This window comes from Pyrus communis, chromosome 8, assembly GCF_963583255.1.
Source record: "Pyrus communis chromosome 8, drPyrComm1.1, whole genome shotgun sequence".
Taxonomy (NCBI): Eukaryota; Viridiplantae; Streptophyta; class Magnoliopsida; order Rosales; family Rosaceae; genus Pyrus; species Pyrus communis.
Genome location: NC_084810.1, coordinates 17,262,361 through 17,334,449, shown reverse-complemented (window position 1 = coordinate 17,334,449; position 72,089 = coordinate 17,262,361). Strand labels below are relative to the sequence as shown.

The window sequence follows — 72,089 nt, the reverse complement described above, 5'->3', positions numbered from 1 at the left end:
GTTATAAGTAATCCAGTTAAAATATGTCAATGTCAGATATCATATCAGCCGGATCCAACTAACGTGACATGCATGGCTGAGTCTACAGCTCATAACCAATCTTAATCATATCAAATCCTGCACATGAGTCGGAACCACCTAAAGTGGTCTGTACGACAGGACTAGGTGTAAAATAATTATGCTCTAGTGCTACGATCACGTGAAGACTGTACGAATAATCGTGGGTCACCTACGAGTCGAAACCACCTATAGTGGTCTGTACGATAGGACTGTGCACCTAACTTGGATCCAAGGTGAGCATATGGTGCGGGAGATGAACATCACGTGAAGGACTGTGCCCTAATTATGGGCGGGAGCACTAACACCAGGGTGCAGGTTTATGAGCTCTCAATGCATTACATTATATCTCGTATAACTAAAGCAATCTCATATATTTAATTTATGAACTTACCTGGCACTTACCTGTGCGTCCGCATCACTAATCATAAATATATGCAACTACTAATGCATAAATAAAATAGGCAAATACTTTGCATGGCATTTCAAAACGTATAATCATTCAATTTCATTTTCTGGGAAAAATCTCAAGTATATAGGTATATACGGAAAACCAAAAGCGCACTCACTGGTATGTGGAAGGGTCGTAGTCCCCGAGCCTCGATTGACTGTGCTCGTCCTGAGGATAGGTCTCACCTATATGCGAAACAACTACAAAAACGTTAATTTAAAGCACATAACCAAAACTAGGTAATAACTTCTCATACATTGCTCAAATGAGGTGTTTGAATATACCAACGTGATCTACTCAACATCACGAACATCCCCATAGTTTTAAAATAATTTTTGGACGTTCCACGTGCCACCACACGCCGGCCAAGGCACGACCAGACATGCCCCCACGCGCTGCCACGTGCCTGGCATGCCTAACGGATTCCCTAACGACATTAGGGAATATTCCGTTAAAATTCAGAATATGCCGTTAAAGTTACCTGATGGCGTCGGAATATTCTCCTTCTTCTTCCTTGGTTCGCCTAAGTCCGACACTGGTCACAGGTGCGATCGCCGCAAATTGGAAAAAACTTCTAAACGTTATAACTCGTTCGTTTCTTCACTAAAATTCATGAAATCTAAACCAAAATGAAGCTTATGATGAGAAGAACATAATCATACCACTTTAGGGACCTAAAACCAAAGGAAAGTTGCCTGAAAAACCTTCGATATTCCGGCCAAACCTGCAACTCACTAAACCTGGGCTTCCCAACGTCTAAATCACTTCAAAATTACTCCCCGAGCTTTGTGAAGATGTTTTAAGGCTCCCTATAACCTTAAAACTCCTTGAAAACTTCACGATCACGAGTGCATAAACAGTACCTAAAATCGGAGCTCGCGAGAAACTAGGGTTTTCGAAGGTTTCACATCCAACCAAAGGTATGGATGAGTTCCTGGGCTTGCTTGGGATTCAAGTCATCATATGCAGATTTTTCTCTCTTTGTCAAGTTTGTTGGTACTAAAGTGGTTGTCATTCTTCTTTATGTTGATGACATCATACTCATAGGAAGTTGTGACAGTTTGGTTCAATCTATGATTGCTCAACTCACTCAGGAGTTTGATATGAAGGATTTAGGTCCATTACACTTCTTCCTTGGACTGCAAATTAAGTATCAGTCACAAGGGTTGTTTGTTCATCAAACCAAGTACATCAAGGAAATTCTACAAAAAGCTAATATGCTTGATTGTAAGCCATGTCATACTCTCTGTCATCCTAATCAAAAGCTTTTAAATCATGGCAGCAATCATGTTGCCAATCCTAGATATTATCGAAGTCTGGTGGGTGCTCTGCAATACTTAACATTCACTCTCAACCTGATATAGCCTTCTCTGTTAATCAGGTTTGTCAATATATGCATTCTCTTCTTGAACAACATTTTGCTGCAGTTAAAAGGATCTTAAGATATCTCAAAGGCTTAATGCACTTGGGGTTGTGTTTTACATCTGGTCCTATGTCTTTAAGAGCCTACACAAGTGCAGATTGGGCTGGTGATCCCAATGACAGGCAATCCACTACCGGCTTTGTGATTTTTCTGGGTTCAAATCTTGTTTCTTGGAGTTCCAAAAAGCAACATACTATCAATCGATCTTCTACAGAGGCAGAGTATCGGGCAATGGCTACTACCACAACTGAAGTGGTATAGATTCAACAGTTACTCAAGGATTTACATGTTCCTTGTGCTGATACACCGTTGCTGCATTGTGACAACATTTCAGCCATGGCTCTTGCTATAAATCCTGTTTTACATTCTAAAGCTAAGTATATTGAAGTTGATTGTCACTTTGTTCGAGAAAGGGTTCAAAATGGATCTATTCAGTTACAGTTTGTAGCTTCTGTTGAGCAATATGCCGATATTTTGACAAAGGGCTTGTGTTCTCCACATTTCAATTCTTTATGTTCCAATCTCATGCTTGGATGCTCCTCGCATGGGATTGAGGGAGGATGATAGGTTGATAGATATGCTTAGTGTGTAAAATTGAGAAATAGAAAATACAAAGTGTGAAAATTTGTTTCTCTCTAGTTTAACACTTTCTCTCTCTACATTTGCTTTCTGCAATACATCATTGTTGACAAAAATGAGCTCTTTGGCCCTTTGTCCCTCGGTTGGAGACGGAGGCAAATATGGTCATATACTGTTCATTAAAATATTAATATCTTGAAGGGTCAGAGGGCTAAAACGAGCCATTTGGCCAGCCCTCGGTTCGAGATGGCCTTATGATCTCCTTTCCTCTCTTCCTCTCAAAGTTTTCTTTTTGTCTTATTATCTCATAAAAAAATAAATTGAAAAAAAAATATAGGATGTTGACGCAGCTTAGTCGTAATTATTCAAGTAAAAGAGGAGAAAAAGGGAGAGAGATTATGAGGAGAGAGAATCATGTTCCTATTGACTAAGAGCATCTCCAAATGAGATGTCAAATTGTCCAAATCAGCAATAACGGTAACAAGACAGCATTAATGTTTTCCAACTGAGAAGCCAAATCTGATGTGGCATGACATGAATTGACATCTCTCCCCCTTACTGCCAAATTTGACAACATCTTCATATTTTTTAAATTAATTATTAAATAATTATTATTAATTTTTTATTGGTTTAAAGCATTATCCTTTTGTTTATTTTCATTCTCAATGCAAAGAAAATACATGTGAATTATTATTTTATGTTTAAAATTTGACATATAGGTTAGAGAGGAAAAGTTTAAAGATGTCAAACTGCTACATAAGCCTTCAAATTTAAATTTTAGGTTTAAAATTTGACATTTCCTTTAAAGATGGTTTAAAGAATGCTAAAAGACATCGATTTTTTAAACCAAATTTATAAACAAAATAATATAATTATTAATAATTAAATTATTACTTAACCGTTGATTAACGTGTTTATTTTTTATTGATCTAAACAATTTGAAATTTTAGTCTGGCCAACGTGGTCTTATTTTGAGAAGAGGATGCATGGTCTAGGTAAAATGATGTGGTATGATAAATCAGGTCTAAAATTTAGGCTTACGAGCCATGGGCAGTATGATTTAGCTTTACTTGGAAACCGTATCCGTCAACACTGACAACACCCACACACCGTCAGATAAATATAAAAATTTAAAGCCCTCTCTGACATACCTCAGCTGGCACCCCGCTGTCTCCAATAAACCTGTCTGTCCCTTCTCCTTCCCCACTCTGACAATTCGTATTCCCGCCTTTTCCCCCCTTCCATTCTTTCTATTCCTTAAATTATTTAACCTTTCCCACCTTTTCATACTTTCAGCTGTTTTTCCAATTCATCTTTTTTTATGTAAATACGCTCCAATTATTATTTACTACTTCTCAATACAAAACTAAATTAAAAATTCGAAAACCTATATTATTCAAATATAAAAAAATACAAAAACAAGACCACCATCGCAGGCACTGCACGAGACACACAAGACGTATTTATTGTCACACATGGATAATACTCTATAGTTTTACTTGAGTTTCGAACCCCACACCTACGAAAAAATAAATTATTCATTCAAAATGATTGGTGCGTTATTTAAGCAAAATTACAAAATTATCCATAAATCTCATAAAACTAAAATGAAAATAACTAAATCAATAAAGAATGGGTGTTTTATTTTTTACTTTTTCTATTTTTAATAATTAAATTTATTTACAGTATTTGTTTCGGGTACATGTACATGAGTATTAACCGTACTACGCTGCCATCTTCCGGCCAACCGCATACCAACCACGTGGAACTCGCCACCTCACATTCGTGGGTCCCACCCACCTCGCAATCTATAAAAAATATCCGTCTGTCTTCCGGTACACCACTTGCCAAGCGCATCCATTGGCTGGCAGGCTGTTTCAGTTCTCTCAAAATTCCAATCGTCCACGCGTCGTTGCGTCACTGGTTCGAAACCCTTGACCGCCGGTGTGACCTGGCCAGCTTTGTCGCCAGAGCGGAAAGAACGTTCCACGTGGCGTCGCCTTCGTGGACCCGGTCGTTGAACAGTAGGGCACCTCGAACGCGCGGGTCCCGCAACTTCTTTTGAATGGAAGTCAAGTTGGTCGCCGCCACGTGTTCGAGTATCTCCGCCAATTTTCCCACGTCCTTCTCCGCGACGTTCACCGATATCTCCGCCCATGGAACGACGTTGTCGAACGGCAACCGGATCCCGTCAGCTATGATCACCGGCACGCAGCCCAAAGCGACTGATTCTACCAGCCTCGGACTCCACGGGGCCCACCCTAGAGGACACAGACAAAATTTCGACCGCGCGATTTCCGATTGGTAACCGGCGAACCGCTGCCTCTGCAGGTAAAACCTCCGGTCGCCGTTGTACTTCCGCCATAGCTCCGTCCTCACCCGCCTTCAAAAATAATACACCAAGGGCATATCAGTAAATTTAAACGAAAATCTAACAATTAAGACTCTGATATGTCGATTTACTTGATTAATTACTAAACAATTATTACTTGCTGTAAAATCGGCCGCTGACGTTCTTGGGGTGGACCTCCATCTTCCCTCGGAAGAAGGCGAAGATATCCCGTCGGCCGGTTATCGGAAAGTTTTCCAGCGTCGCCCGTACTTTTTCCGGGGAGACGTACGGCGGAATGACCACATTCTCTACCTCTTGACATGGGTGGTGATGCGTCACGCCGAACGTCTGCAATACGATCGAGTTCTTCAAAAATCCGGGTATCCCATCCGAAATCGCCACGTCCTCCTGAGGAAACGCGAAGCCAGACAACGTTGTCAAAAACCCAGAAAACCCGAAAAAAGCAAAAGCGGTTTTTTTTTCCTGGGAGGCTACGTAATTAATTACCATGGTGTGGAAGCAAGAACCGAAATCGTGGGCGGCGACGAAGACGTGATCGGCGCCGTGCGTCCGTTCCCAAAACGGGTATTCCGCCCGGACTAAGTCAATCGCGGAGGCAATGAGATTTCGGGCGTGGCCGATCGCCGGGAAGCCATTGACGGTGCTGAAGTTACAGGACACGTAGACAGGGACGAAGAAGAAGTCCGCTTCATAGGGGTCAACGGTCAACGCGTCGCTGGTCAGCAGGGCCCGGTGAATGGCAACCTCGGAGGCGAACAGGTGGGAGCTGCACCTCTCATTTTTTAGCCAATCCGTGTTGTATTTCGGTGGCAAATCGTAGACGTAAACCCTTAATCCGTCGAACAATGTGCCTGAACAAAAACATGAACAATGCATCAGAAACTACAAATTCGTCAAATGTATCAAACATTAGAAAAAAGTAAAACATGGGTTTTGTTCCTCGCACCTTGTTTTGTTGCGTTGTTAATGGTGGCGGATTCGATAAGGGCGCGGGCGGCGAAGGTGGAGAAATGGGTTGTGGAGAGGGAGGTGGTGGGTTTGTTTTGTTCTTCGTTGTGGTTGCTGATGAGGAAGGAGCTGAAGAAGTAGAGGGAGAGGGAGAGCCAGAGGACCCATTTGCAATATCTGTAAAAGAAGTTCTTTTTTTCCAATTGGGGAACTAGTCTTCCTCCATTTTTGGTGGTGGGCAGGAGCTTCATCCTGACATAGAAGCCTCTGGCTCTTGGGGCTCTCTTGATCTGCTGCAGCTCCACCATCGCATTTAAAAACCCAGAAAATATTCAAGTTCTGATGTGAAAAAATGGAAGGGTTTAAGTGGTTGGGAGAGGGCTTTCGGTTCTTGGTGTGGTGATGAGTGGAAACGAAGGAATAGTGATGGGATTGGGAGATTAGTAGTGGGTTTGTTGGCGTTTCGTTTTTGGAATTGGACTAAAAAAAAAACAACCAAAGAAACAATAAGGGGAAAGTTCAAATCTTTGATGAATAATTGGAATTAAAAAATCGAAACAATGATAAAATAAAAATAAAGAATTAATTATGGTGGGTGTGTGGCGTTGCAGACAGGGATCAGAGAGGAAGAGCTGGGTTTCAGGGGGTCACATGGTGGAAGAAGAGCAGAAGAATGGACCTCGGCGATGGTCTCGGTACGCAATAAAATGCTCTACTTAATTCATTTTGGTTGCCAGGTCAAATGACGATATTGCCCTCCGTTTTGTGTACCTCAAAACTTGCACACTTTTTAACTTGTGCTGTAGCTATGTTTTGTTTTCTCACGTGTTATCCGATAATCCAGTCTGTAAGCATCTATTTAATCACCCTTATCAAGGACTCCCCGTTCATTAGGTTAATCAGTTTAGGCATATCCTCGATGGTGCCTTATCTCGAGAAACAAACAGACATGACATTCCGTTGAAAAATACACACTTAAATTGAACACAATGTCAATTATAGAATTTTTTTTTTTTTTTTTTTTTTTTTACAAATATCGTATTATTAAAACAGAACGCTTTCTAATTGAAGGGGGAATTTTGGAGAATAAGTTGAGGTTGGAAAAGTTTGATAACGTGGAAGCATTGAAAAAGAAACATTTTAGGGCAAAATGGAGCACTTGATAAAGTAGCTTTGAAAGGTGATAATGGTGAGGGAGCTTGCAAAGGTATTAAATATGAGATGAAAAGAGAAGGAAAAACTAGTTATGAAAACCAGGATGGAATATGAGAGTGCCAGAAAATCATTAAAATTGGAATACCATGGCAATTCTTTACATAATTAATAAACCATGCCAATGCCAAAGGAGGTTAGTGGTGGTTTGTGTTAATTTTCTACCACAAGTTCTATGCGGATTTGCTAACAATTACCCATTCCGTTCGGGTCACGGTTGGAAAAGTATTCTATGGATGAATGGTTAGTGCACTACATGAAAATTGACTTTTCTTTTTCTTTTTGTTGTTTGAAATTTTAAGCACGCTAGAAAATACTACGCATTAAATAATAATCATATCGCATAAAAATTGATAACATATTAAAATAACGGCCAAACCAACCAAATGATTTGGCTCAGATTTTGAATAATATTAAGTTTACTACATATTTGTATCATCTTTCAAATAGAAGTAGGACACATAACACATGTGAGTTCAATCAGTATTAGATAAATATTACAAATATGTGGTATGAGTAGCATTTTTGTAAGATTTTATACTGAACAACGGTAATCCTAAGTTGAATCACAAATTGCCAAAACACGTATGCTCATTTTATTTATTTTTATTTTTGCACACTTATATTTTTTTTTTATTGATTATCATAAATAATTTTTTTTTAAAATAAATGATATTATTTGTACTAAGGAGAGAGGATGAGCTTAGCCTCACAATGGGTCAGCAATAATGTAGTTCAAATTCGCCTTTAGCGATAAGCGAACATAAAACGTTTCACTTACAAGTGAAAAAAAATATTATTAGACAATAGTACTAGGTGGTTATCGTAAACTATTAACATGTTTATTTATACGACTCAAACGTTGGAATTACAAGTCTTTCTAATATTCGTTCTCAGCTATGTTTTTCGAAGGAAAGCCTTCAAACTTGAAGAAACAAGAGCTTGCAAAGCGGTAGCTTTCTTATTGCCTAATTCATCAACCATGTTATTGATCAATGCATTCGTCTAATAATGCTTGATGCTTTTATCTATTATCTACTTGATGCCTCATGTTTAAGCATGCTTTGCATGGTGCCCATCTAAACTAAGGGTTTCCTTCCGGCATGCTGGGTCATTCATGAGGAATATCATGTATTCTTCTAATTAATTCACATATGTCGTATGAACCCACCGCCATCTTTGATTAAATGTTACACCGCAACATATAGCCCACACACTTCATCACTTCATGCCCTACCTTTAATAACCATTGACACAAAATAAAAAAGACACCTAATTTTCACACACTATTTTGTTTTTTCACAATTTTTTTTGGGATTGCTATTAGCACTCCGAAAATTTCATTCTACACTCCTCACAAGTGTATTTTTCTTTCAAATTATAGAAAGTTTGGAGTGCCAAATGAGATTTTTGGAGTACTAACAATTCTTTTTTTTTTTTATTGCCTTGTGTTTCACCTCACCAAGGTTGGCGTTCTACTGCTAGCAGTTTTCGTTGATACGTGATCCATAAATTCCTACGTAAATTTATATCGTGACACCTGACAGTTAAGTGCTACACATAAGTCCTTTCAACTTAAAGTTATGAGTACACACACTGACGTTGATGAGAATAACCAAAATTTCCTTGAACTTTCATTAACCAAAACAAACGATACTAATTAAAAGTGTGCGAAAAACTAAATAAAAAAAATGTATGACTATCATTTCTCGTCAACAAAACTCAGTCGGTTTTGATCGAGACTGGAGTTCCACCATCTCGTGCACGGCAAGCTGCCAAGCTGTGGGCTCGAAATTTGGTTACGCGCACTAGCAAAAAGAAAGCTAATAATGAATAGAAAAGAAAAAAAAAAAATAGATGAAAACGAACTAAAAATGCAGCAACATAATTATGTCGTATTTGAATAGAGGATTAGGACCAGTCCCAATAAAAATTGGATAATTTGGCGTCATAATACTCCATTAATTATGCAGATTACTTGTGTAAGTTGCTAAGCCACACTCCTCATTGGTATTGATTTCACTGAGCTTTCACAAGAAGTTGTTATCATTCAAGTGCTTAGTGGGCATACAACATACGTAAGGATGCAGCATAACCACATTTTGAAGAATTTAGAAGACACCTACCATTCGATACAAAAATAAAAGGATAATATTTCTCTCTAACAGGAAAAGTCTTCATCTCTTCGTAATGTACTATAACTTTGTTGTACACACCTCATGATCAGAACAACTTATTATTTTCTTTATCATCGTTAACTAAGCATATGTGTCAGAAAAGATCTAGAAAGTTATAGTAATAAATAGTATCCTTACGACAAACTGTCAATTTCTTTAAATGAGATCTATACCAAAGGACTTTTTTTAGATATCCTTTCTCGTAAAATAATTACAAAAGAAATGAATATTTTCAGTTATAACATTTGTACGGTAAAATAATGTGTCTGTAAGTTTTTTCTTTTGTTCAGAAAAATAAAATAAGTTAAAAACAACTCAATAAAACTGTCGTATCAGATCTATTGGGGACCCATAATCTTGTGGGATTTGGGTAACTGTCCAGCTTAAGCTAAGTTGGGTTTTAGATAAAAGTGGATGCTGTCTTTTTGGTACTTAATAATTAAGGAAAGGCATTTTGAAAATGGAGGCAACATAGAATATAATCTCGAGCTGTGCATGCATGATTTGGTGGAGGCTTTGCAAAACACAGTGAAAGATTCTGTGTTAGTCAAAAGTTTGCCTATAAAAAGATACAAAGCGTTCGTGTGATAGATTTGCATCGTCTGTATTTTTGTACCAAATAACAACTGGTCCACTTAGTTTTGTTAAGCAATGAGATGGAAAACGTCTATGTTGCTGCCTCATCGTATATAAGTGCTTTGCGCTTAGTATAATTTTATAAGTATTTGTTCTTAAATACTGGCTTAACTGGAGTTTTGATTTTTGAATTAAGGATTTGTGAGTATTGATTTTTAAATACGTCACAATGTGAGCAATGAACAAAAGGATCATCATGCATCCAAGAGTTTTGGGCTTAGTGTAATATCATTGCTCATGACATTTCTCTTATTCTTTTTAGTAACTTCGTTAGACCTTCTCTCATTTACTTTTAGATACCTTTATTTTGGATACAAAATGATCATTGCTTTAGAGTGTGGCAAGTTCAAGGAGTAAAACACCATTTGGATCAAAATTCAAAGACAAATGCTCCAAATTTCTCAATTTCCAAATAAATGCCCATAAATTGGTTAAAATCCAATATGTTACTGTTAGCCACGAGATAGGATTTTTTACTATAATTTAAACATTTGAGTTTCGAGCTCTGCAGCGTGAATTGCAAGATATACATTAACAGATACATATTTGGTTGTATCTTATCTTCCTTGTGCAAGGAAATGGTCATGTCTATTTTCTTCAAAGATTGGAAGTGTGAGGCAGGTGTACCCATGATGGTGGGTAACTATTCACTACCACCAATAATTATTTATAATTCAACAAAATACAAATACAAATACATAAACTATATAAAACACCATCAATGAATTAGGTCTTGAGACATTCTCCTCCTTGATCATATAGGGGACTCGGTGATCGATCATTCTCCGTCTTTGAGGACGGTAGGGCGAGGTACGTCGACAATAATAAGCGACTAGAACAGAAGAAGAGATTGGCTTCTCTAGGCCTACAAACTCATTTCCTTAGGCTATCTCCAACCGAAGGGCCTAGAGGGCCAGATAGCTTAAAATAGTCCTAAAACTGTCTCTAATTGAGGGTCAGGCCAAAAGGCCAAAGGGCCAAAGTCAGCTAGCGGTTTTTTTTTTTTTTTTTTTTTACAATTTTTTTTTGGGCCAAAAATTTAAAAAAAAAACATTTAATTGAGGCCCAGAAGGGTGATTGATTCTATGTGGGACAAATATAATGAGTGCCACACATGCAAATTTTTGCTTGCTCAATTCTCTCCCGATGTGGACAAATATAATGGGTGCTCCAAATATAAGCTTCCTATTAGAGATGGTAAATGTGCATTTAATTTAAGTTGTTATAGTTTTTAAATTTAAATAATATGTTTGAGCCTCGATTGGAGATGATTTTTTGTGACAGGGCTAAAACAAGTCACATGGCCCTTTGACTCTCGATTAGAGATGATAAGAAATATGGCCCAGCACTGTTCATTAAAATATTAATTTCTTGGAGTGCCAGAGGGCTAAAACGAGTCATTTGGCTAGCCTTCGGTTGGAGATGGCCTTAGCACACTGAAGACATTATTATCATTTTTGTTTTGTTTGTGCAAGCCCAAAGTTCTGCAGCCACACCCTTGCTAGAATTCGGCCTAAGTTATATAGTGGCATGGGCATCATCTCTACTATTATCTTAATGGGGAGTGCTAGCAATCTTGGCATTTGGATCTTTTCATTTCTTCAAATGACACGGCCATTTTTTATCCAAAAAATAAAACTTTTAATGCTTTTGGGTAGGAATTAATGACAAAAAATAAAAAATATAATTTTAAGCGCACTTAAGGCCTTATTTTTTTTGTGTGTACAAAATTGAAACATCCCATGTAAGTGAAAATGTCCAAATACAAAGGTTAGTGCAAAGGTTTCTAGCATTTCTAGGTAAATTATCCAATATTTTCACCTTGAACCAATTTAACTATTAGATTATGACACAAAATCAATTAGATCGAATAATGTGAAATTTAATAAACACATATTGAACAAATGAAAGAGACAAAAAAAAAAAAATATATATAAACACGAGTAAGTAGAAAGGAAAAAATAGGCAGAAATCATTTTCCTTTTGGAGTACATTTGAGATCGCAAATATAATCATTTATCTCATTATCCTCCAACTAGATTGTCAGGCTATCTAATTGGGCAAGAGCATGTAATAATAACTAAGAACTGAAAAGAAAATTTGTAGGACCAGTAAATGATTCCCTACATAAGTTTTGTTTGGAGTTTAGAATCATATGAGTATTATTTATGTGGTGGTGCAATTATGTGCTCATGACCATTTTGCAAGCTTTGAAAGATAAAAGTGCAAACTATTTTTCTTTCATTTTTTAGCTAAAATAGCTATTGAGAATGACAGAAATTCTCACTTTTTTCATTATGGTCTTTGTTTAGTAGAGATTTTTCATGGAATAATCAAAATAGTTGATGATGGACAAACTTAAAGACTACTTTTATCAAATTCAAATCTCAGTAACCAAAGTAAAGAGTTATACCAATCTCAATGATCATTCTGACTAAAATGTCTTCTTCTTTTTTCCCTTTATAAAAGATTGACAGTAATGTAAGGATGACAAATTTGCTGGACTACCTGGGTTTTGACATATAATTAAGTGAACTTAAATTTATAATTATAAACGGCAGATCATAAGTCCCAATCTTTCAATACGGATTATGACATTTCACCACCATAAGGTGAGCTTTTCCACTGAGTGACAAGAAGAAAACTACAATATGTTGAACAGTAATCTCTTGTATAAGAAAATATAACCCGTGAAATATCATAAATTAATTTTTCTAATATTGAAGAAGTGCCTAAGTTCAAATTCTTCCTCCCCTCCGTCCAATTGGATACAAAAATTAATGTCATCGATTAAGCACCCTCCACTAACGTTTTTGTTGTATTTTACCCCAATCTTAGATATCGTTCTCTTGAAGTGTTACATGATCAAACTTGTAAGACCGTCCAATAGAAAGTTGTCCATTATTATCACAATAAGTTTTAATTATGAATATATATATAGCTTATTCTTTGTAATATGTACCATAAATTTAAAATAACCTTTACATTTCAAAACATTCGTAAACCAGCTACTTAATACTACCATCTAGTGATACTTTCTTCATTATAAGTAAGATATCTTAGATTTTAATTTCTTAAATGACTAGTTTGACACCAATTTATTCTCTCACCTTGTAATATATATATAGTTTTATCTGTGTATCATTAAATCCTTGACATGAGAATTGACTGATTCCTAATCACTTAACAAACAATCTGTATTTATCAACTGCACCACGAATTAAACGTACTAACCACCCGATTAGGTTGTGACAAATAAACAATCACTTCAGGTGCACAAAGATTTTTACCAGGTGCTTGTTATCCCTCCCAAGCATCTCAAAAATTGTCACCATCGTTGTCTAGCTTTATATAAATGACCACACTGCATGCATTATTGGAGTGAGAGTGCAAATATTGCATGGATTAAAGTCAGAATAAAGACAAAGAGACTGTTGTTTTTTTTAGATTATCCCAATTTATGTGATGTTGGACTGTGTCAAAGATCTCACTGCCCTTTTTGCCAAGTTAAACATATCTCATAAGTAAAATATGCAATTTTATCGGATGTCCCCGAAGGCACGAGGAAAAAGATGCAATGGGGTAATGTAGCTTAGCTTGAGGCTAAATGTGCTGTACAAACTTTAAACATTTATTTCGATTCTATGATAATTCGATGAATTCTGCATACTTTGTGTGTTTGAGGTTAATGTCTATTTTTTTTTAATTTGGTCGAAAGAAATTTGATGCCTCGTTTTATTTGTAAACACAGCTTATTTTCACCTACATTATAGAAATAACGTCATAAATTTGTTTGACCAAATCATGACTTTGGTTCCTGTAATTTCAGTTCTTGCTACTATAGGAACAATTGAGTTGTTTGTGCTAGGGCTACGATTTTTAACCGACACATTGAGATACCGATCGAACCAACCATTTTTCAACCGAAAATGCCAAAGTTTTGGTAATCGAAACTTTTCAGTAGGTTTTCGTACCAAACTGCATGTGTAGTGGTTAGGAGCAATTTCAGAACCTTAAACTTGAATTGTGGGTCATATCTAATCGATATAATTTTTTTTTCCTTATTCTTGTGGCCTCTCTCTTTGGTTCATCTTAGTCTCTCTCCTCCTCGCGTTCATCTCAGATCCCATCATCATTGTCCTCATCCTCCCTAAAGCCAATCTCACCCCACCTCCACTATTCACCCCCATCAAAACCCATGTTGTCTCCCAAACTAACCACAGATCCTACCACCATCACGTTAGACCACCACCAACGTGGATCTCCATGGCTGTTAAGCTCATTGGCTTACAACCTTAATCAACCAACAAAGTTGGTTAGTCGATAGTCGGTAAATCGATTTTGACAATGTCAATGTTCGGTATCCATTTAGCTATTCTAATGATGCACGATTCAGTTGTTGATATGCATGGTATACGGTCTTGATACCAACCCTAGTATACACATGTAAAATTGACTTTATTGTTGCATTTGTTGCTCATTGATAAGTTTGTTAAAAATTTGACTAAACAAAGTCATTGTAATTGAATTGCAACATGGTTAAATCACAAAAGAAGGAAGCCACAAGCATCCAACCAAATTAAAGAGACCAAGATCATAATTTAGTAAAGAAAAAAAGTTGTCAACAAATATATGTCTCATGGATGAATTGTTCCCGAAAATGAGTCCCACAATTCATGGTGATCCATTCAATTATATTTTCCTACAAAAGCATAGGGGAACATGGACCACCAAGACAAAGCCACGTGGTGCAGGACTTGTGGCGACAGGACCTTATGCCCAAATTTCAAAGTGGATGGAAGGAAGCTCTTATATGATTTTGGGTTGGAATTCAATCATGTTAGGGCCATGCTTCAGTAAGTCATAAGGGACAGGGACCTTTAATATGGTTTTTTTTTTTTTTTTTTTCTTTCAAATAATGATATATTACATAAGGAGGGGGGACATGGGCTAAGTCATATAATTTGGTATCAAACTCATCATTTACAAGATTTAAATTTAAAACTTAATATTTATAAGTATAAATAAATACTACTGAACCGTAATATTAAGTAACTTGCAAGATAAATGTTGATTGGGAAGCGGAGGAAAAGAAATAGAAAGAAGCCCATTTGTCCTGTTTATGTGGATTGCATCCCTTTGGCGCATGATCATTTAACCATATCGATAAATCTAGAGAGGAGCTTGGCTTTTTTAAATTGAGGAGGATTTCTTCTCAATTTACTTCGTATTCAATTAGTAAAACTTTGTATTTATAATCAATATTGTTTACATCATAAATCACATTATAAATAGCATCTCTACAAAAATAAAAACAAAACTAATTAAAATTAAAGTCGTTTAGTCAATCAACGATAACAATAGATAGACGGTTCATAATATTTTTATTGAACCCGTCTATATTGTATTTGTGTAGTTTGATTACTAAACGATTTAATATTATATTAATTTTTATAAAAATAATCTTTCTAGAGCGATTCATAATATTAACTGTTCTGATCATAAGCCAAAAAATTTTGTAAATTGATCACGAAGTAAATTAAAGATGAACTCTTTCCTCACCTATGGAGAAGCAAGATAATTCCAAAGCATAGAGGTCCCATTCATAAACTAGTTATGTGGGGGCCTATGCAAGGTCCTAATTAAGGACATTGAAATGGCACAGCGGAAACTGTTTTGGGGGGTCACCGTCGCCTTATTACTACAAGGTATGAGCTGTATAACCACATGTTAGCCTAAATAGATGACTCTCTGTTTGTGACATTGTGTGCGTGCTGAATTATTGTGTCTACATAATATGGTCATGTTGTGTTTGTGAGAGGGAACAAACTAGTTAAATTGTTAGAGGTATGCTTTGTTTTAGTTGTTCTTGTATTTGTGAAGGACTTCTAATCGTACAAGCATGTAGGTTACATAGTAGGGTTGATGACATACATCACCAAACGACTACGTAAATCTTAAGGTGATGTTCTAGCCTATTTCCGGTTGAATGCCTTAAGAGACTAAATACTCAAACTTTAAATAGGCTAGGCTACAAACCCCTTCGATTTCACATGAAAAATAACTGACTTCACTAATCTCTTTCATCAAGTGATTTGAGTTAGTTAGTCTCAAAAACTATTATATATAATATATAATATATAAATGAGTATGAGTAAAGTTTAAATTATGAAACTAGAAAACTTGTAGCATGAGTTCTAAGGTTGCCCAAGCTAGAAAGGGAACTCCAGTTAGAAGACGACAAATCATAAAGAGAAAAGCAACAAAATCAACTCATTTTAGCAGAATCAAATTGAAGCGCATTTTTTACGATAATAGGTAAAATACGATCCAAAACATGTGTATCCTGAATTTAGGGTAAATTACACTTTACCATCTGAGGTTTGAGGTCTATTATAACTCCATATAACATCTTCAAAACATTTCACTTTCATACCTCACTATAATACCTCCGTTACATTTTCCATCCATTACTCCGTTAAGAGCTAACGTGGCTGCCACATTTGTGCCACATGGCTAAACAATTAATAAAAAAAAATTTAAATTAATTAAAATAATTAAAAAAAACATAACCTAGAAACCCATTCCCCCCCCCCCCCCCCCCCCGACCCATATCCCTCTCATCCGCTCTTCACCTCCCCTCCAATCCAAAAAAACCACCCCATCCCCACCTTACCCACAACCCCCCCCCCCCCCCCCACCTCCTCCGTGGTTGCTCCCACCATTCATCATCTTCTCTGACGATTCCCAACGCACCTAGACGACTCCAACAGAGGCTTCACCGTCGTTCCCCGTCAATGTCAGACCACCACCATGACCCAATGTTTCTCATGGAACAAACATAAGTCTGTGCTTGGTGATTTTCAAACCCCAAGCCCTCAAATTGAAGAGCTCCGTCTCGGACTCGACTTTCCTTGGCGAAGTTCTCGTCGTTTTTCGACAATCGTAAGCCTCGAGGGTCACATAGTCTCCAACGGCCTCTGCACATTCATCCCCAACACCTCTCGTTCTTCAATTTGTTCAAACATTGGGGCCCCAATTTCAGGGACCTCCATAACACCATCTTCAGTTAACAAGCCTCTTAGGTGAAGAAGAAGATGCGGGAGCGAGAAAGAGATGAAGGGAGGAAGAAGAATGAGAGACTTATGAGAGTGAGGGACCACTCGAAGGCAGAAGAAGAAGAACAGGCAGTAGGGGTGGATTTTTGGATGGGATGAAAGGTGGCGAGTGGAGGAGAGGGAGGTGGGTCGGGGGGAGAAGGAATGGGTTTCTAGGTTCTTTTTTTTTTTTTTTTTTTTTTTTGGTACTTTTTTAAAATTAATTTTTTAAAATTTTTTATTAATTGTTTAGCCACATGACATAAATGTAGCAGTCACGTAAACTCTTAACAGAGCAATGGATGGAAAATGTAACAGAGGTATTATATTGAAACAAAATAGTATGTGAGGTATGAAAGTGAAATGTTTTGAAGATGTTGTATGAGGTTGTAATAGAACTCAAACATACCCCTGAATTTATTAACCAATTATGAATACAATTTTCTTAATTTTAAAAAAGTGAATTGACAAAAATGCTTCTAGAGACGAGATTGTTGACTTTCGTTGATCGTCTTCTCATGATGCGTACTAGTTACTATTTTACCGTATTATCGAAGCACTCAATGGTATGAACACATAGGTACAAGCGGAATCGAAATCAGAGTTACAACGAAGGTTTTACAGAATTATGAATCCGAGAAGTACTTTTGTGAAAAATTACTATTTTATATTTTATATATTTTTCAAAATTATTGTATTATTAAATTATTATTTTAATATTTTATGATTGGATATTTTAAATATTTTAACAATTTATTTTGGCCTTAGGACCCACATAGCAGAAACTCTCCACTCTCTTCTCCACATTTGGACTCTCTCTCACTCTCCTGCCTCTCACTCACTCTAACCCTCTCTCACACTCTCCATTTCTTCCCTTTGCAAACTCGACGCCGAGAGCACCATCACCATTTTCCGGTGAACCCCGTCTACATAATTTTAAAACTAGGAAAAGTGCGAAGCTCCGATCTGGAACCACGCCAAGAAACTTGAGCCCAATATTTTAGGTTGACTTTTTTCCATTGACGGTGAGTCTCAAAAATAACCTAAAACTTAGTGGATCATGTTTTTGTTTGTATTTCTAGCTTTTTCTAAGGCTTTTGGTAGGAGTTTTGGTGCAAAAACAACACGGGGGAAAACTCCCCAGATTTTTCGGTGGACCCGAGAATGTTGCAGGTTTTTCCAACCATTTTCCAGCCACGGCAAAACCCAATGATGGTATAATTCCATTCCTCTCCTCTTAAGCTTCATTTTGGTAGGTAGAACGTGAGAAATGATTTAGATTTGAAGCAAAATGGAGTCAGGGAACTTTCCTTGCCAAAAACCCGGCCTTTTTCTTCATTAGATCCAGCAGGTGCGACCCGCGAGCCCATATGGGTCAACCCGACCGGATTTGATGAAAAATGAAAAAGAAAAAAGAGAAAAGGGCCCAAAACCGGATCAATGGGTCAGCCCAAACCTAAATTGGGATCCAGTCCAGCCCACATCCTAACGGATTTAGAATATTCCTTGTTTTAACTTTTTTCGAAATTTTCTCGGAAACACTCCTAGGGTAATTTCGATGTCCCAAGTCCGTTTTTGACATCCGTTTAGTGAAATTCTGAAGTTTTAACGTAGTTCACCGGCTCGGCATCTCAGTTGACTTTTAGGGTTGACCATTGACTTTTTGTTGATTTTTTTACAAAATTTGTCCAGGACCCTTCTTAGCGTATTTCGACAAGTTGATTCCGAATCCGCCTTCTTTATTTTCAAATTTAATCATTTTAGTTGAGTTTTACTAACGGGTCCCAATATTATGCTTAGGTGTAATTACTATTGGAGACTCCGACTTCTGTCATTCGAACGACTACGACATCACAAGTATTTGTGAATGGGTCTTTTCTTTTATGTAATGTGTGTGTGTGTGTGTGTATATATTTGTTAGTTTCCATTTATATATTTCATAAAGAATTTGCTATGGTACGCCTAGATTAGCTTAACGTTTATAAGATCTAGCGCATTGACAGAAATTATGAAATTACGCTACGTCCTACGGGATGTATAAGTATGAGTATTATTATTGATGCCTTAATTATATTTATGGTTGTGAATAGTGTTATGGTGATGTGAATTACCGATTTACTAGTGTATGGTTCTATTTACGTTATCTACTCATCGTATGTTATACTGGTATTAGTACTTGCCTGGGCCAAGCCAGTCTTTTATGTGTATGTTCACATCGCACGCTCACTTTGGATCCATTGTAGGTGCCAGTCTTGTCCCAGATTGCTATAGGCAATTAAGACTCGTATGTGATACGTCTAGCGCCAGTCTTCACGTGATTGTAGTACTAAAGCATAAATCATTATTACACCCAGTCCTGTTTATGTCAAAATACCTTTGCATAAACTCGTGTGCCAGCATATGTTGATGAACACTCGATGTGATATATTTATTTATGCGAGATATTGTAATTACTAGAAGTTATATGCTTATTTATGAATTTTGTGACGTATTAAATTCTTAGAATATTGCAAGTTACGTTAAGTATTTTCATACTATATGTAGTATGTATATTTGAAAACTATTCTTGTTTTACGGCGAGGGGTTATAAAATTTTCAAAAAGGTTTTTATATAACTTTATTTTTAGGCCCACTCACCGTTGTTTTTCGCCCCTACAGGTTTTAGTAGCTAAGCTTTCGTGTTGACGAGGATTCTTGGCAAATCTTGGTATAGGAGGTTACCTTCGATGGTACAATTCTCAATCTACTCTACCATACTTTACTTATGCTTTGACATCACATGTGGAATGGGTTCATTCCCACTCACTTGTGCACTCTTACATCTAGACACTTTTAGGTTTAACATTTTTTACACATCACTACACTTTATGGCTTCGTTACCCTCCTGGTGATGGTCAGCACAGCTCGATTTAGAGTCCAGGTGGAGGTGTGTCAGTTTGGTATCAGAGCATAAATTTGGGCAGTATTGCGTTCATCACACGCGTGATGTACTCGGTTTTTGAACTTAAGCGTTGAATCTTGCCACCTCGTCGAATATGAAAAACGTAATAACTTTTCCTAAGTTATGGGTTACTTAAATGATTTATCGACCTTCTAGAAGAACATTTTGGCGACCGCCTCCATAATTTAAATAGAGAACCTCCCTGCCAAGGAAAAAAACAAATCCTGTTTTGGAATAAGTTTGTGGCCCTGAAGTAGGGTTAACATATTGGTAGTTGTACACCACCAGAGATTTACCCATCAATCCCACTACTACTATCCAATCATCATTACCGAACCTTTCAAGATTGGAAACCAAAATTAGTTTGATTCTTGGCAGTACCTGTTAGTATACCACCTATTAGAATTCCTGCGAAGTTTTACTTTCGTCGACATTTCCAGAAATGTCTCTAATGATAATGTGGTGCTAAAGTGGTAGGACTCGACGCTAGAACATTGGGAATGGGGGACAATCACTTTTGGTCCCCGATAGCACTAATCTTCTCAAATGTGCTAGTTATAATTCTGGATCTTCACGAGGAATATTGTTTTCCGTTAAACCTCGATTAAAGTAGATTATTAGTAAATTTCTTTTCCGACCTTAGAGAATTTCTTTCGAAGATATACTCGTCATTGCGATGTGTATAGGCATGGGAGTATGAATTGTTATACCTTTGATTAGCAGTAATCAATTTTCCCTAGAATCAGTGAAACCAACTCACAGGACCAGGTCCTTATCAATCTTCCGAAACCATTCACCTGAGCAGGCTCTAACCTGTAATCAACCTACAATGGCATTACTAACTAACGATACTGTCTAATATCCAAAAGTTGTCAACCAGTATTCAGGCGGTATAATTTGTGATACCAAACACATGCTAGTATCTGGGAGTGATACCTTTGTGCCAAAACCCCAACTCACAGTTTCAGGGTAATGAACAATATCAAAATATCTTAAATGCATTAATTAGCTACACAATTGATAGACTGATTAAATGCGACTATCTGGGCCAAGGAAATTAAATCGTCGAAACTTAAGAGCAAGCCTTGTAGGAGGACAATAAATTCACAGTTGTATTAACCATTTTACCATTTAGGTAACCAAAACCTCTTCAATCAGTCATTTTTCTAATCACCTCCACAGACAAACATTAGAATCGAAGCACTAGTTAATTTTTTGCTATTAAGGGATTTGAGTAATGAGGAAGTTGTAAGGGCTTTTTAACGCTTGGTGTATAGAAAAGAAGTAGTATGGTATGTTTCGAGGATGAATATCTCTAACATCATTTCTCAAAATTTTACCTAGGCTACCACTGAAGCGGGAAGTAGAATACACCATCGATCCACCTTCTTGTACAACACCTATTTTCTTTGCATCTTCTTGAACAACTCCGACGTCATTGGGAAACTTAGTTACAAAAGCTTATTGATTAGGAATTTACCTAACCAAACACTTTATCTAGGGAACCTCAAACCTAGTCACGAGGATGATAGACTGAACATTAGGATGGTACCTAGATTCTTGGCAACATAATTAGGTGATGATTAAAATCGTTAACCCATACTTCAAATTGATGGTCTCTCCGACAAACTTCTAGAGTCCTAGTTTTCTTTCTTAGCCTGATGAATCCGTAGTAGTCTTATCAACAACTTACAACTTAATCATCCACTTTGGTAATGAGACAAAATTCTCTAAACACCGACAATTAACCTTATACCAAATTCATCAAATGTTAGCTTTGTTTAGATCGGGTACTTTTCTTGAGAAACGTGATCTCAGTAGACGATATTCCTTTCATTTTCCTAAAAGGGTTGTAGCTAATGAAAGTGTGATATTCCCACAAATTATTGCGAAATGCTAATTATTCTTGGCCTTGTCAATCTTATCGACAGTTTGTTAATGACTTTTTAACAGTGGCGTTATTCCTTCCATGTTGGCCGAGGAAAATCAGTTTAGTTGAGACGTGGAATAGGATTAAAGTTGTGACAATTGAGGTGTTGTCTATTTCCTACCTTTGTTCGTACACTTTTTGATAACATCAATAATTTCAAAACTCACAATAATATTTATCTGGATGTATTAGCTATGTGCGAGTCTAGCATGACGAAATATCACTTATGTTTCCCAATGGTTAGAACCGTACGAAATGAATCATCTTATTCCTGACCAATAGTCAGCAATTACTATCCTTACTTGGAAATCGGATGACACTTCTCTATGGAGAAATGTGTCCAGAACCTTTACCAACTTTAGACTTCTCAAATACATTTTCTTTTGAATTGAGCTAAAATTCAGACATCGACTGTAGAAAAACCAAATCAATGCCTACTATTGCACCATCATGTATTACCTTGGTTGTGCAAACGTAATTACTGTTTACCACATCAAAAGGCGTATCTACCCTTGTCCACATTTGACCTATCCTATTTCATTTCAGTTGGAATTCACAAGTTTTGATATGACATTACTTACAAATCATCAAGAAATCGTTTGAGTGGTTATAATCATTTTCTGTATCTGTATGGAGTTAAGAAATATCACCATAAGCTCTCGATACGAGGTATCTTGTACATGTGGAGATTATGATGATGTTTCGGTGATTATCAACAGACTTGACAAATCAACCCACTTTCCATTGGTCCAGAGGGACTACACTTTAGATCACTTAAGAAAATTACTCATTCTTGAATTTACCGAATTTTCTGGTGTTTCAATCAACATCTACTTTGACCATGATTCCATAGTCATCTCTTTGTGCTGGAAGGCATCCCAGTCAACCTTGGGTACGTGTTTACCCTAATGCACTCCGTATTATCTCTTTAAGCAAACAGACCGTCTAGGAGAATCGCTCAGACATTGAAATTTTAGTTGTGACCATTAATTCTTCAATCACCCAACAAATACTCTGTTGAACGAATGGTTAACGTTGATGATTGAATATTCTAGAAGTTATCGTTATAGCAAGATGTTATACATTTAATCTGGTTACCTTGTATTTTAGATTCGATGGGCTTGTTTTGACTCTCAAATTCTTGAGTGTTCTTTTAGCCTTTTCGGCGTGGTTTTTAGCTAAACCTGGGGAAAAAAATTCAATATGAATCTGCTTGCTCAGGTATATGTGAATCACAATGTTTGGTTATTTGGTCAGCATGTCACTACTATATCTCACTGTGATACGTGTTCCACTTCCAAGTCTTGGGAAGTTTCCTTGAAAGCCATGAGTACTAAGTTGTTATCCAATACCACATTTCACCTTCAGACTAACAACTAGTCTGAACGAACTATCCAGACCTTAATGGACATGTTGCATTTTATCCGTTCTACAGTTTTAGTTTGGTTGTAACAAACACTTATCTTTGTTCAAGTTGCATGTAACTATGGTTACAATTTTGGTTTGGCTATGGTAACATTTGAGCCGATGTATAGAGACTTTACGCATAGTACATGATTGACAGAAGGGTATTACGAACAGGTATTCGAATGATCAAGATTACGATATAGGAAATTGTATAATATTGACGACGTTGCCAGAGAGGGTAGTAGGATGATTTAGGGTGTATTTCCCAATGGGGGGTAAGATGGTAATATTGCACCCTTAGGAATTTTGTTACTTACTTATTGAGACGACAATACGTTGTCGGTATTACGGGCTGTAAACCGTAATATTGATAACTTATTTGTTAGATTCGTTAAGTAAGTGGACAAATTGGTCGTCTACGTTAGCTTTTGTATTTGTTTATTTAATTAGTTATTCATTGGTTGGGCTTGACCCAAAGATACTGCACACTTATCTTCAGAGTACGTGACGCTACGAGTGCTTAGGTGAAAAATAATTTCTATGTTCAGTTTTGATTTCAGTACAACTATTTTAAATCTTACGTTATTATATACATATTTTGGCATTATGTTATTATATACCTATTTTGACTTTCTGTTTTATAAAAGTATTGTATTATAGTTTTTTACTAAAGGAGAAGGAAAGTATGAGTTTGGAGGCATGAAAGATGAATAATTGCAATCTGATCGTGACAGAATAGCATTCTCTTTTATGCAGCCGCTCTAACTTGATATCTTGTTTATGTATTATGACAACCCGTCCCGGATTTTTCGTACCGTAAGGGTGAAATGACGGTTTTGCCCCTAGTGTGGTTATTTCGTTGTGTGGTCATTTTTGGGCTTTGGTTGGTGGAGTTTGGACCACACACACACCCTCACACTCACCCTCTCTCTCTGCCCTGTCCCCAATCCCTCTCTCTCTCTCATTCCTATTCTTTTTGTACGGACGACACCCAAAACCCTTGAAACCTTCACAGATCGAGGAAGCAAATTACATATTCATGCTCGTGAGGTCCTTAGGAGTTCACCATACCCATTTCAGGTAAGGATACCTTCATTTTCACGTCGAACTCAGGATTCCCCGATTTGGTCACTGTTCATGCACACGTTAATTCTTGTGTTTTTGGGAATTTCAAGCTTATCGGAAGCTTGGTGAGGTCCTTAGGAGGCTCGTGGTGGTTCGTTTGAATGTTTTAGACGTCAGGATCGTGAGTTGCAATTTTGCCCAGAGTTGGTGGTGTTTTCCCGATGAGTTTTCGTGGGTTTTAGTGCTTGAAAGTGGTATGGATTTGTTCCTCTCGTTGTAAGCTTCATTTTGGTACCAATTTTGTGAAATTTGGTTGAAAAACAAAGAAGATACAAGGTTTTAAAAATTTCCCGGTTTTCCGGCGTCGGAGTTTGGCCGGAGAAGACGACGGAATATTCCGTCAATTTGGATGGAATATTCCTAACGGCGTTAACGGAATCCGTCAGAGTTAACGGAATATTCCTGACGACGTTAACTGACATCGTCAGTGTGCCAGGCACGTGCCTGCGCGTGGGCGGCGCGTGTGGCCGTGCCTTGGCCGGCGCGTGGGGGCGCGTGTGGCGTTGAAAAATTATTTTAAAATTTGGGGATGTTCCTGAGGTTGAGTAGATCACATTGGTGTATTCATACACCCTATTTGAGCGTTATATGAGAAGTTATTTTGTGATGTTGGTTATGTGCTTTAAAATTAACGTATTTATAGTTGTTTCGCATATAGGTGAGACTTATCCCGAGGACGAGCGCGGTCACTCGAGGCAAGGGGGTTACGACCCTTCTACATATCAGTGAGTGGGCTTTTGGTTTTCCGTATATACCTATATACTTATGTTTTTCCCATAAAGTGAAATGAAATGTTTATACGTTTATATGCCATGCATATTGTTTGCCATTTATTTATACATTATTAGTTGCATATCTATATGTATGTTGGTGCTGCGGACGCACAAGTAAGTGCCAGGTGAGTTATAGTTTATGTTTATGTTCAGTAGTGATTTGAGATGCATAGAGAGCTCATAACCCGCACCCCCGATGTTAGTGTTCCCGCCCAGAGTTGGGCACAGTCTTTCACGTAATGTTCACCTTCCGCACCACACGCTCATCTTGGATCCAAGTTAGGTGCACAATCCTGTCATGCAGACCACTTTAAGTGGTTCCGACTCGTAGGTGACCCGCGATTATTCACCCAGCCTTCACGTGATCGTAGCACTTGAGCGTACTTATATTACACCTAGTCCTGTCGTACAGACCACTTTAGGTGGTTCCGACTCGTGTGCAGGTATAGTTAGTGAGATGGAGATTTGAGCTCTAGATTCAGCCGTACAGGTCACGTTAGGTGACTCCGGCTGACAGATTACATGACATTGATTTGACATTTCCTGAGCACTTGCATTTTATTTAGAGGCATTTGGCATGGCATATTTCCGAGCATGACTTATATATATGTATATTCTATTTTCTGGGAAGTATACAGGTTTTACGGCGAGGGGTTATAACTTTGTTTATGAAATGGTTTTTGAAAAGCTTTGTGTTTACCCACTCACGCTTTCTGTTTTGCGCCCCTCCAAGTTCTAGTTGGCTAGCACTTTTGGTGGCTCCCCAGAGGATTTTCCCAGCATATATGACAGATTATCACCAGTGTAGGACCACCTTTGGGTGTGTTTATTTAGTGTTGTTTCTCCTGGACTGCACTAGGTCTTCCGTGCTCTGAACTTTGTTTTTCACACTTACGCTTACACATGTATGTTTTTACTTTGTGTATAGCTAATTTTTATTTTTTCGTACTTTTATTATTATTTATTAGCTTTCGCACTGTGCACATGGTTACGTAACTTCCACGTGACGGCCAGCATGCCCTGATCTCAGTCGAGGTGTGTCACGTATATTTTTCTTCTATGTTTTCACTATTTTATATATAGCAACTTATTTCAAATTTCGGGGATGAAATTTTTTTTAAAAGATGGGTAGATTGTAACAACTCGTCCCTAATTTTACGATTTTATTAATTTTAAAAGAGTGAATTGATGATAATGCCCCTAGAGGCGAGATTGTTGACTTTCGTTGACTATCTTTTCGTGATGCATATGAGCTACAATTTTACTTTATTATCGAAGCACTAGACGGTACGAGTGTGTAGCGCAAGCTGAATCGAATTCGGAGTTACAACGAAGATTTTATGAAACTACGAATCTAAGAAATACTTTTGTGAAAAATAACTATTTTATATTTTTTATATTTTTCGAAATTATTATATTATTATTTTAATATTTTAATATTTTCTAAGTAGATATTTTAAATATTTTAATAATTTATTTTGGCTGTGGGACCAACATAGCAAAAACTCTCCACTCTCTTCTTGCCACGTGGCACTCTCTTCTTCACATTTGGATTCTTTCTCACTTTAACCCTCTCTTGCTCTCTCCCTTTCTTTCCTTTGCAAACCCGATGCTGAGAGCATCATTTCCATTCTCCGGCGAACCCCATCGATACCCAAACACCCTCAATGGCACCACGTCGTCCCTCTCCACGATTTTAAAACCAGGAAAAGAGCAAAGCTCCGATCTGGAACCACCCCAAGAAACCCAAGCCCAGTATTCTAAGTTGAATTTTTTTTGTCAACGGTGAGTCTAAAAAATAATCATGTTTTGGTTTGTATTTCTAGCTTTTTCTAAGGTTTTTGGTTGGAGTTTTGGTGCAAAAATGAGCGAAGGAAAACTCCCTAGATTTTCCAGTAAACCCGAGAATGTTGCAGGCTTTTTTGGCCACGGCTGAACCTAATGATGGTATAATTCCATTCATCTCCTCTTAAGCTTCATTTTGGTTGGTAGAATGTGAGAAATTATTGAGATTTAAAGCTAAACAGAGCCGGGGAAGTTTCCCGGCCAAAAATCTGGCCTTCTTCTTGGTTGGGTCCAGCGGGTGTAAGCCGCGAGCCCAAATGGGTCAACCCGACCTGATTGGTTGAAAAAAAGGCCCAATACCGGATCCATGGGCCGGCCCATAAACCCTAAATTTGGATCCAGCCCAGCCCACATCCTAATGGATTTGGAATATTCCTAAAATATTTCTTGGAATATTCTTGAAATATTTTCTGGAATATTCTCTAGAGTATTCCTGAGTCCGTTTTTGACATCCATTTAGTAAAATTTTGAAGTTTTAACGTAGTTGACTGGTTCAGTGTTTTGGTTGACTTTTAAGGTTGACCGTTGACTTTTCGTTGATTTTTTTGCAAAATTTGCCCGAGACTCTTCCTAGTGTATTTTGATGCGTTGATTCTAAATCCGTCATCGGTTTTTCCAAATTTAATCATTTTGGTTGAGTTTTACAAACGGGTCCTAATATTATGCTTATGTGCAATTACTATCGGAGACTCCAACTTTTATCGTTCGAACAGCTACGACTTCACAAGTATCTGTGAGTAGGTCTTTTCTTTTATGTAGTATATATATTTGTTAGTTTCCATTTATATATTTCATAAAGAATTTGCTACGATACGCCCAGATTAGCTTAATGTTTATAAGATTTAGCGCATTGATAGAAATTATGAAATTATGCTACGTCCTTTTGGATGTACAAGTATGCGTATTATTATTAATGTCTTAATTATATTTATGGTCATGAATAGTATTATGGTGACGTGAATTACTGATTTACCGATGTACGGTTCTATTTACATTATTAGTTCATGATAAGATTAAAAGCACACCACAAAGTAGCACACAAATGTCCTATTAATTTTCCTTATTAACAATAAGATTTGTCAATTGTAGCATATGAAAATAAGGGTCTTTCCCGTAGAAGATTGTTTTAGCTAACTACTTAAAATATCACAAAAACTGGGTTGTTGTCCCTACTAACCAGCCACTGAAAAATAATTATTAGACCAACTTACACTTATCTAAAGTCTACGAAATTTTATATGCATATACTAGACACACAGAGCTACACTCACACAAATTTTTGGGATTTTTGGAGTTGATTTTCTATTTAAATTAAATCGAACAAAAACATAACAGAAACAAATTTTTAAGTAGTTCGCAAATTAAGAAAAACGAGTTAGGGGAATTGCTATCCACCACCAAATAATCATGCAAACATGTTATGTTTCATTCAAATTCCTTCTATTTCCTGATGAAGATGCTCAAGTTGGCTCAATGTTAGAACTCAACCTTTTACTCTTTCTTATGTAGTATGTTAAGAGAATGGTGTTTTCAACTTAACTTAGTCCCTAGCATGCAATCTAGAATGGCGTGTTCATAGATTTAACAAGTAGAAATCATTAAGAACGAAAAGAGTTTGAGTCATCACAAGGCATCGTAAGTATTGGCGTTGTCTTACTTATCCTAGAAATTGGTTCACATGTTAATCGCAATCAACAAGTATTACTCTAGAACATATGTAGGTCCTCATTCGACAAGGGCAGACACACACATATTCAAAGCATTAGAGTCTTAGATATGCTAAGTATGCATCCGTAGAAAACACATAAAGAATTCATCAATGAGACTAGTAGTGAACCAATTTTCATCCACTCATAAAAGTAATTCAAACGAAATGTCATAACAAACTTGCAATCATATTCGGGGCTTCAAACAGCCCCCAACTACTAAAAATTTAGTTACACAATCCTTAAGTTAAAACAAAAGATAGACATGAGTTTGAGAAAATAAAACCGAAAGAAATTGACTAAGGCTCTCCCCCCCTTTCCTTCCTTCCCCAACGCTACTTTTAAACCAATTCTTGTTGCATCATTTTCTTCTCCTTAACTCACCCACTAATAGTCATTTAGTGATGACAATAAGTGAGAGGAAATGGTGAAACAATTGTAACTCTTTGGGTAGCCTTTATGCCAATAACTCCCTCTTAATCCTCATCTTTAATTCCATTTCCTCTGATATTTGAATAGGTGTCAGCTGGTTTGTTCTTGATTGCATCAGTTTTGGCTGCTAGATTTATTGGATTTATTGCTTTCAATGCTTTCTTGTCAGTTACAAACTGCTCAGCCTCTTGGGAACCTTTCAGTGTTAAAACAGCCGTAACTTCTTCTAAAAAAAATGATATTAACAATCCGCGAAATGCTCCAGAAAATAGACATCTGTAAATTTCCAAGCATATAAGGCTCATTCTCTAATTCATTCTGAGATGTCCGCAACTTGCTTCCAAAGTCAGCTGACCTGCACAGGCAGTTTTGACGAATTTGTTACCTAAAGTCCCACTTGTGCTATTTTTCTTTTCTTTGCTTGACAAATCCTACAAAACACAAACACAAAGTAAATAACTCAAAAATATAAGGAACTAACTAAGAAAAGACAAGTGAATTTGATATAAAATATATATAGATATGAGCTTATTAGTTCACCTTGTGCTATATTGGTGTTCGTACTCACTCGGGCCAGGGTCAGTTTTTCACGTGTATGTTCACATCATACCATACGCTCACTTTGGATCCATTGTAGGTGCCAGTCATGTCCTAGATTGTTATAGGCAATTAGGACTCGTATGTGATGCGTCTAGCACCAGTCTTTACGTGATTGTAGTACAAGAACGTAAATCATTATTACACCCAGTCTTGTTCATGTCAAAATACGTTTACATAAACTCATGTATCAACATATGTCAATGAGCACTCGATGTGATATGTTTATTTCTGCAAGATATTGTGATTACTAGAAGTTATATGCCTATTTACGAATTTTGTGACGTATTGAATTCTTGGGATATTGCAGGCTACGGTAAGTATTTTCATACTATACGTAGTATGTATATTTTGAAAACTATACTTGTTTTATGATGAGGGGTTAGAAAGTTTTCAAAAAGGTTTTTATAAAACTTTATTTTTAGGCTTATTCACCCTTGTTTTTCGCCCTTCCAGGTTTTAGTAGGGGTGCAACTCAAGCGGGTTAGGCGAGTTGGAAGGTTAACCCAATCCTAACCCAACATTTACAATTCAGGATTGGGTTCAAGTTAGGTTTCAATCAGGTTCATTTGGGCTTGGGTTTAATTGGGTTCGGATTTACTTGGGTTGGGTTCGGGTTGCCCAACTTTTTCAAGTTTAATCCTATAACCACTTAGTTTCCAAGAATCCTAAAAAATTAAGCTAAGTAGCATCAAAGATATTTAAATTCAATTTCATAAATCAAAATTAAAATCTAGTTCCGTAAATTGTATCTGTTATAAAGTTAAACTAAATATGAATCTTTCAACCATGCAAAGTTTGAATTAAAATACAAGAAATACCAAAGCTAGGACCAAAAGATATAAAGAAAAAAAAAAAAAAATGAACACTTCATTGTCCAAAGCTAGTACCCAACTCAAGTCTTGTCCTCCAAAAGTCAATATAATAGGCATTCCTATTAAATATAGAACATAACAAAATAGTTAGTTATACTCGTATATGATATATAATCACAACAAGCATTATGATCTCCTAAAAGAAATATAGAAGAGCATAAAATTACTGAATAGAATCAAGTCTTTGTAGTGCATGAAACCCCAGTGCCAAAAGCTTCAACAATATTAGCTACACCTATAAATGAAATTGAACCAAGTTTTATTTCATTACAAAAATTACGGAAAAAAAAAAGTTTAAAATAAATACCTGCTTCAAGCTCCTCAAGGATCTCTAACTTCTCTTCAATGTCAACTGGGGCTGGTGAGTTCCTTAACCAATCTTGTGCACAAATCAAAGATTCCACTATTTTTGGTGTCAAAGAGCTACGAGATTGGTCAAGTACTCGACCTCCCTTACTAAATGCAGATTCGGAACCAACTGTAGAAATAGGAATTGCCAAAATGTCACGTGCCATACAAAAAAGTATACGATATGAAGTTGATTTTTCTTTCCACCAACCTAAAATGTCAAAATCAAATCGATTACTTTCAACTGATTATTCTAAGTAACGCTCCAACTCAGACTTTACTGTGATTTCATCTTCTCTCAAAAAGTTGTCCCAACCCGAGCTTTCTTCCTCAATAAGTTCATCCACTTCATTCAAACTTGAGACATTAGGACTTTGAGAAAAATTAGTATCCAATGCTTGTGTGTTCTCTAGTAAATAAAATTGATACAGGTTCACCGACAAATCTTGAACATTAGCAATTTACTTTCATAAAATTTGGCATAACACCACTTAACATACTTCAACTTGTAACGAGGATCTAGAACCACCGCAATGATTAATAAAGTATTCACTTTATCAATGTTGCAATACTTATCAAACTTGGACTGTGTTGCAATACTTATCAAACTTGGACTGCATTTTCAAGACCATGTCACGAAAGTAAGCATCATCACTCTTTGTCCATTTAGAAAGAAGAGTTTGAATCATATTCACTTGAAGAAAATAAGAGTTTGGAAGTGGTATAGTGAGACCCTGATACACGCTTTGTAACAATATAAAAATGCTCTAGAAACTTTGACAAATTTTTCATTGAACTCGAATTATCATTAGTCATCTCATCTTCCCTCTTGAACTCAATGCTAAAATTTGCATCTTGGTCATGCAAGCGCTCAAATGTACTTTGAAAATCAAGAGCAGCATTTAGCATCATATAAGTTGAATTCCAACGTGTTTGCACATCCAAGCACAAATACTTCTTATAGGCAATTCTTTCTTCTCTTGCACACTTCTTAAACGCTTCCAATCTTGAAGGAGAACTTCGTACAAACTTTACATATGCACGAAGACGAGCTAATTAGGTGCTTACATTTTTGAGTCCATCCTTAACTATAAGATTCAAAACATGTGCAAAAACACCTGACATGAAAAAAATCACCATCCAACAACAAACTGTTTTTCCTACTGAACCTTTTAACCAAACTTGTTGCTGCTGTATCATTTGAACTCGTACACATGTTTCTATAGCTTGTGCAATGACCTCACCACAACGTGGAGTGGGAACTGCCCAAAAATTGATGATTCTTTTTTGTAACACCCAGTCTTTGTCAATGAAATATGCAGTAAGACACATATATCCAAGATTCTAAACAGAAGTCCACAAGTTAGTTGTGAGACTCGCTCGCGAATTTGAAGATTCAAACATCTCCTTCAGCTTTTTTCTTTCCTCTGCATACAATTAAACACAATCTTTTGTAGTTGTTGTACGTGACAACAATTTAAATCTTGGTTATGCAACATTCATAAATGTTTTGAAGCCTTCCTTCTCCACGAAGCTAAATGGTAATTCATCAACAATAATCATTCTAGCAAAGAGTTTTCAGCAATGCTTTTGGTCAAATTTCCAATTAGAAAGAGACTCTGCTACTGTAAAAGACGAGATGTTGTTTCTTGTCCCCGTTATAAGGGTACTTATTACACTTCTTTTTATGCCTTTTAACTGTAGTGGTTCCATTGGTGCTAGAACATGCAAATATTTTCTTACAATAGATGCATTGTGCCTCACCAGACCTATTTCCATCCGCATTTAGAAATCTTTCGTAATGTGCCCAAACTTTAGACTTGGGTTCATATACTCTTTTGCGTAATGGTACCTGAGGTTTAATTGTAGCATTTTGAGGCTCTACAGGAGCAGCTGGCAGAGGCTTTCTTGGAGTAGTTGTCTGATTATGCTCTGCCATATATGACAATCAAATGGACCTGAACAATTAACACATGAAACAAAATATTAATATATGACAACAAAAATAGCTAATAGGAAGTAACATAAACATATAAGACAGAAAGATGTCAAAATTTTAATTGCGTTTGTATAATCATACATGAGGAACTAAGTAATTGAGATTTTATCAGATTACCTAGAATACTTTTTTTTTTTTTATAACTCTTTCTTCACTTTCATGCGATATGATTCGTCCCTAATAAAACTTTAAGTGTATATTATATTATATGATTAAACCAATAGGTCCATTGATCAAGGAGAACAGACTTACTGTGTTGTTTAGGTAGGCTGCAGAATGAGAGAAGGTAGACCGAGTTGCTGTCTTTCTGAGCAATTTCTTCTGGACACAAAGAAATTTAGGGTTTGGAGTCTAACAATTTAATATATAGCTTTAGGGTTTATGGATTTAAGGGTAATTTATTAAAATATATACTAGAAAGGATATGGGTTTTTGAACTTGGCTCACTTAGGTGGAATATGAATATTAATTAATATGGGCCACAATCAAGTTTAGTTAATCGGGTTGGGTTGGGTTGGGGATAGGCGGGCAAATGATCAACCCAACTCAACCCAATCAATGAACGAGTTGAAATTCAGTTGGGTTCGGGCAGGTTATAACTAAAAAAAATCCGCTTGTTCGAGTTTAAAGTCGGGTTGGACATGGACGGGTTCGGATTGGCCCAACCCAAGTTGCACCCCTAGGTTTTAGTAGCTGAGCCTTTGTGTTGACGAGGATTTTTGGCAAATCTTCGTATAGGAGGTTAACTTCAATGGTATACTTCTCAATCTACTTTATTGTACTTTACTTATGCTCTAACATCACATGTTGAATGGGTTCATTCCCGCTCACTTGCGCACTCTTACATCTAAACACTTTTAGGTTTAAACTTGCTCACTTTTTACTTATCACTACATTTTATGGCTTCGTCACCCTTCTGGTGACAACCAGCACAGCTCGATTCGGAGTCCAGTAAACATTTCGGGTTGGGGTGTGCCAAAAACTGAGATACAAATCAAGCTAAAATTTAAATGTATTTTTTGTAAAACAAAATTTGAAATTTCTGAAAAATTATGAACCTGTTCTAACTTTTCTCTACATTGATTTGTTAGTTAAAATGACTGGGCTGGGATTTCAATCTACTGGGCCTTGCCCTGCGTTGCATTCTGATGCGCCGAACACTAAATTTAATCCCATCAGATTAAAAAGAGATGGGCCTAATGAATCGTGAGATTGAAATGGTTTGAAGGAACTTTACCTTTGTAATCATACTTTTACACTTAGACCAAGTCCAATAGATTTGAGTTTTAAACCCGTAAGGCTTTTCAAGTCATTAGGATAAAATAAGGTTTTGGGTTAAACTTATTTTTGAGCCAAAATTTAGACTAAAAAATGAGTCGAGGATAGTGGCTAGGAGCCTGAACCTATTTGCTAACGCTATTGGGCACTCGTGGAAAGATCAAAGACTTTTTTTTTGTTGGACAGCCCACGTGGTTCGACTGTTGGTTTATCCGCAAATCCAAATACAATTTTTTTTTTTTTAAATTAAATTTATAAATACATTAAATGTAATGGCTGAGATCGAATATGAGCAAATTTAACAGTACAAAAAAGATCAAATTTTCCAAACTAAAACCAACAACAAAACAATTGTAAAATTATTTAAATCAAAATCCCCAAAAAAACTCTACATATACCTATGTATTTTGTTCAAACATCCACACAAAATTCACTTTCGTCAAACAAATCCTTCATTTTTTTTCTTTCTACCACTTATGTATTTGTGTTTAAGAATGCGGTTGGTTGTGTGGTTTTCCATGTTCTTTCATGTGGTGCATGTGTAAGAATGAGGTAGGTTTAGTGATTTTTCATTATTTATTGGAATTTAGATATTTTTAGGTTAAAATGTTCATAAAAATACATTATGATAATCTACATAAATTTTATTTTTAAAAAAGTTTTCCCAAAAAAAAAAAAATTAGGCTAAAACCATTCTTTAATAATCTCGGACTAAAATTTTAAGCTAAAACTATTGGAGAAGAAAAATCATTTCTCGGTTAAAACCTAAATTTTCTAGGATAAAAATTTAGGTTTTAACCTCAACTATTGGAGTTGGTCTTACAGAAGTATAACCATTACAAATTTACAGTCATGCTAAACGAAGTTTTTTGTGTTAAAACTCTTAATTTTTTTCCCTGATACAACGATATATTTATACTAAAAAATACAAAATAAATTAGTATCAAACTCTCTATTTACGAGTTTAGAATCTATGATATCTCAATTACAACTGAATGTCATGTTTGTTTTGCTAATAGTCGATGGATTAATATATATCTACAATGACTGTCCAATATGTCTGTGAAATGTGAAGATAGAACTGTATATACCACTTCTAAAAAGTAGGCTAACTTTATATACCACTTCTAAAGAAGATGTGATGACTATACCACACATGCAACATATTTATATGTTGCATAAATAATGGATTATAGTTTTCAAAATAAAATAAAATAATAATAATGGGTTATTATACAAAATGGTCCATGAGATTTGCATGATCAATAGAAATGGTCCCTAAGATTGAAAATCAATAGAAATGGTTCATGAGATTGTCCACCATCCATGATTTTGGTCCTTTCGTTAAAAACTCTTTGGGCAATTTTTAAAGCTTCGTAACTCAATTGATTTTTAACCAAATTTGACCCATAATATATCAAAATGAAGATAAGAAATTGTATAACAAGATTATACCTATTTGGAAGCCCAATGATTGACGGAGATGGCTAAAAAATAGCCTGAAAGGTGACTCGTCCGCAGAAAAACTGGAAAACTCTTCGGAAACTGGGTAAAATTTAAATGTTCATAACTTCTTTAATACTCAACCAAATCGAGTAATTCACAAACGAAAATCATACTTCTCGCCAAGACAAAGAGAATGATATCTTTCTTTACTACTAACTCGCCGTGGTTTGGCTGAAAAATTGCTCGAAAGTGGCTAACTTGAAAATGGTTAGCCACTTTCAAGCCATTGTCCGACCAAACCACGACAAGTTAGCCTTCAAAAAATGTACCATTCTCTTCTTCTCGTCAAGAAGTATTATTTTCGTTTTTGAATCACTCGATTTGGTTTAAGTATTGAAGAAGTTATGAACGTTTACAGTTTACAAAGTTTCCAGCGAGTTTTCCAGTTTTTCCGCGGACCAGTCACCTTTCAAGCTATTTTCCGGCCATCTCCGGCAACCATTGGGCTTCCAAAAAGGTATAATCTTATTCTACACTTTACTATCTTCATTTTAATATATTATGAGTCGAATTTTGTTAAGAAACGATTGAGTTACAAAGCTTTGAAAATTGCCCAAAATCGTTTTTAACGGAATGACCAAAATCATGGATTGTGGACAATCTCAGTGACCATTTCTATTGGTCATGCAAATCTCAGGACCATTTTGTACAATAGCCCCATAAATAATTGACTGACCAATAAAACAACATCTATTAGATTAGTGAACTTCGTTATTAGTGCTTCAAACAAATCCTAAAAGCCCATATTGTGTGTAATCTTTGATGTCTGGTTTTTTTTCTCTAGGGTTTGCCCCCATTCAAGTAAGAGAAATTCCTACATACATAAAAACATAAGGAAGATGAGCAATTTGCTGCAAAATTTTAGCCCTCATCTAATCAATATGTGTGGACTTTGGAGATGGATGCGAAGGGAGTGGTGACAGTTATCAACTCGGAAGAGACCTGTTTCGAAATTGAAGGCAAATTATTATTGGGTGATGTTAAAAGCATTGAAAAAGGCCATTCCGTTCTTTTTACGTGTTCATGAAAAGAGCGTGAAGCCAATGTTGTGGCACATGAACTAGCACAATTTTCTGTTTAACGTGTAGTGTATTCTACTACCAAAAGGGACAACGGATTCGGAAGCATGCACCTACCCCTCTTTCCTTGTTCATATTAAAACTCGTGACAAATTATTCCTAAGATATTTTATGAAAATATACACTCCTTTAGGTCTAGTGATAGAACATAACTTAGCTACTGAAAAATAACATATGTCCAAGTAATTAATTTTGTAATTACAGATTGAATATGTATCCGTCTATGATTGGCTAGCAGCATGAGCTACTACTGATTTTTCAACAGCTAAGTACTGTTCTATCACGAGGTGTACAGGAGTTTTTATTTTCATTAAATATATTCGGATGAAGCCAATGGCCCAATCTTCTCAGATTCATTTCATGTGTCTTTTTTCTCTTTTTTCCTCGACAGATTTTTTATTTTGTCAGTCATGAAAACATCCTATACGGCTATACTGTTCTAAAGAGTTGGATCGATATCAGCTCCAAATATGGCTAGCCATACAAGTGTTTTTTCATGAGAGATTTTGATTTGAAATTAAATATCATTTCACAAAAAGAATTTCTTTGAAGGAAACACAATAGTCTTTATAGTCGCTAGTGGTGGCCCTCAAGAATACTGTGATAACACCAATTATTCAAAATAGCTTACCAAAGTTAGACATTTTGTAATGCCAATCATCCCGAGAATCACTTTGGTGGAGATAGTGATTTTAATATGTATCATCTGCCAATTCATGTCGTACACCAATGTGGTACAAATATAGCGCCTTTCTAGCATAACTTACAAAATTGTGCATAGATTAAAAACGGCGTAATTTCAACATTAAATATAAGATTAACGTAGAAAACAAAAATAAAAGATATGAAGTTAACGTTAAATATAAGATTAACGTAGTAAATAAAAGTAAAAGATACAAAGTTAAGGATGCATTAGTAGACTTTCAAGGTAATAAGAATTTATTAACAAACCGTTAAGAACATACATAAAACAGACATGTCAAACGTAATTAAGAGGACGCACATGCTAAAATAGAGATCACTTAATTTGAAACTTAACACACTCGCTATTAATACAATACAACGATGCATTAGAGGGTTAAATTACATGGATTCTATGGTTGCAACCTAGTGACTGATAAGTAAAAGTATAGGATGAAGCTTTCAAGTCTCCCTCAAGTTCAAGTATTTTAGTCCTGGAAACTTGATCACTTTCTACACTCGTCATTTGCAGAAGATTCCTACCCTAAATGTGAGAGGCTTTTTATGGTGGTGGGGGAATCATGCAAGAAATGTGGCTGATTGCAGGTCCACACTAACCTACTACGGTACCACTTTAGGTAGATTTTGCCTTTTCCATGGAATCTGGATCCTTACCGGATCTTCTTTGCGAGAATTTCGAGCATCCTTGGATCGTATTCATTCATTTTATATGATAAAAATTATTTTAAATATTTTTATTTAAAATTGAACACAAACATTACTTGACAAAAACTGACAGCACAATGTACGATAAACAAACATAATTTACGAATTCCTAAGATACTGTTGGTTTTCCATGACCTGGATTTATAAAGCTTCGAGCCTACAAGTTCATCAGCTTTGTCATGATTGGATTGCATATGCTATTTTCGTTTATGGCCCCCCAATATAATGTGAAAAAGGGAATTATCCTCCGTGATGTCATCCTTAATGCGTGCTTACAATAATTATTTGAAGTGTTCGGCGTTAAAAAAAAGTGTCAAAATCGATAGTCTAAATTTATTAGTGAAAAATGCTCGACTTTACTAAAAGATAGAATTTGCGTTATCACTAATTCTATGCCCGTAATCCAACTTTTACTTGGTGTACACTATCACGATCATATCATTTATGATCGATGTTCATCAATACGATAAGATTTTTGATGCTTGTGCCAAAGGTCAACACTAGTATAATATCAATTAATTAATTAATTAAGAAAGAAAATAACATGATTTAAGGATAAGAATTTTGAAAATAAGGCTTCTATTCATATAATTGAAATAAGGAGATGAGGCTGCACTCTACAAATATAATTCAAAAGTATAAGATCTGTCACAAAACTTGTAAATATACTATAGAAATAAGAAAATATTCTACTGTTAGTTGCGTGTGGATGCTTGACGCAAGTATATATATAGTTGTTTATAAAGTTTATTGTGGATGACACACTCATCAATAATTGTTATAGTATTACAACTCAAATTGAATATAAGAAACACACTCATTTTAGTGAGAAAAGCTTATGCGTAATGAGTCTTATACTTTTATTATGTGTTCTGCAACACTCATTCCATGATAAAATCAAACAATAGAGTAGAAACGTTTGTTATGAAAAACCCCAAGGCCATGAAAGATAAAAGAGGCCAAGTGACCTTAAAGTTGACTTTCACTACTAAGATCTGTGAGCCCGTGACATTGGGGAAATAAAGATATTGCAAAAGTGGGTCCTCCTCAACTCATATAAAACCAACAGGATCCTTTCTAGATTCTTTTAGCGAGAATCCTAGAGATATGTAAATTGTGTCCGTTCATCATACATCATACAATTTTTTTTTTAAATACTGTTTATATTTATTTTTAAATAAAAATATTTAAAATAATTTTTTACCACATGATGTACAATGAACAGACACGATTCACGAATTTTTGTGATCCTTACAAAGATGATCTGACATGGATCCAGACTCACTTGCATTGAGGATCCTCTTCAGATTCTCTTTGTGAGGATCTTGGGGATTCTCCAATCACGTCCGTTCATCGTACATTGTGTTAATCAGTTTTCGTCAGGTTCTATTTATACTCAATTTTAGATAAAAAAAATTTAATAATTTCTGATCGTAAGATATACGATGAACATATATGATTGAAAAATCATCGGGATCATCACAAAGAGGATCCTCATCCTCCCACTTGATCCCTCACTATGTTTTATTTATACTACAGCCCTTTTGGCCTTTAGTACTAGAAATATCTGAATCAAACCAATCCCAAAGACCATCTGCAAATTTTCTTTTCCTCAGATCTTCACAAAAAAATACACAAATTTCTGCTAGCCACACCTACTAAATTTCCTTTGCAGTTTAGCCCGACAAGAAACAGCGCACCGGAATACCGCCATCGCAAAAAATGAGCATCAAGAGAGGGAGTGAACCATTTCAATTTGCAGTCCATGTGGTTAAAGGAAGATGGTTCTCAGTTTTTGCCTCATTTCTCATAATGGCAGGAGCTGGAGCTACTTACCTCTTTGGTGTCTACTCCAAGCAGATCAAGTCCTCTCTTGGCTATGACCAAACTACCCTCAACCTGCTAGGGTTTTTCAAGGACCTTGGTGCAAATGTTGGTGTCCTCTCAGGGCTCATTGGTGAAGTCACACCAACATGGTTTGTCCTCCTCATTGGCTCAGCCATGAATTTTGCAGGCTACTTCATGATTTGGCTTGCTGTCACTGCCAAAATCCCCAAGCCAAAAGTTTGGCACATGTGCCTCTACATTTGCATTGGAGCCAACTCTCAGAATTTTGCAAATACAGGAGCTCTTGTCACATGTGTGAAGAATTTTCCGGCTAGTCGCGGCGTTATGCTTGGATTGTTAAAGGGGTTTACTGGACTCAGTGGAGCTATGTTCACTCAAATTTACTTGGCGGTTTATGGAAACAACTCGAAATCCATGATTCTTCTCATTGCTTGGCTTCCGGCTGCACTGTCGGTAATTTTCGTGTACACCATTAGGCCAATGAAGCTTGTTAGGCAACCCAATGAGCTCAGAGTGTTTTACCACTTCCTCTATGTCTCAATTGGTCTTGCTGTTTTCCTCATGGCTATGATTGTACTTCAGAAGCAGGTTGATTTCTCACAAGCTGCTTATGCTGGAAGTGTTTCTGTGGTTTGTTTTTTCCTTTTTGTCCCTCTTGGTATTGCAATTAGAGAGGAGTTAATCCTATGGAATCTCATGAAACAACCTGTTGATCCTCCAACCGAGTTAACTGTTACGAAACTTCCTGCACAAGAAAGTGAAGTGAAAGAGGAGCAAGAAAAGAAAACAAAGATTTCTTGTTTTGTTGATGTATTCAACAAACCAAAAAGAGGAGAGGACTACACAATCTTACAAGCATTGCTAAGCATCGACATGCTCATTTTGTTCATCGCAACACTATGCGGACTCGGGTCAAGCCTGACAGCAGTGGACAATTTGGGGCAAATTGGTGAGTCTCTTGGATATCCGACTAAAACAATAAGCTCATTTGTGTCATTGGTGAGCATATGGAACTACTTTGGGAGGGTTTTTTCGGGGTTTGTCTCCGAAAGCCTATTGGTAAAATGGAAAGTCCCCAGACCCCTAATGATGACTCTTGTTCTTCTTCTGTCCTGCGTTGGCCACCTCCTCATTGCATTTCCTGCCCCGGGATCAGTCTATGTGGCATCCGTGATCATCGGATTTTCTTTCGGTGCTCAATTGCCATTGCTTTTCGCAATCATTTCCGAGCTCTTTGGGCTCAAGTACTACTCCACATTGTTTAATTGTGGACAGCTTGCAAGCCCCCTCGGGTCCTATATTCTGAATGTGAAGGTTACCGGAATGCTGTATGACAGAGAAGCATTGAAGGAGTTGGCAAAGAGTGGGATGGCGAGGTCTTCGGTGAAGGAGCTGATCTGCCTTGGGAACCAATGTTATAGGTTGGCATTCTCAATTTTAGCTGCTATAACATTCTTTGGTGCAGTTGTTTCATTGATTTTGGTGGTGAGGACAAGAGAGTTTTACAATGGTGATATTTATAAGAAGTTTAGAGAGGAAGCAGAGGACTCCTAGATTTTTTGTTTTTTTGGAACACCACCATCTCTTGCATTTGACAAGATGTGGAATTTGATATGTTATGCACTCAGAATTGTTGGATTAGAGTTTCTTGAGAAATGAAGTGCACCAAGAAGCAGTTGGACATTCTCCTGGTGAACAATATATGCATACGCTACTACTACTGAAAAGATTGTGATTTCTCACTTGTGGTGTCTTCATTTACAATTGGGCACTTTTTGTTTCTTTTACCACTTGGTCTGTTTTGGCGAGCAAGGAGACGGATAGTCGGTGCCAGAAAAATGCGTATGCTATTCTACTATCAATTTGAATCACGCATTCTAATAAAAATTAATGTGGTCAAATATATATCCCTACTACACCATACAACTTTTATCACCTAATTTCTTCAGTTCGCAAAAAAATAGACTTGACGTATAAACGAACAAAACTTTGGACATATCAGAGCTGCCATCCATTTACGACAAATCCATGTCACTGCGGGTAATTTCACCAGCTCCACCAACATCTCTTTTTTTTTTTTTTTTTTCTCTTGAAATTGTAGAATAAGAGCTGAAAACTTGAGCATGTTGCCATGTTAGGCATAGCCATCAAACAGATGAGTTGGATAAACCGTGGTCAAAATTTACGATTTTTTTTTTTTCAATACAAATTGTAGGAAATCGAGTTATAAACTTATCATAATCGTAATCTATTACCTCACTTTCTCCCTCGAGAAAGAAACTTACGCGATTCTATAGAGTAATACGCAAGTTATAGACTCTATTAGTTATTATATGTGAGCCTCTCCGTGTAGTGATATGAATATAATTAGATTCAAGTCCAAATGGGAACAAAACCAATCAGCTTTATGCTACTCAATGCTACGGAAGTAGTGATATATATATTTTTTTTCATTTATAAGTGAGAGATTTTAAGTTTGAATTTCGTGAATGACAAATTCGATACAATTTATTACTCAATCCTTTAGTGTAAATATATTGTTGTATTGTAAAAAGAAAAATGCTAAGAAGACTCTCTCAAAAATAGGACTCTCCATGGACCATGCCACCTCATTTTTTTGCACAATGTTGACATGGAAATTAATGTTAAAAGAGAATTCATGAAGAGTCTCGCTTTGAGAAAGTCTCCTTAGCATTTCTTGTTAGAGTATGAGTGTGATTCATACGATTTGGTAATAATCCTTGTTGTCTCAGATTGCTATAAAGAAGTCTTAATATGTTTATGAGAGTTAATTCGACTTTGGTTTGGATTGAAACTCTGTGTTGATAAGCTTAAGAATAAAACTCATACAAGGATTTGGTCTTGTATTCCTTGTAGGATTATTATAGGGTAATCCAGATTTTGTAAGTTCTTTCTTGTGCTAATATCGTTTGGTAGATTGTCTCCTATAGTGATTCTAATAGGAGAATCAGTTGGGGACATTCGATACATACATACATATATATATATATATATATGAACATTAGTCACTGCTCTTGCAATATCTTTGCTTATCTTGTTCCAAAGACCTATTATTTGGAGAGCAATTGTGTTTTGCTAAAGAGGAGAAGGTTAATAGTTCCAAAGCTGCAATGGTTTCTTCTTCTGCATCGAATTCTGCAGGTATGTTTTCTTCTTGTCCTTGCACTGCAACATTGTTCTTGTGCTTTGTGATTTAATAGCATATCTATGATCTATGGTCCGTGTTAAGTATCTGTCTTACATGTGGTATCTGAGCCTAGTTGATTATCGCTATTAAATTTGAAAGATTTGTTCAAGAATTGATCAGTATTACATGGGTGTTCATCATGAACTTTCTAAACCCAGGAAAAGATGCGAACGACACCGTGTCACTAAAAGAGTCGTTACCCTTTTAAAACGTTCAAAATTTTTGACCGTTAAAAGCATATGCACTTTGCTTTCTTCTTTCTTTGCTCTTCGCTTGTGTTGGTTGTAAAGTTTTCTTGCTTCTCGTATCTTGTGAAACACAACAAATCTTCATCTTTTCCACTGATTCTTATCTACTACTACAAATCCTTGTGCTCGATTTTGAGAGGTATGTTTTAACAAATTCATATTTTTTCAAAAAAAAATTGTGTCTGTTATGGTGAAGATTTGAGTTAGATAGCAAGATTTAAATAATGTGAGTTATGAAGATCCATAATTACATATGGATACTGCTGAATCAACTTGAAAGTTTTCAACTGTTAATTTAAAAAAAAAAAAAAACAATAGTGAACTGGTTTGGAGGTCAAATTTGTTCAATTGATTATTAAAGACAAGTGATATGACATCATTTAAGGAATAACTTTAGTTTAATTTTGAATGTTGGCTGCATAAAAGGCAGAAGCTAGAGTTTCATTATTTTTAAACTTTTACTGTTGTCAGTTTGGAAGGGGAGAAACCCGTGTTTCTCAATCTGGGGTTGAGAGAACTTTTTTATGCTTGCTTATTTGATGATAAGTATAGTAATTTAGCTGTATACATCTCTCTTAAACATCATAATTTTGATTTTCGAAATTATTGCTTCCGCTATGTTGATTATGATGTTTGCAGATTGAGATAATTTTGGTTTATTAATCCTCCTTGTATTATTAGTGTAATGAATAAACTTGTATTCTGATATGCTAATTGTGTTATTAAGAACCATTGAACAAAGATCATGTTATCTGCATATTGAGATTATATTATCATTCTGGTCCTTCATATTGATATGATCTGAGAGTTGGGTGACTCGGGTTATATCACGTATTGACGTTAACTCGTTCGTTGTTCTATTGTTTCTCTTGTTTTATTGAAATCTGAATGAGAATTGTTCTTTTCTGGGAATTGGTGCCGACGGGATTCTGGCTGATAACTTTGGTGATGGCAATCCATATGGTCTCGAGCATTGATGGATAATTTTTTTCGTTCATTTGGAGCTGAGGAAGTGCAATCGAGTTGACGAATATGGGTCCAGTGATGCATTCAGGTAATTCAGTCCGCTATTTCACGCATGATTAATTATTCTCTCATATGCATGATTATAGTGTGATGAGTTAAAACATGATGAATTAGGGCTTTTGTTATTTCGAGTATGCTTGTTTATATATATATTGTGAATGCATGATTAAACTCGAAATCCCTTTATAGATGCCAACTTGTGATTTATGTGAGATGTTTGAAATCATCTTTTGCTGCATTAAAAAAAAAAAAAAAATTAGTGTAGCATTTTTTCTTGGTGGAGGATATAACTTGTTCTTATACAACACCTATTGTTCTCTTTTATCTGTTTGGTGTTGGGACATATATGATGAATATCAATTTGGGATGGAATCATTTTGACTGCATGTGTACTGTGACATCCCACATTGCCCAGGGGAGTGATCCTTAAATGTATATTCTCATCCTTACCTAGCACGAGGCCTTTTGGGAGCTCACTGGCTTCGTGTTCCGTAGGAACTCCGAAGTTAAGCGAGAAGGAGGCTTGAGCAATCCCATGATGGGTGACCCACTGGGAAGTTGCTCGTGAGTTCCCAAAAACAAAACCGTGAGGGAATGGTAAGCCCAAAGCGGACAATATCGTGCTACGGTGGTGGAGCGGGCCCGGAAAGTGATCCGCCCCGGGCCGGGATGTGACAAATTTGGTATCAGAGCCTAACCCTGGCCGTGGTGTGCCGACGAGGACGTCGGGCCCCTAAGGGGGGTGGATTGTGACATCCCACATTGCCCAGGGGAGTGATCCTTAAATGTATATTCTCATCTCTACCTAGCACGAGGCCTTTTGGGAGCTCACTGGCTTCGGGTTCCGTAGGAACTCCGAAGTTAAGCGAGAAGGAGGCTAGAGCAATCCCAGGATGGGTGACCCACTGGGAAGTTGCTCGTGAGTTCCCAAAAACAAAACCGTGAGGGAATGGTAAGCCCAAAGCGGACAATATCGTGCTACGGTGGTGGAGCGGGCCCGGGAAGTGGTCCCGCCCGAGCCGGGATGTGACATGTACTCCATAAATTGATACTGTCTAAATGAATTTTGGCAAGTATATATGCTTAATGACTAAGTGGTTCTAAATATTAAAAGGAAAACTAATGGAATTTGGATGGCATTGTTCCTATTTATGATACATAAACTAAATGCATCAATTTTTGGTTCAAATATCATGTAGGGAATTTCTTGCTAATTGAACATGTATATGGAGATAGCATTCGCGCATACACGTTGCATATTGATGCATGCATACAAGAAAATAGATGAACATATATATGTGAAATATGTTTTGGGTAGAATTGTTATTGTCCATATATGCCGGATATGTATACATTGGTGTAATTTGGATTTTATTTTGTAATGATCTTATTTTCATTAGTTGACCCAAATTAGATTTTGTGACAATATATATTGATCTTAGCCTTAAAATTTTACTTGTATGATTATATAGGTCAAGCTATAAATTTTGAGAATTAGCTTGTGTCATCCATATACAAGGATGATAAACAAATTAGCTTATGTGAGCTGTTGTCTATATTTATGAATTCATAAGGAAGCCTGTGCTTATTGTATTGTGAAAATCATGGAGTTTAAGATGCATGCTTATTGTATCTGAATATTTGTGATTTCATTTATGATGAATGCTTTCGCCATTATCTTTTGGTTGAAATCACAAATAGGGAGGAAGATGAACTTTGAGTTCTCCAGAAGAAATAGTGGTCTTGATTATCCCGTTTTAATCAAGACATATTGTTGTGATATATATCCAGACATTATCAAAATTTGGTTGATCTTGCTCGATGAATATTGAACTAGTTAGGATCAAATTGAATGCAAAAATATTGTGCTTGCTATTCTAATTTTGATCATTGTTGAAACTGGTGATTTTGGGTTTATGTGAGATAATTTTTTCCGAATGGATTGTGACTATCTTTTGATACATAGACTGTTTGCATAATGATTTAGGTGTATATGACTAAACTGAGATTATGCAATTGGTGAGGAATCGGGAACCAATTGGTTCCTATCTCCGGTTTCTTTATCGGTTGTGCAGTACATTCTGCTTATGCTTAAGTGGGAGAATCATATGTTCAAATGTAAGCATAAGGTTAAGAGAATTTAGGCCGGCCATTATAATTCATTTGGATGCTTAAAAACCAGTTTATGGTTTTATTGAAGCAATTGGTTGAATTATTTGTGTTACTTAATTTGTTTAAGTAATGAGAAGGATCCTATTATGTTAGCATTCAAAAGGAAACGAATTTGGTTTCCATATGGATTTTGATTAGTCATCCATTGTATTGGAATGATTTTTAGTTAATATAGTTGCTATTAACTTGTACTTAACTTGGTTGTGTTAAGTATGGCCTAGATAAGTGGGAGCAAATCGGTTTGGTTTTGCTATATTGGTTCACATAATTACAAAGTGCAAATTAAGTATGTTGTGACTTTTGAGTTAATTATGCGATGCAACAAAAAAGATTTTTAAGTTCAATACTTTAAAATGCATAGGTACGTTGTATATGAGGTTAAGTTTTTGTTATCCAAAAGATTTGGTGATCGCTTCTATGAATATGATAAAGCTGATGATTGGATCATAACTGTGCTATTCATGCAATTATGAATAATTTTAAGTTGACAGCTTACTGTCAAGAATGTTTGGTATTTAAGATATCAATTTTGGGCTATATGAGTGGGTGTAGACGTCTTGGTTTACTCTTGAGCTTAGATACATTGCTATGAACATGATTTGGACATTGTGATTTGTAAGTTAAATCTATATTTTGTGTTGCAGAGGCAATTATAAATTCATTGTTTTGGTTTATGTAAGCTGGTTGTGTCTATGTACTAGTGTGTTGATGAATAACTTATGTGATTACCTTTATATTGAATTTGAGATGATTATTCATTATTATGAATCATACTCAAGTGGGAGAATGTTAGAGTATGAGTATGATTCATACGGTTTGGTAATAATCCTTGTTGTCTCAGATTGCTATAAAGAAGTCTTAATATGTTTATGAGAGTTAATTCGACTTTGGTTTGGATTGAAACTCAGTGTTGATAAGCTTAAGAATAGAACTCGTACAAGGATTTGGTCTTGTATTCCTTGTAGGATTATTATAGGGTAATCCAGATTTTGTAAGTTCTTTCTTGTGCTAATATCGTTTGGTAGATTGTCTCCTATACTGATTCTAATAGGAGAATCAGTTGGGGACATTTGATACATACATACATACATATATATATATATATGAACATTAGTCACTGCTCTTGCAATATCTTTGCTTATCTCGTTCCAAAGACCTATCATTTGGAGAGCAATTGTGTTTTGCTAAAGAGGTAATAGTTCCAAAGCTGCAATGGCTTCTTCTTCTGCATCGAATTCTGCAGGTATGTTTTCTTCTTGTCCTTGCACTGCAACATTGTTCTTGTGCTTCGTGATTTAATAGCATATCTATGATCTATGGTCCGTGTTAAGTATCTGTCTTACATTTCTGTCTTGCAAAAAAAAACCAACAAGCTCGTAGGAAAAAAAACACTCGTGTGAAGAGTAATATACACTGCAATGGTCTTTAATTTGTATTTATGACTAGTGGATTATGTTTTAATGAGGACCAATTGTTCATAATCGGTACCTATAAAAAGAAGGGAATGCATGGAAATGATCCTTGGCCTATGTTGCCACATCACTTTCACATCATTTTCTTATGTTCTTCAATGGGTAAGATAAGTGTTTGCTTACATGATTTAAACAATTATTAATTACCAAAATAAGTAGAAATTTTTTTTTTTTTTTTTTTTTTTTTTTTTTGCCAAAGTAGAAATAAATATAACCATATAGAAAATTAAGATAAGTTCTTACTCAAATTGACAAAAAAAAAAAAAGGATATTTGGATAGGAATTTGGCACGAGTAATTATGGAGAGTGATTCATTGCAGGTGGTTCAGGCTATTGGCAATCGCGTCCAGGGGTCTTCACTGATTGATCTTCTAGTGGAAGATATCCATGCTCTTTTGTGGGTTTTTGTGGACTCGCAGGTGTGTTATTTGTGTTGTACTGCTAATGTTGTGGCACATAGTATGGCCAAGTTGGATGTTTCCTTTTCTAGTGATTTTTGTCGGTTTAAGGAGCCTCTAGATGTGATTGTGGAGGCCCTCTTCCATGAAGTTTGATTTATCATTTTCTGAATAAAATGCTATCGATTCTTTTCCAAAAAAAAAAACAGAAACCATAGAAATCTTTGATTTTGCATTGGAAGACAATAACATTGGATTAACATGATAAGCATGAACCTTAATTAATGGCTCACACAAAATAACTCGCTCGCTTTACTCGACCTAATTTGCCTACTATAATACAATTCCCACATCCCCATTTGTCACATTTCCATCAGTTAATGGGGGCTCTTGGCACTTCACCCTCTCATAAATCTGCCACTCGATGCCAAATCAACCCAAACCCCATCTTTAATTTCTCTCTTCTTAAACCTCTATCAGAATTGCTAGTGTCTTTGCTCGAAGTTGGTTAAAAGCATTCACTTTCTGCGATCGAGGTCCTCAATACGATACTCCCATTCTCCAGCATCGTTTGTATCGAGCTTGGGGTACCACAGCCATGGCCAAAATGAGTAGTTCTAGGAGCAGCGGCAGCAGCAATGGAGGTGGACCGTGTGAATTTGCATTGCAGGTGGTGAAAGGAAGATGGTTCACGGTTTTTGCATCTTTTCTGATCATGGCAGGAGCTGGTGCCACCTATCTCTTTGGTGTATATTCCAAAGACATCAAGTCCACTCTTGGATATGACCAAACTACCCTCAACATGCTAGGCTTCTTCAAAGACCTTGGTGCGAATGTTGGTGTTCTCTCAGGGCTAATTGGTGAGGTAACCCCTACCTGGTTTGTCCTTCTACTAGGATCAGGCCTGAATTTTGTTGGGTATTTCATGATTTACCTTGCTGTCACTGAAAAAATTGCAAAACCTAAAGTTTGGCAGATGTGCCTTTACATTTGCGTTGGAGCCAATTCTCAAAATTTTGTAAATACGGGAGCTCTTGTCACTTGTGTAAAAAATTTCCCAGAAAGTAGAGGTGTAATGCTTGGTCTGTTAAAAGGTTTTACTGGGCTCAGTGGAGCTATTTTTACCCAACTTTACCTTGCCATATACCCTAATGACTCAAAATCATTGATTCTTTTAATTGGGTGGCTGCCCGCTGCACTATCAGTAGTTTTTGTTTACACCATTAGGCCAATGCAAGTGGTTAGGCAAAAAAATGAGATAAGGGTTTTTTACCATTTCCTCTACATCTCAATCTCCCTTGCATTGTTCATCATGGCTATGAGTTTGATTCAAAGGAAGGTTGCTTTCTCCCAAGCTGCCTATGCTGGAACTGCTACCGTTGTTTGCCTGTTTATGTTTATCCCTCTCGGGGTTGCCATTCGAGAAGAGCTAGTCCTCTGGAACCTCAAGAAAAAAACAGTTGATCCACCGACAGAGATCACTGTTGAAAAGCCGAGCGAAATCCAAGAAGCTAAGGATGATTTGGATCCGGCGTCAAGTTCCTCAGCCGTGCAAGATCAAAACAAAAAGAGCACATCTTGTTGCGGCGACATATGCAACAAACCAACAAGAGGTGAAGATTATACAATTTTACAAGCACTTTTAAGTACGGACATGATTATTTTGTTCATTGCAACATTTTGTGGACTTGGATCAAGTTTGACAGCAATTGACAATTTAGGGCAGATTGGTGAGGCATTAGGATATCCAACCAAAACAATAAGCACATTTGTTTCTTTAGTGAGCATTTGGAACTATTTTGGTAGGGTTTTCTCTGGGTTTGTCTCAGAAACCCTAATGGGGAAGTGGAAAGTCCCTAGAACACTCATGATGACCATCATGCTTGTTCTATCATCCATTTCCTACCTCTCCATCGCCTTCCCGTTCCGGGGTTCGGTCTACGTGGCATCGGTGGTAATCGGAGTCTCTTTCGGCGCTCAACTGACATTGCTTTTCACAATCATTTCCGAGCTCTTTGGCCTGAAATACTACGCTACATTGTTCAATTGTGGGCAGCTTGCAAGTCCCCTTGGGTCCTATATTCTCAATGTGAAGGTGACCGGGATGCTCTATGATAGAGAGGCACTGAAGCAGCTAGCAAAGAAAGGGCTGACGAGGGCATCGGTGAAGGAGCTTACTTGCCTTGGAAGTCAATGCTATAGGCTGTCTTTCTCTATTCTGGCTGGTATCACATTCTTTGGTGCTCTTGTTTCACTGATTCTGGTGGTAAGGACTAGAGACTTCTACAAAGGTGATATTTATAAGAAGTATAGAGAGCCTGCATAGATATCTGTTTGGTTTAATTCTCACCGGGTCAAAAACTTGAAATCTAACAGCATCTGGGAGGGCACTCTCTATATTATTATTTTTATGATTATATTTTATTTTCAGTAGATTTCAGCTAAATTAGCTAGATAGAAAGTCTTTTTATTATCTAACCCTTTTTGAAGTGGCTGGTGCAAACCATGCTCCGTATCTTTAACTAGTCATAAATTTCTATTGTGGCTTATTTTTGGTTGAAGAATTGCTTGTGATTTCGAGGTTAATGATCCCAAATATTAATTTCGTCCTGAATGGAGTGGCTATATTAGTGACAGTGTTATTCTTAATCTATGAAGCACGGATATAGAGTAGGAGGGGGATTTGGGAGTATGAAAACTCAAAGAATCTCAATTTAGGAACGTGATTTATTCGCAATGCTTTGCTAAAAACAAAGGAAATAAAACTTGTTAGAAAATATTGAAAATTGCATATGAAGTCACCCTATCTAATATCCGCTCTTTCTCTCCACGTTTAGGGAGCTCAAAACCATTTCTCCAAAGAGGGATTTTCCTTCAACATGCTCCAATGTATCATGATCAAATATTCGACATAAATAAATAAAAATCTTATGCTATAATACTAGAGGGTTAGTACTGTAAATTGGCTTGAAATAGTTCAAGCTTGCATCGAGTTCAGCTTGTGTTTGACTTGTTGAAGCTCCAAGTCAAGTCTTGTTTGGTTCAATTAGAAAACAAGCCAAGCTTGAACATTAGTATGTTCAACTCGTAAAGCTCATGAGTAGCTTGAATTTTATTTAGAGGGAATTAATGACTCTACTAGTATCTTCCATTGGGTTTCATCCATACAAAAAATTATAAAAATAAAAGAAGTTTATATTTTACATCTTAAATCAATGTGTTTCTAGAAAACTAGATTTTAATCCTTAAATAAGATGAAGTTTAGAAAAATGTCTTATACAAGATTAAAAATTGATTTTAGTCCCTAGACTCTTATTAATGTCAGTATATGTATTTAATGTCTCTTTCTTTATTTATGATTTTATGGTGTTCATAAATAAAATTTTAAGATTATATTATAAATTTTAATTCTCATTATGGTAAGTATCTTATATAAGAAAATATTTTCATAGAGATTTTTCGGTACACTTATATTTTTACATATGTCTTATGCGTCACTAATACATTGTAATATATTTAGGTACGAACATTTCGGTATACTAGTTTAGTATAATATATTTAGGTATGGACATTTCGGTACATTAGTTTAGTATAATATATTTAGGTACGGACATTTCGTACACTAGTTTAGTATCGTATATTTAGGTACGGAATTTTTGGTACACTTATGTTTTTGCATATTTTCTTATGTGCCACTAATTCACTACAATGTATTTAGGTACTACAATGTATATAGGTATGGACATTTCGGTATACTAATTTAGTAAAATATATTATGATACGGACGTTTAGGTATACTAATTAGAAGAAGTTAAATAAAATTAATGAATTAAAATGTGTATAATAATAAATTTAAAATTTAATGTAAAGACATTAAATAAGATATCTATTAAATATTAAAACAATACGAATTTGAATTAAGTACACATTAAAGGATTAAAATCAATATTCAATCTAACACCAGATTTTTATTAAATTTTAATTTTCTTCAAGGATTAAAGTTCAAAACCCCCTAAATTTTGTATGTTGCATTGCTTAGGGCGGAACTAATAACTTGTATAAGCACTTTCCCATCAGCTCAAGCTTCTTTTCGTAGTCAACACAGGGAAGAGGAAAGCTAAATTCAGTCACACATTAACACGGAAAGGCGGAACTAATATCTTGTTTTTAATCTTTGTCATCCTTGTTCTGTTCTTAATGTCAACTTACTATAAAAATATGGCGTAGCCAGCTAACCCTATTGGTTAACTGAAGGAAGGGACCTGACCAAATGCATAGTAGAGATCAGCAAAGCATTTGTGGGTGTCGTTATGAGCTTTAAGAAGATGCTGCTACTTTAAGCAGTTGCATTTTGTCTTTCAGGAATTACAAATGGTTCAAGGGACCTGTCTATTGATAACTTCCGGTCCACTACCTTTCCCATTTTAAAACCCTTTGGAGTTCCCTCAGAAGGGTTGGAGCTGGAAATAAAGAGGAAATAAAGAGTCGTGGATGCGCTACTAAAGGCGGCGGTGAAGTTGTTTTGGCAATCCCAGTTGTTCGAAGTCTGACCGTGAGTTTTTGAGACTTATAAGGCGTTGGCCAAGAGGATTAGAGGGGTGACATTCTCAACGAGAGTGTCTGTAGTCTGTACAGTTTGAAAATACTATGGTGCATGCAGCTCGGGAAGTCTTTATTCCCTTCCTTCCAGATGTTCACATATTTACCGACCATAAAGATGGCCAACAAGCTGGAGAGTATATCCTCAATTTAGATAGTATTATAATTTTACGAGGTGGGATATATTTGATGAACTAATTTGGAAGTACATTTGGAGTTTTATCATGTCGACGTGCCAGTAACACTCTCTTACAGAAAACAATGACTTTATGCAGGTCATCTGGTTATGGAATTTCACTAGTTGCAGAAACCACCTCCGGATGCTATATCTCTGCGGATACAACTATTTCTTATGCACAAGGTGGACAAATAGATGAACTTGACTATGAGAAGAAATAGCTGATGCCTCGGGAGGATGTTGGTACGAAAATTGCTTCTGTTATGCTTGAGGAGATTGAGCAGGGTGGAGTGGTAGATTCAAACCACCGGGTTCATTATCTATTGAATTCTCATACTTTCTCATTTTTAGTTTATTTTTTAAGCTCACAAGGCAACAAATGGAGATATATGCACTAGAACAGAAAAAGGACTAGTTGAAGTGAAACGTTGTCCTGGATGAATTATTTGGTGAAATTTTAGGAGAAAAACCGCTGAGTTCGTTTCTGATTTTACCTAATTTTTCGCAGGTGCTAGATATACTTTTTTTTCCGTTTCAGTAATAGATCCCATTTGTCAGATAAAGATAACAACGAGAAGGATTTGTTATACGATAAAATCATTTAGGACTTTTGTTATTGGCTTTCTAATTTCTGTTTAGCTTCTGATAGTTGGTTTGCAGCTATTTGGTTTTGCAGGGCTGCTTGTGCTTGTTTCTTCTTTGTGATTACGCCATGCACATCAACAAGTGCTGTGATCCTCAAGTGTATGGCTGCGTGTTGAACAACCTATGTAGAAAGATCTCGTGAAAGTCACAACTGATATATGATTTTTGTATATAAAGCGGCAATTTTCTTTTATGATAAAGTGTTGTCACAAGGCCTCCCATGCATCAGTTGTGGAAGAATGCAACTTCATGTCTTTGTACGTCATTTGCTCTTTAGTTCGGACACAATTACAAAAACTTCAGTTATGAAGTTCGAAGTTTTGCAACTTCTGACACTTTAGTTCAGATTTTGTTGAACATCTTCTCGAACTGGATATAGGAAGTGTGATAACACTTAACCACACACGGTTTTTCGGTGCCTACTTAGAGGTTAATGGTGAGATCTGTATTGATTTTTTGATTTTGGAAATGTTTGGACTTATGAGTGGAATTTGTCCTAAACTACATAGTCTAAATATAATTTGGCCTAAAAAGTTAGGCAAGCTACTTTATCATCTTATCACAATACATCATACGATAAAAGAAAGATACAAAACCACAAAAACGAAAAATATAGGCCGAATAAGTTGACAGAAAAAAAGGTCCAAGTCCAAATAAACCAAAAACGCCACTTTCCCGAGTACATTCTTTCTTTTGATCGGTAGCAGAGTTGAGAATTTTGTGAAGTAAACTTCGCTAACGCTTTGCAAAGCATAAAAACATTAGGGTTGTGAAGATATTTCCTAGAAATTCAATATAATTTATCATTATGTATAATCATCAAGTTCGTAATTTCTCTGTAGGCTCCTCATCCAAATTACCGGTGTCTGTTTTGGCAGTCATAAACCAACCGAAAAAGAGAATCTACTGTCTATATTTCTTGTATATATCACCTTTGTAGAACGCTCGCGTCCTATACACCAAAATTAGGGACACAAGAGCACCAAGGAATGTAACAGCAGCTAAAATTGTGAAAGACAACTGATAACAGTGATTCCCAATGCATGTCAAGTCCTTCACTTGTGACCTCGTCAACCCTCTCTTTGCTAGCTCTTTCCTTGCCTCTTTATCATAGAGCGCCCCAGTGAGCTTCACATTTAGAAGATAGGAGCCAAGGGGACTTGCTATTTGCCCACAATTGAACAACGTCGCAAAGTGCTTAAGACCAAAGAGCTCAGAAATAATTGCGAAAAGCAATGGCAACTGAGCGCCAAAAGCAAACCCTATGATCACTGATGCCACATAAACTGAACCAGGGCCAGGGAAGGCAATGAGGAGGAGGCCAACACATGATAGAACAAGAGCACCTGTCATCACTAACGGTCTCGGAATTCTATACCTGATCAGTAGGCTTTCCGAGATAAACCCGGAAAAGACCCTCCCAAAGTAATTCCATATGCTTGTCAATGAGACAAAAGCTCGAACTGTTTTCGTTGGATAACCTAAAGACTCACCAATTTGTCCCAAGTTGTCTACCGCTGTCAAGCTTGATCCAAGTCCACATAATGTTGCAATGAATAATATGAGCATGTCTACACTCAGTAGTGCTTGTAAAATGGTGTAGTCTTCTCCTCTTGGTGGTTTGTTGCATATGTCAGAGAAACAACCTGGCTCAGGTCTCTCTAATTCTTTGTCTTTCGATTCATCCTTTTTAAATTCAGTTTCTCCTGGTTTCTCAACTTTGACCTCAGTTGGAGGATCAACAGGTTGTTTCAGCTGATTCCAAATGACTAGTTCTTCACGAATGGCAATGCCAAGAGGGAGAAAGAGCAAAAAAATTGCTCCGGTTGCGGTTGCTGCATAGGCAGCATGGGAGAAATTTATCGTTTTCTGAAGTAGACTCATAACCATGAGAAATAAGGCAAGGACAACTGAGATGTAGAGGAAATGGTAAAAGACTTGGAGCTCATTGGGTTGCCTAACAACTTTCATTGGTCGAATGCTGTATACAAAAATTATTGATACTGCAGCAGGGAGCCACCCGATAAGCAGAATCAAGGATTTTGAATCGTTTCCATAGACTGCCAAGTAAATTTGTGTCAGGATAGCTCCACTGAGTCCAGTAAAACCCTTTAACAGACCGAGCATAACACCTCTGCTCTCCGGGAAATTCTTGACACAAGTGACAAGAGCTCCTGTATTTGCAAAGTTTTGAGAGTTGGCTCCAATGCAGATGTAAACGCACATCTGCCAAACTTTAGGCTTGGGAATTCTCTGGGTGACAGCCAGCCAAATCATAAAGTATCCGGCAAAGTTCATGACTGCGCCGACTATGAGCACGAACCAAACTGGGGTTACTTCACCGATTAGGCCAGAGAGGACACCGACATTTGCACCAAGATCTTTGGAGAAGCCTAACATGTTGATTTCTGTTTGGTCATAGCCAAGAGTGGCCTTGATCTCTTTGGAATAGGTACCATACAGATAAGTGGCACCGGCTCCGGCCATGATAAGGAACGAGGCGAACACGCTGAACCATCTTCCATTAAGAATATGCCACGAAAACTGGCCAATTTCACTGCATCCCATGCTGCCATTACTACTCATTTTACTGGCTTGGAATTATGAATGTTTTGTTTTTTTTTTTCCTTATGGTTTTGTTAGGAATGCATTAAAGTGCAAGAAAAGTGAAAAAGTAAGATGGATTAGGGTTGAAATTGGGGTTCATATAAAGGAAGAGATTTCACAGAAGGATTGAACTGACAGAAAAGTGGAGCCACAAGATGGCTAGAAGTAAGCCTGAAGAGGAGGTTGGGTGGGTTTGTTTTTAGCCGTCGTTTTGTGAAGGGCTATTTTTTTATCAAACTAATGGAGTAAATTTCTTCAATGCCAGTCAAACTGTAAAAACCAAAAAAGAAAAAAATAGACTGGCTGTAAAAATAGACATTGGTCAAACGTCTCAACCTTGACACAACTCCCCAGATAATGGGAACTCGACACGTGTCCATCACAAAGTTGCTATTAACTTCCTGTGTGTTTGTTTAGTTAGGAACTAAACCATATTAGAGATGGATTAGTATCGAAGAAGGAAAGTTTTCCTTTTAGAACATTTTTGAAAGGTTATTGAGATAAGGAAACTTATCCTATAAAAATATTTACTAAATCATAATAACAAAATCATGTAACTGTGACATTTAATCTCTTATCGACCTACTTGAGTCTTAACTGATGAGAAATGCTAAGAGGATTCTTTCAAATTAAGACTCTTCATGGACTCTTTGTTACATCATGTTTTTTGGTATAATGTTTTGTAACGTAGGCAAAGAAATTGACGTTAAACTATGAGGTAACAGAGGGTCATATTTTTTAGAGTCTCATTAACATTTTTTCATAGCCAAACAGCCTTTCATCCACTCATAAATGTCTCCACTTGGTTGGAAGCGATCTCAGTTTTGATTCACATAAATTGCAAATATGATTTATATTGGTGATAAGTTTGATTATATTTGTAGCTAGCCCCAATATGCCTAAGCTTTGTTGTGGGTACAATATCCTCTTTGTAAAATCTCCTACCATTTGTCATAAGTAAAAAAAAAAAAAAATTAGTTATTACTATTAAGGGAGGGGAAATAGTTCGAAACTATTACAATGATTTAGAAGAAGGGGAGCTTCAAGTTGGGTTAGTTGGGAGTGTAGGTAATTGGGTAGAGGGCAACGGCGGCAATGTGGCCTTGGGGAGTGTTGGCACAGAGGACAATGGAGGTAACGTGGGCAGTGTTGGCTTTGGCAGAGACGGAATTGTAGTTTTGGACAGATGGCAGTTTCTTTGCAGTGTTGGTACTGCGGGCAATGGAGGCAATGTGGGCAGTGTTGTCAAGGCCTGTGGTGGAGCTCCCGGCGTGACCAAAAGGTTTCGAGCGGCGTGGCTCAAATGGGTGCTTGAGAGTGACAACACCATGGCCAAAGACAAAATGAAGAAAAGCTTGGGAAATGCCATGATTGAGTAGAGGGTAATAAATTTCTTTGAACTGTTTTTGGTTTATGGAGAGCAGATAGTCTCCTCCGTTGGGGCTTTATGAAGAAAACATGTGCAAAGAATGTGAGGACTTGGAATTTTGGACATATGACAGTTTGTTGAGTTGTGTTTGTAGGAAGCATGAAAAGCCGTTGGTTCACCTCCCTAACTAAACTGGTTCATCTAATTCAATACCTAATTGATCTAAGATATGCTGATAGGTTATTGACCTTGGTGCATTTTTGCTCACCACTTTCAAATAATGGTAATGTTCGTCATTTTACTTATTATCATTGGATGAGTTTAAATTTAGGGATTTGTGTATATCCACTACACAGATCTCGAGATTTAAACTCATCTAATGATAATAAATAGGGTGGTGAGTATCACCATCACTTAAAGGTGGTGACAAAAATATTCCCAACTTGACCTAACGAAAGACCAGCCAAAGTATGAAGATGGGACCCACATCAACTTATATTTGAAACGTACTTGTAATTATATGGATACGTTGATCTTGAGAATTACAATGATGATGCTCAAGATCAAGCCTAGAAGAAAGCCATGGAGGATGAAATCTCAATGTTTGGAAACCATGACACCTGAGAATTGGATAACAGACCAAGAAACAAGCCCATTATTGGTGTAAAATGGATTTTTAAAACTAAGTTGAATATGGAATTAGGTGCCTAAGAGATTTCACTCACAAGTCTGGGGTGGATTTTAATTAAATCAAATGATACACTCAGAAGCCAAAGGATACGATTTGGCATTTTTCATTTTTAAATTTCTTTTAGTGATGTGAGGTGATGTTCCTAGTATACCCTTACATTTAAAGGATAATAGATGACGTTAGCGAAAACAACCAATGCTACAACACATTGTTAAATTTGAGTATTAAAAAAACTAATATGAGAGTTCATAGATTGATATTAAACTAGGTATAAAGTTCAAAGATCACTGCTACAATTAAACCAAAAATATAATTATTGAAAGATTTTTTGACAAACTTGAGTGAAAGGAATCGGGTTTATTGCTGCTAATGTAGAATCATTGAACTTATAAGGTGACATGTTCATGTAAACTTCTTTTTCAATACAAATTATATTTTTACTTTGACTTACACTAAGAGAAGAGGGAATGTTTAAATTTAGGACACAATTAATTGAAGAGGAAAGTTCTAAATACCAAAGAATAACGCTACGGGGACTCTTTCAGAAGTATGATTTTTTATAAACTTTCTGTTATCTCACAATTTAATGTCAATATTCATATCAATATTATAAAACATTGTTTAAAAAATTTATGAAGAACTTTACGTTTGAAAGAGTGTTTTTTTTCAAAACAATTCACCACCCGCGGCATGTATACAGTTCTAATCAACTCATCTGCAGTTCTTTTGGAGATTTAATTTTCAATTTTCTTAAGCGACATTTGTGGGCCGGGCAGATTACCCGCCAAGCCCCAAACAGCAAAGAGGAAGCCTGGGTTAAGGCAGTATTAGCCGCGCCCTTTTCAAAGCAGCCACAAAATTTGGCGCTTTTCAATTTCTGAAATTTCAGAACCAAAAAAGAAGACGAAGAAGGGACTTGCTAGAGAGAGAGAGAGATGGTGGACATGGAGGATAACTTCCTTGATTTCGATTTAGAAGACCCACTTCTCACTCGCCCTGCAGTTACCAAGAGAAGGTTGGCTTTTTGGGTTTCTAGGGTTTACCTTTTTCTCAGTTGTACTTCAATTGGGTTTTTTTTATTCTGTAATTTTTCACTATATTTTTCTGTTCCTTTTCTCTTTGATCAAGTTGTTTTTTTTAGCGTCAAGATTTTTATTTTTTATTTTTAGAGGCCTTGAAGTTGATTGAACATGATTTCTGTTCATATTTATCATAAATTCTTGAATTATGTCACAGAAATGGAAACCAAATAAGACTTGAACATGATCGGTTTCCATTTTACGTTCGGTTGGCGCTTACTGAACATGTAGTGTGTATGCATTAACACAGAATTGCCACTGTAGGATTTAGTGTATGATTTTTTGCAGTAATTAATGAGAATGGTAGATTCCCCTTTTTGTGTTATATCTCTCTTTGGTTGTAATTTAGGAGGAAGACTATTGGGTTGGATGACCTTTTGACTGACTTCTACAAGGAAGAAGACAAGCTTGTTGAAAAGGAAGCTAAGCTTGCAAAGGCACGAAGGAACAATGATTCAGATGAAGAAGATAATGACAAAGAGGCTGTGCTCTTTGACATTGTCGATAAGTGTGAAAGCGAGGCATGTTAACTCTCCTGTTCTGGTCTTTTCTGGTGTTATTTGTGTACTTCTGTTTCCTTTTCAAAACTTGAAATATAAACTTGGTGATGCAGATGAGAGAAATAAGTGTTAAGGAGGAGAGCTTTGTGTGGGGCATATGCACTTTTGGAGATCAGGTTCGTTATTATTGTATAAGAAAACTTTCGTTGAGTGAAAAAGGAGTCAAAAGGAGTGTACATAAACAGAGCAGACAGACAAGCTGTCCATTGCGTATAAGAACTGGCTATAGGCAAGAAGACACTTTGTCCTCTGTTTTTGGCATTTGTTATGTTACAGAGACCAGGTTTCCAATTGATAGATACAATCTCTAGATTGTGTCACCTGACGATTGGTTATTGTTATGTAGATTGTGATAGGTGTTGATCTTTAAATAGCAGTACTTTCTTAGTTTTTGTTTTACTTTGTGGTTGCAGAAGACCCCACCTTCTCTATCTTTTCCCGAGCTTAAAACTTGCAGGGTCTTGCAGTCATTCATGGATGATGAGCTCAATTCTTTGATTGATATCTCTACAGAAAATGGTTAGTTATATTGCTTGGCTTATATTAGTTATCACTGGTCATTCATTATTGGCATGCATTTTGGCATCAAGTTATGTATCCTGTTGTGCATATTTTGGCCCTTTCGCAAAATATATATATATATATTCAGTTATTGATATTGTGCAGGAGACACTTTCCTTGAACGATTATTAGTAAATGGCTGGCTATCAAAATTGATTTTCGCCAGTGGTCATCTAGAAAAATCAATAGCCACATGGACCTTTTATCTGAGTGAGCCTTTTTGTCACCCCTAGCATGTCCTATTAAAACTCATGGAATTTCTTGTGATGTGTTTACCTTTTCTCTTTCAGTGTTATATTCATCAAAAGAAAATTTGAGGGCATCTGCATGTGACTTCTGGTGTGCTATCCTCTCGTTTGAAAATGAGGTTGAACTTGATCTTCATTTTTTCATTGGACAAAAGTTTGATTGGGTGATATGTAAAGGAGTTAATTCTGGTATTAATTCTTAACCAGGTTGATTTACTGCCAGTCAAAATTGATTGGATTCCTAGCTATTCTGAATTAAAAATAGCTCTTGAAAACTACGGATTTTTATTCAACTTTTCATCTAACACGGATTCTGCTCCTTCCAGTAAGTTTCTACCTTCACACCAGTTTTATGCATATTTTAGGTTGGAAATTTCTCTCTTTTTTTCTCGAATAGGAAAAATATATATATTGTTTCTACCATTGGTGATACTTGATAGAATATGCTTTATATGTGTAAGTGCAGTAATGTCAATTACATTCGTTACTTTCATGTTGATGCATTTTAGAAGGATTTTCTGGGTTGCAATGATCTTGAGCTGATTCCCCATGCTTATGGGCTCCATATTCAGTTGGCATACCCACCAATAATAAAACAAAATCTAGTGGTTCAATGATGCTTTTCAGGATTTTTTTCTTTTTGCTTTTTTATTGGTATGAACAGAATAGTAGTAATTTTTAGATTCTTCATATATCATTTTCTTTCCTGTTTATTTTATTTTATTTATATTTCTTGTTATTTGATATACGAAATATCATGTAAAAATTATAAAGTTTTGCATGCTTTTTGTTATTTGTCTTCTCATAATACTTTTATTTTGCCTTCTAGATTCTGCTCGTAGAGGTCCAGCTCCAAATATTAGAGCTTGGCTTAAATTTGTGACTGCTTCTTGTCAAAAGAGGTAAATAACAACTGGAAGTACTAGTTCATTAAAAAAATGGAAGCACTAGTTTGACAACACATAAGACTGCCATTTGCTTGTTTCCTTCATGGATCAATTAGTTGATGTTTGTTAACTGATTCTGTCATTGCCTCATTGGTATAGGCTGATTTTTAGGCATTTAGCCTAAATTATGGTCTAGTTATTAGACCTCATTGATAGAACAACAATGATCTTTCATTTGGACGTGTAATAATATAATGTTCTTTCTTTCTCTTTAGCTTCATGGGGAGTGTTGTTGATATAAGTTAATGCTTGGTAATTGTGCATTTAGCTTAATAGATGATTAGTTGGTTGTTGATTGTCCTACATTATTGTGTAGGCTGTTCGCTTCAAGTATTGAATATTTTATCGGTATTTCACATCTCGAATCCTATATAGATCAGTGTACTATATTCTTTGAATGTGTGATACAATGATCTTCCTTTCTAAATATTTCTTTCAATGGGTACTACCTAACAACATAAGTGATACCTAATGATGCAAATACTTACTTAAAATTTGGAAATATGTTTGGTTTCGTATTGTTTTCATTGATTTGTTGTGGTGCTTATTTTATTTGCAGGAACAAAATGGCTATATACTTGACCTCAGAAGCTGAAGAGTTAATTGAAGTCATTATTTGTCTATTTTCTGATCGCCAACTTCAAGGTCTGTCCGTGCTTTTGCATGAGTGCGTGCAGTCAGCTATCAGTTACTTCACTGAAAAAGAGTGGGAATCTAGCTGTGAAAAGATAGCAAATTCTCTTGCTTGCAGGTTATTGACTTAACTGGTTGTTTGATTTGAACTGTTGGATTGGATTTTACTTTCAAATTGGGATGGTCATGATCACTCTTTCTCTTCGCTGAGAATAATTCGTGATCAATTAATTTATTTGAACTTTGTGCACCTTTTGTCAGCGATTTTGTATTATTTTTTACAACTACGTTCAGTTTCATATATTGTAAGGGAAAAATTAGTTATGGAGATCCATACATATTTGTGACTATATTCTACCCAAATCATTTGAACAGGAATTTTGGAAAAAGAAAAATAAAACTCAAAAAAATGTATATTGAAATTATGCCTAAATAGTGTCGTCGCCTTTTGCTGTTTACTTTTGTTCAATTCCTCTCCCTTATTATTGCTGATCTATGATAAGCAGAGTTCCTAAAGACGTGACCTGCCTAAGAATTGTGGAATGCATTTCGGGAGTCGATACTCGTAGTAAGCTGTTTAGAAGTGCAATTGCCCATCAAATGCTTCTTAGCTGTTATGATCATAAGGTACTGAACAAGAATACAGGTCTTTTTAATACAGCACAATTATTCTTTCATTCTACATTTTATCAAACAATTGTTCCAGCAAAATAAGTTAGGCTTCTATGGGAAGGAAAGAAGCATGCTCTCTGCAAAAAAGGACTTGAATTTTAACATCATATGCTGGTAGTAACCGGATTGTATAATCACTATTTAACATCCCATTGGTAATTATATATTTTTTTCATTCACTTAAACATGCTAGGACCATAAATGACAAGTTTCTTTGGAGCCCATGCATGAGGGGCACAATTAAAATCAGTTGCATATAGTTTAAGCTTTTGAATAAGAGTGTAAGTTTTTTAAAATGTTTGCGTTCGACACCATCTATAAGTTGTTCTCGCATGAGCATGAGAGTTGTGAAACTAAAGCAATACATCCAATGCGCGTGAGATGACGATGCATAATATCTTACGATTGTTTTCTGATGTTCATTGAGAGAATAGTCTAACTTATTCTATAAATTCTTGTTCTTTTCAACTTCGAAAGACATTATTGTTAGTTTTAAGTGATTGCATCTAGAGCCCTTTTCCCCTCTAATTTCTTAAATCTGATTTGACATTGTTGCTTGACGTCATGCTTCACCTAAGGCCCCTAATGATGAAGAGATCCTAAAATTGCTTATCCCAGTCAATGTGAAGGACAAAAAATGTGATTTTTCCAAGATGTACATACACTTGGTATTAGCCGAGAATTGGCTTTTGTCCAGTCAACTAGTAGAAGACAAGCCCGTCTTGAAAGCAATGTGGCGCCTCTACTTACGAAACTGTTCTTGCCTGATAGCCAGTACAGATTTGAGGTCTTTTGCATCGAAGGTATGGCAATTCGACCAGACTGAATCAAACTTAACTGTTTTCTCCTTACACCTTGGTGAGTGCATGTTAAAAGTATACTGCATTGCAGGTCCGTAACAAGGCTTCGTACCTTCTGCAAGGCACCATCACAGCTGATTAGATCAGCAGGTTGAAATTGTGTATAGTATCGAACTAAGGGTAGGAAAATGGTGGGAAGAAAATGCGGCGGTATATTATAGTTGGTAAATATTAATGACTGGAGCTCTTTTCAGTCAGGACCTGTATTATGTTTTGAGCACCAACCGGTAAAATCCCGAAGTAGGGCGCTGTGAATCTTATTGAGGTTTTTGCTGTAGCGATTGTTGCAAGGGAATGTTTGCTTTGTTTTCTTTGCTTACTTCCTCCTTCGTTTCGTTTATCGAATGGAGATATATCGGTATTTCAATGTATTATGTGTAAGTTATGGCCTCCTGGGTTATTTGAAGACATGCGAGTATATGTTGTAGCAAAGGCTTCTTCCCTACGTGCTTCAAGTTTACTTTTTTTGTTCTTTGAAGATTTTAAATTAAATTTGATTATATGGTGAATTTTAAATTTGAATTTGATTTTTAAGGCGACTTTTAAAAAAGGAGTTGATATCGGCAATCTAAATAGTTATCATGAATTTCGTACAGAAAGGAAAACAAATAGAAAAAGAAATAGAGGTAACCTTAACAACTAGACATGGACAGAGATTAGAATTCTCTTTTTACGATTTTGCGCTTCAAACTTTGATTGGCTCGTTAAGGTTGAGGACAAGGTCGTCAAAACACTTCATGTCTTGTGCATAGAAGTTTATACTTATGATTCATATTATAAATTATTATCTAAAGATGGTTTTTGGGAGAGATGATCCCATATTTTAGTGATCTATTGCAGAAATGATCTGTACAAAGTGCTTTATAATATAAATAGTTCCGACCATAAGTATAAATTTTCATGAATTTGGGCGCTTTACTCTTGCCCTAGCTGTTTTCACGCTTTATTTACTGTTGAGGAGAAAATACGTGCTCTTGCTGCTAGAAGTGTGCCCTTGAAACATACATAAGCCAATTTTTCCCCTTTCTAGGGTTTTTGATCCTCTTCATCAATCCTGAAAACAACTCCTTAATCTCTCTTGCTTCGACGGTAAATCATTTAAATTAGTTTTGGCAATAAGTCCATTACTTTAGTCCAAAGTAGAGGTTCAATTGGCAAATAATTATAGAGATTAATTCCGAACATAATTCTCAACCACGTTGATTGTTTTTTATATAAATTTTAGGGATTAATTCGACAAATAATTAAAAAGAAAAAAGAAAAAAAAATGGTTTGGAAGTTTGGAACGTTGAGATATTCAAATTAAGGTTCGGAAGGCCGTTGTGTAACCGAACCTCACTCCGAACTACATACTTTGCCCATTGGCTTTGCTTTCCGCCACACCCACCCCCACCCCCGCGCCCCTTCCTTTCTTTTCCCTCAGTCGCTCGGAATCCAACCTTTTTGTTTCGCTCGGAATCCAACCTTTTTGTTTCACAGCGACAGGAGAAACAGGTTAGGGTTTACTCTTCATCCATTTGATTAGTTTCCCTCCTCCGATTTCAAAATCCACACCCATTTCTGCTTTTAAAATTGGGGTTTTCTTCCATTTTTTTAATTCTCTCGGAGTCACTTGCTTGTTCGTTTAAATTTCTCAATTCGAATTCTGGGTTTTCTGCCCTGGAAGTGATTTTTCTCCCAGAAATCACTGTTTTTTTATGTTGAATCGCATTTCTTGAATCCCCAATTGCGAATCTTGAAGTTTAAATTAGGGTTTCAAACGCATGAGAAGTGAGAGTATGCCCAAGAGATTGTCTTTGGGTGGCATAATGAGGAAGAAGCTATCCGACATCACCAATTTGCACGCTACGAAACCAATGATCCAGGATGAAAAGCCGCCGGAAGATTGTCTGACTGATAAGGACTGCATTGAGCAGCTCAGGAGGGTATGATCTCACTTGGGTCCTCTTCTATTCCTTACGCAAATTTTTAATTTTTTTTTTTTTTTTTGCCAGATTGCTTAGTGGGTTTTGTTTGTGTTTGTGAATATCTGAACCAGGAAAGAATGACTTTGATCAGACTTGTCGCCGAAAGGACGTATCCTTTTCATACTCTCCAATGCTGTTTTCCTTTCTAATTTTTATTTTGTTAGTGTTTTTTGGTGTAATCACCTGTTTGGGTACTGAGATTGCACCCAAGAATGAATTACTAGAATGATTGGGTGATTTCGCCCGGAAAGTTACAGAAATGGAGAGATTGTGTTTTCCTTTAATTGTTTTTTAACAGTAAAATGGTTGAATTAGGTGGAGCTGAGTTGCAGAAACTGCGAATTAGTCTCCAGAAATTGCAGCTACAAAATTTGAGTCTTGCACAATCGAACAGCAGGATGTTAGCGGTGCGTTTTCTTTTCACGTTAACATTAGTGTCTAATTCCTTTCTGTAATTATCTAATTGTCTCTGGTATTACTCTCTTTTGTTGATTTTGCAGGAGCTTAATTTAGGAAGAGAGAAGGTAAGTTGCAATAACCGAAGTAATACAGGTCAGTCCATTGGCTCGTGAAGCCGTCACTTATCCTAATATCTGACTCGGTATTTGTCAATACCAGGTAAAAACACTACAGCATGAACTTCTATGCAAGAATGCTTTATTTAAAGCAAAGAATCTAGAAGTAGAGGTTAGTCCTTATCTTGCATTGTATGTCATGCGCTGGAGCTGTTGGTGCAGAAGTTTTTTTGCTGTTATGTATTGATATATTTTTTTTCTTCAATTTTGATGGATGACTAACAGCAACTTAAGCAACATAGAGGATTAGCAACTTCAATATTGTTAGCTTTATTTTTTATAATTCTTTCTCTGCTTGTTTGTTGCCACACAAACGTTTACCTTCACAATATGTTGCATTTAATTATTTTGCAAATGTGTAATTTGGTATAGTTCATCGTGATGGATAGAACTAATCTCTGTATCCTGCAATTTCGTCAAGTGTTCCATAGAATCTGATTTAGGAGCGATTACACTAACTTCTTCTGCTGCTCTGCATATATATTTATCATTCCACTTAGACTCCTATAAAATTCCATTTATCTCATAAAATGTTAAGCAACATGGATGACCAACAATGACCGGTTCTACTCTAGCAAATCTTATTCTGGTGACATTCTATATTTATTCAGGCCTTGAGTTTGAGTTTGAGTTCACCAATATTCTTGTTTGATTCTTTATATACCCCTATTACAGGGAAAAACAGAGTTTAAACGTCAAAATACTGCCTCTCAGGTATCCAAGGTAATCGTTCAGCTGTGAATTTGTATGTAGTGAGATCTCTTCACAGTGCCTTATATTTCTATCATTGAATCTCATATATTTTTCCAGATCAAGGAAGGAGAGGAGATATCTTTGCATAAAGCTGATAATGATGGCAAAACATGTAATCTCAACAAAGGCGAAGCATGTAATATCAACAAAGGCGAAGCATGTAATCTTAACAAAAGTAACAAAAGACATGCAACAAGAAGTCGATGTAAACTTTTTTACTTTGGCAATTGATATAGATGATCTAATTTTGCATAAAGATATTTCTTTCTTTTCCCCTTTGTTTTGCACCCACCGTGTAAACGTTTGCACTTATGAATCTATGATTTCTTGCAGCGGTAGGCGCTTCTACTACAGGCCAAAAGGTTGAAGACAAAGAGAAGGTTGAAAATAAAAGGTTAGTTGATGCGTGGTGTCATGGATATGGATATTCAGATATGGACACTCATTCATATTCCATGAGCCTAAATGTACTAGAGTCTACATACCGAAAGAAATATTTTCACGGTCCACTTTTGATAGATTTAATATGCACTTTGTGTTGAACAAGGGACTAAAATGGGATAACTGATAATCTTGATGCAGCACCAATATTTTCCCAGCTTTATCTCTTATGCCCAACATTTAGCTTGGTATGGACCAATAGGTGTTAGGTTTTATCACAAAAGGCCATGGGGATTTTATCAAGCTACATAACACCAAAGATCTGTACTTGGAAAATCTTAATTAACTCACTGTTGATTGTGTTCTTCGCACAATCATTAAACGGTGTACAATGGCTCTTGCAACTCCCTCCTCTACCAGAAATTTTCTGTTTAGGAATCTTAACCACCTTTAAGACTTTGTACTGAGATGCTAGGGTAGGGAGTTTCACTTGAGTCGCCTATTTTACCATGTGGATGCTCCACTGTGTAAAAATGGTGATTTTCAATGTTGCTTAAAGAAACTATCAGCCGAGTCACCTGTCAGTGGACCAATGTGGGACCACTACTAATCTTGATCCGGCACCATGAACCTGTCAGGTGTTGTTTTCTTGTGAAAAACTGTGATAAGAGGCCTATATATTGAACAAAAAATGCCTTTACTCAACTATTATTGCACCATGTATCATATGTTGATAGGCGATGATTTTTTTTTTCCATGGCTTGATTCTTTTAAGTGTTTCTCACCAACGTTAACGATGTTTTCCCATATCTAAGAACTGTATTTTCTGTGCCCAAGTTATTATATTTGCTTCTCCTTAATGCTTCCTTTTCTTTTGTTCAGACGGTGTTTGAGGAGGCAATCTGCTAGATTTATTTCCCAGACAGAGAACCTGTTTGAAATAGAGGATGGCAAATTACCAGTCAGTTGCACACCAGACAGTCCGATGCACAGTAGTGGTCCCGCTCCATTGATTTCATCTACAAGAAAAGAAGAGGGAGAAGATAATTGTGCCCCAAGGCGGTCTTCAGTTGGAAGACCGTTGCGCAAAGCAGCTGAGAAGGTTAAGTCATACAAAGAAGTTTCGTTGCTAGTCAAAATGCGGAGATCGGAGTGACAGAAGGGCAGCATCTCAATATTGAGAATACCGGTGAGTTGAAAAGAGCTTGTATAATGTAATTGACGAAATGAAATGTAAAAGAGATGATCGTACAACTAGAACAGTTGTATCCATATCTTCTGTAGTGACTTATCTGCTATGCTATTGTAAGCCATATTCAGGAAAAAAAAAAAAAAACTTTTGATTAGCAGTTCTATTGATTTATGTGTATAGTACTGTGCTTTGTAACGAGCTAGTACTAAAATCAAGTGCTTTCTTTTCCATAATCTCTTGTATTACTGGTTTTTAAAGCGATCGTGTCTGTTTGGGCTTTTAAAATGATTGTGTACGTTTGGTGTGCTACTATCAGAAGTAAGTGGTCCTATCATTTATGAAAAATTAAAGCTTAAAATAGTTTTTTTATTTTTTATTTTTGGTTATAATTTTGGGTCTCTTTCATTGCGCATTTCTTCTACATCTCTCTCAGCCTCTTTCATTCACTATTCTTGATCTCCCATCTCCCATGTGTACTTCTCTTTTATCACTAACAAAAATGTGAAACCAAAAGGAACTATCATCAGCACACCAAAAGTGTAATCCTACACTTCAAATTTGTAAAAACATAATAAAATTTTTGCATAAGAAAGAGTGTTGAATGATATTTTGGAGTATCACTAACAGCAGTCAAATAACAATTAAAACAAAAAAATTATCAAATGGGTCAAATGCATTGAACAAAAACATTTCCCAAGGGTTAGTAAAAATTGGGTCAAAGAAAGTAGTCCAAATAATCGACTTGGGCCCAAAAGGAAGTGCACCTGTCGCGGTTTTAGCAACTCGCGAGACGCTTCGCTTTGCTCTGGCAGAGCTTTCAGTACGACCAAAGGTGGTGGGGTTATCTACTGAACTTAAGCTTATCAATAAGGGGTAAAGTCAGGGAAATTAAATTTTTAGATTAAATTTGCAAACTAAATAATATGTCACCAATAAGATTGAGCACATTAATCAATGCTTAAGTAATAAATCAATCATCAACTTCCATGTCTTTTAGTTTTCAAAATATAGTTTACAAATTTAATCTCCCTAGCATTACCCATCAATAAGTGGAGGAGTACAAACTTATAGCGAGTGAACCAAGAATGGTTCAACCTGAGAATCAGGCACACTTGATGCTCAAGTTGGAACACGCGGTCGAAAAAGGTCAAGCTCTTGGCATGTTTGACAAAATAGGCTAAATTGCGGGCTTACCCTAGTTTTATGAAAGGGTAGTGTCATTCACGCACCCATTTTTTACTTATCATACACCCCTTTCATTTTTCAGCCATCGAATCGAATAATTGGAGAAAGTCAATGACAAAAAATTAAGAATGATATGTGGGAAGCAAAAATAAGTGAGAATAGTCACATCCTTAAGAAAATGATCAAATAGGCTATGAGGGCCTGACTGATAACCATTTTGGAATTATGCAAAAAACTCAAGGTTTTGAAGAACACTCGAACAACAAATGAAAGAATCTTTAGAGATAGAACAGATGAAAGAAATATGATCTTTTGTATTGATGAATGTTGAATGAATTACATTTGCATAGCTAGGTCTGTTATATAGGGTTCTAAAGACGTAGCATCCAAGCTACATAGCTAACTAACACAACTAACTTCTAACAAACTTTCTAACAACTTATGTTGACATGGCACTCCAAATACTAACAGACTAACATCCTATGCTAACATGGCACACAATACTACAACTTCATTCGATTACATTCAACATCCCCCCCCTCAATCTGAACTACGATTTCCTAGCTTGACATTGTAAAAGTGTTTAATAAAGGAAGGACTACGTATCCCTTTTGTCAAGATGTCTGCAGTTTGATCTTCAGTGGGAATATACAAGACCTCCAAATCTCCTTGTTGTACACTTTCCCGTACAAAATGATAATCAGTGTCTAGATGCTTTATTCTAGAATGGAACATTGGATTAGCACTGAGAGAGATGGCAGACATATTATCACAGTGAATAATTGGTGGACGAGACAGAAAAACTCCTAAATCCTTAAGTATGTTCCTCACCCAAGCTATATTAGCAGTTGTGTGTGCTAGTGCTTTGTACTTAGCCTCAGTAAAACTTTGAGAAACTGAGGTTTGCTTCTTAGATTGCCATGATATATGATTATTACCAAAGAACACAACATAACTAGTACTGACCTCCTTGTGTTCAAATCAGCTGCCCAATCAGAGTCTGAGAAAGCATTTAATTGAGGTATTGTTGTTGCAGAATATAAAACTCTAGTATTCATTGTCCCTTGTAAGTATCTGAGGATCCGTTTCACAGCTCCAAAATGGAATTCAATAGGTGATGACATGAACTGAAAAACAGTATTGACTGCATAGGCGATGTCTAGCCTAGTAAAAGTCAAGTATTGCAAAGAGCCTACTATACTCCTATACAAGGTTGGATATGTCAACAAGGTACCTTATGATTCCAACAATTGATGGTGTGGTTTACATGGAGTATGAGCTGGTTTACATGTCTCCATACCAACTTTATGAATCAAATCCTTGATGTATTTAGACTGGTTCACAAAGATATCACCATTGTCCTTGTATTGGATCTGTAAACCCAAAAACTATGTGAGCTTGCCCATGTCTCTTAAATCAAACACTGCAGATCACTCATGAATCACCATTTGTATCTTCTCAGAATTAGAACCAGTTAATATGATGTCATCAACATATAACAACAAAATGATTATATCAGACTCATCTTGTTTCATAAACAAACTAGTATCAGAAGCTGAGGCACATAATCCGAATGCTCCTAGATAGGTTGTGAATTTTGAATTCCAAGCTCTCGAAGCTTGTTTCAAACCATGTAATGGTTTGACTAGTTTGCATACATGTGTGGGATGAGATGCATTAACAAATCCTTGAGGCTGCTTCATGTATACTTTCTCTTTTAGATCCCCATGGAGAAAAGCATTTTTAATGTCCAACTGTCTAAGGTTCCAGTAATTCATAGCAACCAAAGCTAAAACAATCCTCACTATAGTGTGTCGAATAACATGACTAAAAG

The 72,089-nt window shown here is 36.4% G+C and overlaps 6 protein-coding genes across 6 annotated transcripts; 4 read left to right on the top strand and 2 right to left on the bottom strand.

Annotated features, from left to right (window-relative positions):
- Positions 1-4,136: 4,136 nt before the first annotated feature.
- Positions 4,137-6,505, bottom strand: LOC137742640 (probable glucuronoxylan glucuronosyltransferase IRX7). The gene is made up of 4 exons (XM_068482562.1): positions 5,810-6,505; positions 5,350-5,714; positions 5,000-5,250; positions 4,137-4,893 (listed from the first exon to the last, which is right to left on the bottom strand). Exons 1-4 carry the CDS (start codon positions 6,117-6,119, stop codon positions 4,428-4,430), a joined length of 1,392 nt encoding a protein of 463 aa, XP_068338663.1. The 5' UTR covers positions 6,120-6,505; the 3' UTR covers positions 4,137-4,427.
- Positions 6,506-39,761: 33,256 nt separating this feature from the next.
- LOC137743665 (protein NUCLEAR FUSION DEFECTIVE 4-like) lies at positions 39,762-41,652 on the top strand. Its single transcript, XM_068483594.1, has one exon. It carries the CDS (start codon positions 39,904-39,906, stop codon positions 41,581-41,583), a length of 1,680 nt encoding a protein of 559 aa, XP_068339695.1. The 5' UTR covers positions 39,762-39,903; the 3' UTR covers positions 41,584-41,652.
- Positions 41,653-48,768: 7,116 nt separating this feature from the next.
- Positions 48,769-51,632, top strand: LOC137741321 (protein NUCLEAR FUSION DEFECTIVE 4-like). The gene has a single exon (XM_068481042.1). The coding sequence runs from the start codon at positions 49,152-49,154 to the stop codon at positions 50,877-50,879; it is 1,728 nt and encodes a 575-aa protein (XP_068337143.1). The 5' UTR covers positions 48,769-49,151; the 3' UTR covers positions 50,880-51,632.
- Positions 51,633-54,878: 3,246 nt separating this feature from the next.
- On the bottom strand, positions 54,879-63,765 carry LOC137741322 (protein NUCLEAR FUSION DEFECTIVE 4-like). Its single transcript, XM_068481043.1, has 2 exons — positions 63,746-63,765; positions 54,879-56,532 (listed from the first exon to the last, which is right to left on the bottom strand). Exons 1-2 carry the CDS (start codon positions 63,763-63,765, stop codon positions 54,879-54,881), a joined length of 1,674 nt encoding a protein of 557 aa, XP_068337144.1.
- LOC137741323 (uncharacterized) lies at positions 59,503-64,741 on the top strand. Its single transcript, XM_068481044.1, has 12 exons — positions 59,503-59,657; positions 60,071-60,242; positions 60,335-60,397; positions 60,695-60,800; positions 60,948-61,052; positions 61,133-61,209; positions 61,298-61,415; positions 61,920-61,992; positions 62,597-62,788; positions 63,177-63,297; positions 63,921-64,145; positions 64,234-64,741. The coding sequence occupies exons 1-12, from the start codon at positions 59,578-59,580 to the stop codon at positions 64,282-64,284; spliced, it is 1,383 nt and encodes a 460-aa protein (XP_068337145.1). The 5' UTR covers positions 59,503-59,577; the 3' UTR covers positions 64,285-64,741.
- A 906-nt stretch (positions 64,742-65,647) lies between these two features.
- LOC137743607 (SHUGOSHIN 2-like) lies at positions 65,648-69,195 on the top strand. The gene is made up of 9 exons (XM_068483533.1): positions 65,648-66,127; positions 66,241-66,278; positions 66,468-66,576; positions 66,670-66,693; positions 66,788-66,856; positions 67,420-67,467; positions 67,555-67,702; positions 67,831-67,891; positions 68,761-69,195. The coding sequence occupies exons 1-9, from the start codon at positions 65,966-65,968 to the stop codon at positions 69,032-69,034; spliced, it is 933 nt and encodes a 310-aa protein (XP_068339634.1). The 5' UTR covers positions 65,648-65,965; the 3' UTR covers positions 69,035-69,195.
- Positions 69,196-72,089: the final 2,894 nt, after the last annotated feature.

Coding starts and splice junctions, on each gene's coding strand:
- LOC137743665 (XM_068483594.1), top strand. CDS start 39,904: ATGAGCATCAAGAGAGGGAGTGAACCATTTCAATTTGCAGTCCATGTG.
- LOC137743607 (XM_068483533.1), top strand. CDS start 65,966: ATGAGAAGTGAGAGTATGCCCAAGAGATTGTCTTTGGGTGGCATAATG. Junction 66,279..66,467: donor AGACTTGTCGCCGAAAGGAC/GTATCCTTTTCA, acceptor GTTTTTTAACAG/TAAAATGGTTGAATTAGGTG. Junction 66,694..66,787: donor TTAATTTAGGAAGAGAGAAG/GTAAGTTGCAAT, acceptor TGTCAATACCAG/GTAAAAACACTACAGCATGA.
- LOC137741322 (XM_068481043.1), bottom strand. CDS start 63,765: ATGAACATCAGAAAACAATC. Junction 56,533..63,745: donor ATGAACATCAGAAAACAATC/GTAAGATATTAT, acceptor CATGGGATGCAG/TGAAATTGGCCAGTTTTCGT.
- LOC137741323 (XM_068481044.1), top strand. CDS start 59,578: ATGGTGGACATGGAGGATAACTTCCTTGATTTCGATTTAGAAGACCCA. Junction 61,416..61,919: donor CACGGATTCTGCTCCTTCCA/GTAAGTTTCTAC, acceptor TTTGCCTTCTAG/ATTCTGCTCGTAGAGGTCCA. Junction 63,298..63,920: donor TTAGCTGTTATGATCATAAG/GTACTGAACAAG, acceptor GCTTCACCTAAG/GCCCCTAATGATGAAGAGAT.
- LOC137741321 (XM_068481042.1), top strand. CDS start 49,152: ATGGCCAAAATGAGTAGTTCTAGGAGCAGCGGCAGCAGCAATGGAGGT.
- LOC137742640 (XM_068482562.1), bottom strand. CDS start 6,119: ATGGTGGAGCTGCAGCAGATCAAGAGAGCCCCAAGAGCCAGAGGCTTC. Junction 5,251..5,349: donor GTTCTTGCTTCCACACCATG/GTAATTAATTAC, acceptor GCGTTTCCTCAG/GAGGACGTGGCGATTTCGGA. Junction 4,894..4,999: donor AGCGGCCGATTTTACAGCAA/GTAATAATTGTT, acceptor TTATTTTTGAAG/GCGGGTGAGGACGGAGCTAT.